Source organism: Salmo salar, chromosome 18 (assembly GCF_965601325.2).
Source record: "Salmo salar chromosome 18, fSalSal1, whole genome shotgun sequence".
NCBI classification, from domain to species: domain Eukaryota; kingdom Metazoa; phylum Chordata; class Actinopteri; order Salmoniformes; family Salmonidae; genus Salmo; species Salmo salar.
Window position 1 is genome coordinate 13,058,268 of NC_138308.1, and position 72,089 is coordinate 13,130,356.

The 72,089-nt window shown below is 42.3% G+C and overlaps 1 protein-coding gene across 1 annotated transcript; it reads right to left on the bottom strand.

Moving 5' to 3' along the window:
- Window positions 1-452: 452 nt before the first annotated feature.
- pkdcca (protein kinase domain containing, cytoplasmic a) lies at window positions 453-35,358 on the bottom strand. Its single transcript, XM_045700756.2, has 7 exons — window positions 34,305-35,358; window positions 20,275-20,397; window positions 16,229-16,503; window positions 15,703-15,782; window positions 13,941-14,048; window positions 2,818-2,991; window positions 453-2,248 (listed from the first exon to the last, which is right to left on the bottom strand). The coding sequence occupies exons 1-7, from the start codon at window positions 35,103-35,105 to the stop codon at window positions 2,163-2,165; spliced, it is 1,647 nt and encodes a 548-aa protein (XP_045556712.1). The 5' UTR covers window positions 35,106-35,358; the 3' UTR covers window positions 453-2,162.
- Between the last annotated feature and the right edge of the window lie 36,731 nt (window positions 35,359-72,089).

The window sequence follows — 72,089 nt, forward strand, 5'->3', positions numbered from 1 at the left end:
ACACACACACACACACACACGAGAGAGAGAGCCACACACACACACACACAGAGCCCCACACACACACACACACACACAGAGAGCCACACACACACACACACAGAGACACACACACACACACACAGAGAGAAAGACAGAGAGACACACACACACAGAGCACACACACACACACACAGAGAGAGAAAGACAGAGAGACACACACACAGAGACACACACACACACACACACAGAGAGAGAAAGACAGAGAGACACACACACACACACAGAGACACACACACACACACACACACACAGAGAGAGAGAAAGACAGAGAGACACCACACACACACAGAGAGAGAGAAAGACAGAGAGACACACACACACACACAGAGAGAGAGAAAGACAGAGAGACACACACACACACACATACACAGAGAGAGAGACAGAGAGACACACAGAGACACACACACGTCTCATTTGCCACAAGTTTTGTATTTTTCCATATAAAAATAGCCATCTCATCATTATCATCATTATATACATCAATGAACAGCCTACACAGTGTTAAAGCTTTTGTAGAATTCACTTTTGGTAATTTTTTTCTCACAATGTTCTGCTTTCACTGAAAGCAAGAGCTCTTTTAATACTTGTCTGATTATTTATCTAAAGGTTCATGTCACATTTCCTTAGGAAATTAGAATAGATGGAGATTACTTCCTGCTGTGTTTGCTCTAAACCCAGGGTCATATTCATTAGGGCAAACCATTGCAAAGCATTTTGCAACAGAAAACGAAAATGAGAATGTCTTATTGGACAAGTTTAGTCCCTTTTCTTCCGTTTGGTGCCTAATGAACGCGACCCAGGAGTGGGACAGGAGCCAACACACACTGTCCTCAATAAATACAACATGATCAAAAAAGTGACCCTCTCAAGGAGGTCACTACACTACATTACATTTGGTCAACATGCAAAATCAGCAATGACACAATATTCTAAATAAGTCTGTGATTTTCCCATACGAGAACAATTTCTTTGTTTTCATCAACATAGGATTGAAATAAAAGATATTTGATCTGATAACTCAGCTGTTACAATCCTCTGTTCTATAAGAACAGATTCTTCAGCCACTAAGACGTGGAAATCAATCACTTGTTGAGTTGCTTTTTGAAAGCATAGAGAACCCCTGTTTGACTTCATCGAAAGTGCTGTCGATCTAACACAAGGCAGAGGAAGGGAAAGGAAATAGAGAAAGAGAGACAGGGTCAGGAAGGAGCGAGAAAGTCTTAGCAACGCTCAGCGTCAGAGAATAAAAAAACAAGAGCTTATTCACTGATTAAGACGTCACAGTAACACTGGGACATCAGTCCTTTGCCAATACCTTTGTTTCCACCTAGAATAAAGCCTGAACATTGCATGAAGACGTACTATTGAACTAGTCCTAGGGCTCGATTCAGTCTGTATCGCTAAAACGTCACATTGCACAAACGAAATGTAAAGGTCATTTCCGATTGAGCCAACATGGGCAGCTTTTACCGGGAATGCAATCTTCGCTCACGCGGGAACATTACCTTTAAATTTAAATCACGCTATAACACTGACCTTCAGTGATACAGATTGAACCCAACCCTAATTTGGACGTTTTTTCAGATATGTTTGTTGAGTACCTTTCCTATTGTTTGATGGTTGGCTGATGGTTCGTACTGAGGCCGCCTCGAAACCTTCCCAGAACAATGATTAAACACTCTACAGTACCAGAAGGAGATCCTTTTGACCAGATATGTGAAGGTAGTTTAGGGGGCACAGGAGGGGCATCTGTCCACAGGGATACATTCTCACCCCTCTCAACTAGGAGGGTAACCTCAGCATACCCTGAGCTAAAAGCCTGCACAACTGAAAAAGAGTCACGTTTAAACATTGAATTCGAGGACAGATCATCAACATCTATGTTACGATAAATGTTCTCCTTGAGTTATTATTGCACTTCAGCAGGAGCTGGTTTGGTTTAGCCTTCTTTACGGCCCGTGGAGGTTCATACTGGAGGGTGTGGTCTAGGATCCATCTTACCCTCCCTCTGTCTGACCCATCCAATGGGGTGGCTCACTATGCCGTGAGGGCCCGCCCCAGGATCAGGTTAGCCAATCAGAGGAAGGTTTGGTAGTTAAGTCTGCTCCCTCTCCTTTGGTTCAGCTGCCCACTCTGACGTAGGTGACTCGTCCCTTGGCAGAGTTTAGACTGGCAGGGCCCGTCTTGAAGAATACAAGCTGGTGACCTGTAGACAGAGAAGAAGAAAAAAAGTAAACTCGTGAATAAAAAGTACAAAAGTAGGAGAGACCGTAAAGTTGAAGACATTATGTTAAATGAGCAGAATGTACCCTAGCACGTGCTTCCCTTCTACAATGTATTATTGGTTAATTGCATGAATGCGATGACAATCGTACAATGCCAGAGATGTACAAAAAATGGAAAAAGACTGAAAAGAAAGAACTGCGGTGAGAGATATACTGTATGACAGGGGAGGAGAGGATGAAGAGTGAAGAGAATTAATGTGAAAGTGCTGGCCTGTTTCAATAACGATTAGTGATTGCCATGCTGATGTGCTCCCTTCAGACTGCTCTCCAATTAAGTTTGTGTGTGTGTGTGTGTGTGTGTGTGTGTGTGTGTGTGTGTGTGTGTGTGTGTGTGTGTGTGTGTGTGTGTGTGTGTGTGTGTGTGTGTGTGTGTGTGTGTGTGTGTGTGTGTGTGTGTGTGTGTGTGTGTGTGTGTGTGTGTGTGTGTGTGTGTGTGTTTGTACAATACAATGATAACACTGTGGCGTGAACACATTCATTTAACTCTTACCTGTCCAGGTTGTCTGATTGGTCAGTACAAATGCTCGGCACTGGGCGTGGCTCTCACATACACCAATAGCCTCTGTGATGCTGTAGACTGACAGCAGACATCCATCGTGCTGATAGGATGGCCAGCAGCGGTAGTTCTCCCCAGGAATAGAGGCATCCACTACACGCTTATAGTCTGGAGAGGAGAAGGAATTTAGTTAGCAAGGAAGGGTGTGGGTGTGTGTGTGTGTGTGTGTGTGTGTGTGTGTGTGTGTGTGTGTGTGTGTGTGTGTGTGTGTGTGTGTGTGTGTGTGTGTGTGTGTGTGTGTGTGTGTGTGTGTGTGTGTGTCTGTCACTGGCAGGGTGTAGATGCACTGAGGGTCCTGCACGCGTGTAATGAGGTAGGTCATTGTGTGAGCGTGGGGGCTCTGTTTTGTCTGTCTGTCAGAGGGAGTGTCATGGAGCTATTGAGGAGTGAGAGGCTGACATGTCTTCTGTGATCCTCGACGCCACCCTCCCCCCCCCCCCCCCCCCCCCCCCCCACCACACACACACACACACACACACACACACACGCACACCACACACACACACACACACCACACTCCCCTTCTCCTCTCTCACCCTCCCTTTGCCCCACTAACTGTGACACACATTGTAAAGGCCGCTTTTCTACAATGGTTGCCACGGCAACCGCGACACTGAATTCAGGAGTGACAGAGAGAGCAGAAGAGAGAGAGGGGGGAGAGAGTGATACTAAAGGGAGAGTGATGTGAAGGGCCCAGGAATGAGGACCACACTAGAATACCTCTACAATTCTTTCTCTTCTCTCTATTTGTCTTCTCTGTTTTAATCATTCTAATCCTAAATCTTAAATGGGACCACTTTTAAATATGATTATAAATACTGTATATATATTTTTTTTACCTTTATTTAACTAGGCAAGTCAGTTAAGAACAAATTCTTATTTACAATGACGGCCTTTTGTAGTGACGCCTCTAATACTGCTATGCAGTGCCTTAGACCGCTGCGTTACTCAGGATCCCTAAAATAGAAAAGGGCGATTGATTTAAAACATACAAATCAAATGAGATTAAATTTCGATGTAATACATGTGTAGACCTGAGCAGTTGCAATTTAAATGTACATTTACCATGGCAATATAGTAACATAACTTTCATCAAATTGTATAATAGAGTGAATGAAAAAAATATCAAGATTGTTTTAACCAGATTCAGAGTTCCCCTGAGGATCCACTAACAATATACAGTTGAAGTTGGAAGTTTACATACACCTTAGCCAAATACATTTAAACTCAGTTTTTCACAATTCCTGACATTTAATCCAAGTAAAAGTTCCCTGTCTTAGGTCAGTTACGATCACCACTTCATTTTAAGAATGTGAAATGTCAGAATAATTGTAGAGAGAATGATTTATTTCAGCTTTTATTTCTTTCATCACATTCCCAGTGGGTCAGAAGTTTACATACACTCAATTGGTATTTGGTAGCATTGCCTTTAAATTGTTTAACTTGGGTCAAACATTTCGGGTAGCCTTCCACAAGCTTCCCACAATAAGTTGGGTGAATTTTGGCCCATTCCTCCTGACAGAGCTGGTGTAACTGAGTCAGGTCTCTAGGCCTCCTTGCTCACACACGCTTTTTCAGTTCTGCCCACAAATGTTCTATAGGACTGAGGTCAGGGCTTTGTGATGGCCACTCCAATACCTTGACTTTGTTGTCCTTAAGTCATTTTGACACAACTTTGGAAGTATGGTGTGGGGTCATTGTCCATTTGGAAGACCCATTTGCGACCAAGCTTTAACTTCCTGACTGATGTTTTGAGATGTTGCTTCAATATAGCCACATAATTTCCCCCCCTCATGATGCCATCTATTTTGTGAAGTGCACCAGTCCCTCCTGCAGCAAAGCACCCCCACAACATGATGCTGCCACTCCCGTGCTTCACGGTTGGGATGGTGTTCTTCGGCTTGCAAGCCTCCCCCTTTTTCCTCCAAACATAATGATGGACATTATGGCCAAAGACCAGAGGACATTTCTCCAAAAAGTAAGATCTTTGTCTCTATGTGCAGTTGCAAACCGTAGTTTGCCGTTTTTATGGCGGTTTTGGAGCAGTGTCTTCTTCCTTGCTGAGTGGCCTTTCAGGTTATCTCGATATAGGACTTGTTTTACTGTGGATATAGATACTTTTGTACCTGTTTCCTCCAGCATCTTCACAAGGTCTTTTGCTGTTGTTCTGAGATTGATTTGTACTTTTTGCACCAAAGTACGTTCATCTCTAGGAGACGGAACACGTTTCCTTCCTGAGCGGTATGACGGCTGCGTGGTCCCATGGTGTTTATATTTGCGTACTATTGTTTGTACAGATGAATGTGGTACCTTCAGGCATTTGGAAATTGCTCCCAAGGATGAACCAGACTTGTGGAGGTCTACACATTTTTTTTTAGGTCTTGGCTGATTTCTTTTGATTTTCCCATGATGTCAAGCAAAGAGGCACTGAGTTTGAAGGTAGGTCTTGAAATACATCCACAGGTACATCTCCAATTGACTCAAATTATGTCAATTAGCCTAACAGAAGCTTCTAAAGCCATGACATAATTTTCTGGAATTTTCCAAGCTCTTTAAAGGCCAGTGTGTGTAAATTTCTGACCCACTGGAATTGTGATACAGTGATTTATAAGTGAAATAATCTGTCTGTAAACAATTGTTGGAAAAATTACTTGTGTCATGCACAAAGTAGATGCCCTAACCGACTTGCCAAAACTATAGTTTGTTAACAACAAATTTGTGGAGTGGTTGAAAAACGAGTTTTAATGACTCCAACCTTCGTGTAGGTAAACTTCCGACTTCAACTGTAAGTTTGTCGAAGAACAATATATAAAAGCAAAAACATCAATCTAAAATACGAAACAAATGAACAGTCACTAGAATTAAATAGTTTTCCTTTGCCAAGGCCCATATCAAACTACTGCTGGTAGCCAACTGTTAATAGCTGTATGTTGTACAAATTCAAAGTATTTTTCTCTATTAGAATAGCCTGTTTTGTGTCCTGGGTTTTATGCTCAGTAGAGCAAGTCTTATTTCTCAGAGTGTTCTCGCGTGGAACAATAACTACATAGACATACTGTATAACCAGAATATATTACTGATTAAGCCCGGCCAGACATGGTTAGCTGGATCTGAGATGGAAAAGATAATATTGAGTGCATGGCTCCCTGTGGAACAGTCTTTGCAACTTAGATGCAACTAACCATATACAAGTATCAGTAAGTAGTTTGAATGATAAGACTTCAACAATGTATATGATGCCTTGGAATATGCACAGAACAACACAGTCATGCTCTGGATTTTAGTGTGCTAGGGTCTTATGTAGGATCTTAGTTTGAAAATAATCCTGCAGCAACAGTAAATGTGAATTATTATGTGGATTATATTAATGGACATTTTTGTAGGGGTTGATACATGTTTTTGTGAGGGAAAATCAAGTCTGAAATTTCTAAGGGGAAATTACAAACTTCAGAAGCCTTTTTAAACCTCAAATACACAACAAGTTTTAAATTCCCTGAAAGTTCTCCTGCGACAGGGTGATCAAATTAAGATCCGACATATGTAGCTTGATTGATGTGTGGCAATTGTCATTCTCACGAAGTTTAGTAAAATAAAACACAATTGTTCTGTGCTACTTTTTCTAGTGGTTAGAAACATTACTGACTATGATTACCGGCCATTGTTATGCTGATCTTTGGATGCTAATAGTGAGGTTTTCCTCTGTCTCATCCCAAATGGCTATGATTACACTGTGGTTCTAATGGCTAGAAACCACACTCTACACAGTCCAGTCAGCAGGATAGCCGTGTGTGTGTGCGTGTGTGTGCACGTGCATGTGTGTGTGAGTGCATGTGTGCGCGTGTGTGTGCTTGTATGTGTGTGCTTACATGCTTGTGCATGCATGTACAGTGCCTTGGGAAAGTATTCAGACCCCCTGACTTTTTCCACATTTTGTTACATTATAGCCTTATTCTAAAATTGATTAAATATTCATATTTTTTCAGCAATCTACACACAATACCACATAATGACAAAGCGAAAACAGGTTTTTAGACATTTTTGCAAATGTATTAAAAATAAATAACATAAATACCAAATTTACATAAATATTCAGACCCTTTGCTATGAGACTCAGAATTGAGCTCAGGTGCATCCTGTTTCCATTGATCATCCTTGAGATGTTTATAAAAACTTGATTGGAGTCCACCTGAGGTAAATTCAATTGATTGGACACGATTTGGAAAGGCACACCTGTCTATATAAGGTCCCACAGTTGACAGTGCATGTCAGAGCAAAAACCAACCCATGAGGTCAAAGTAATTGTCCGTAGAGCTCCGGGACAGAATTGCGTTGAGGCACAGATCTGGGGAAGTGTACCAAAACATTTCTGTAGCATTGAAGGTCCCAAGAACACAGTGGCCTCCATCATTCTTAAATGGAAGAAGTTTGGAACCACCAAGACTCTTCCTAGAGCTGGCCGCCCGGCCAAACTGAGCAATCGGGGAGAAGGGCCTTGGTCAGGGAGGCTCACTCTGAAAGAACTCTAGAGAACCTTCCAGAAGGACAGCCATCTCTGTAGCACTCCACCAATCAGGCCTTTATGGCCTTTATGGTAGAGTGGCCAGACGGAAGCCGCTCCTCAGTAAAAGGCACATGACAGCCCGCGTGGAGTGTGCCAAAGGTCACATAAAGACTCTCAGACCATGAGAAACAAGATTCTCTGGTCTGATGAAACAAAGATGGATCTCTTTGGCCGGAATGCCAAGCATCACGTCTGGAGGAAACTTGGCACCATCCCTACGGCGATGCATGGTGGGGGCAGCATCATGCTGTGGGGATGTTTTTCAGCGGCAGGGACTGAGAGACTAGTCAGGATCGAGGGAAAGATTAACAGAGCAAAGTATCGAGAGATCCTTGATGAAAACCTGCTCCAGAGCGCTGAGGACAGACTGGGGCGATGGTTCACCTACCTACAGGACAATGACCCTAAACACACAGCCAAGACAACGCAGGAGACAAGTCTCTGAATGTCCTTGTGTGACCCGAAGTTGAACCCGATCGAACATCTCTGTAGAGACCTGAAAATATCTGTGCATCAACTCCTCATCCAACCTAACAGAGCTTGAGAGGATCTGCAGAGAAGAATGAGAGAAACTACCCAAATACAGGTGTGCCAAGCTTGTGGCGTCATACCCAAGAAGAATCCATGCTGTAATCGCTGCCAAAGGTGCTTGAACAAAGTACTGAGTGAAGGGTCTGAATACTTATGGAAATGTGAAATTTCAGTTTTTTTGTTTAATAAATTAGGAAGAAAAAAAACTGTGTGCTTTGTCATTTTGGGGTATTGTGTGTAGATTGATGAGGGAAAAAAACAATTTAATACATTTTAGAATAAAGCTGTAACGTAACAAAATATGAAAAAGGTCAAGGGGTTTGAATACTTTCCCGAAGGCACTGTATGTGTATGATAATTAATGTATATATGTGTGTACTGGTTAGTATGGCTCCATGTATCAGCAAATAAATCACTATTTCAATAACCTATAGGTTTTGATTTTAACTGAGACAGCATTCATGCTGTACATGAAGCAGTTTGAGCATCTGTACTTCCCCTACACAATCAGGATCCACTTTTCCTATCTTCTGTGGGTTTAACTAAGCTTCACAGGACTGTGACAATGGGCCTAATGAGAAGGGCAGCTTCAAAGCAAGTCCCCCCGCTCCTTTAAAGCCTCCCAGCCTATGAAGCATGAATCATTGAGTCCAGCTTTCTCTTTCTTTCACTTTCTCTCTCCCGTTAGCTACTATGTTTCTCTACTACTCTTCTTTTTTTTTTAAGTGTCATGCCTGGCTGGACCAGGAGTACTCCTGGAGATTTACAGGGAGGGTTTACACGCCTGTTTGAAGTCGAGGAAGAAAGATGGCCTTTAAATGGAGGGGGGGGGGGGGGGGGGACAGTATGTCTCTCCGGACAACCTGTCCGCGATTTATTATGTGGAGGTACACATACGCGCACACATCCCCCCCCACACACACACACACACACACACACACACACACACACACACACACACACACACCCACACACACACACACACACACACACACACACACACACTCCCCCCCACGCGCGCCACACACACACACACACACACACACACACACACACACACACACACACACACACACACACACACACACACACACACACACACACAAGCTGGCCCCCTGCATGCGTGGCAGCAGACAATCAATAACTACAACTATCGTTCACTTTATGTCCATAATTAAAGCTTAACGTAGCTCTCGCTTTCTGCAAATGCAGGACTTAAAAGCTCCAGGAATGGCATGACAGGGAGAGGGAAGGGGAGGGATAGAGGAATGAAGGGAAGGAGGGTGCAAGGAAGTAGGCATGTCCCTGTGTGTAATTGCAGAAAAATCACATGATGCAAGGCCACATTCCACAGGGAAGCCCTGCATGGGCGAACACTTCCCCAGCTAACACATAACGTTCTGAGAACCATATGTTTCTTAGAGCTTGGTGAGAGTGTGGTTGTCCTATGGTTAGTTTGTATACATCTAGGGCTGTGGCGGTCACGAAATTTCATCAGCTGGTGATTGTCAAGCAAATAACTGTCAGTCTCATGGTAATTTACCGTTAATTAACATATACACATTTAGCACCTCCTGGCTTCCACCTCAAGCCACTGATGCAGACCTTTCGAACATCTACATTTTAGAAAGTCTAATAAATCCATGTAATGTAGCCTACACCTTCATAATAAATCCATTATTTATTTTAGACAGATCTAAAGAAACATGATATGAAGAAAATATAGTATATTTCAGAAGAACAGAATAAGATACTGTGAGTTGTCCTTATGTTAGGTCCTGATCTGGCTATGCCATATGGCTGTGGGCTACACTAGTTAATTTAGTAGACAAGATTTGCTTAGAATTCCGTGGCTTTATTTAATATTATTTTATAGTATGAAGAATACAATTTAACAAAGCTGAATAAAATAGAAAGGATATTTTCTCCAAACAATTTGAGGGAGTGCGCACATGTGGCTATTCTGTGTTGAGCGGTTAAAAAATAAATAGGTATTCCAATATGCTTAATTTAGAGTTATTAATGTAACTTTAGTTGTTTTACAAACTTTGGGCTATATGTTTTGATTTTTAATACATTGTAAGGCTGCATGATGACATTCTAATGACGATTTGAAAAAAGTCACTTGAAAGGCATGAGCTCTGCTTAGTTTTTTGCGCCTACTGTACACACTTCATCAGTCTCTCATTCACATTTTGAGAATTTCCCGGTGGCATCCCCTTTGTGTGGCCGTAATGCACCCCAAAAAAAATCCATGCCTTTTGCAGCCCTTCTCCCTGAGAGTTGCCCCGAAGCACCTCTCACTCACATGGCTCCCCATCACGTGTACAGGTCTTTCTCACAGGCTACAAGTGAAGATAGACACATCGGGAATGCAACTGCGCGCATCCTTATCCAATTCCGAGGTGCATATTGAAGATATTGGAAGAACTGTCCACATTTACTTTTCGTCAGCCAACAAGATGATTAGGCCTAACGAACAGCAAAAGCACTAGCCTATGTCAATCTACTATCCCCCATAGTACAAAGGTTGACCTATTCTGTGGGAGAAATAAATATTCCAAACATACTCTGGGACAGTTGTGGGATGCAATACATCCCAAATTAATACAACCACTAGCATCAAAAACCTTTTTCAAGCAATGAGGCTGACGCAACAGATCAGAACGTTTAGCTTAAAATGTTGATAAACTATTAGGCTATTTATTCACATTATAAGCACAAACACAAGGGAGTAGGCTATAAGCGTGAAAACACCATTATCAAAAGTGACTATAAATGTGATTATGCATGTAATGTTTTTATTATAAAGGTGCATTTTTAAGGTGAAAATGATCTTCCCCAAACTTGAAACTCACACGCTGCTTATGTATGCCAGTTAAGCTCTACACCGTTTGTAAAGCAGATTAATGTGCTTAATTTTAAGAAGTTATTTGGCCACTTTAGTTGTGGTACAAACCTTATCAAAACATATAGGCCTATGGTCTAGGCTACATGAGGTGTGCGGCTATGATCCAATACAGTCACAAAAAAAAGGCATAGTTTCTTGCCTTACGCTGGACATCATTCACAAGTGATAATATATCATTCACAAGTGATAGGCTAATATTGTCATCCATCAGACTATTCTTGTCTTTACATATACTAAATAATAGATTTAGAACGGACCATTATCATGCACCTGTTTCGAAACAGGGGCAGGGGAAAAAAATACATGTAATCTCTGCACTTAAATAGCGAACGGAGGACGCTTTCCCATGGTTTATTTTCATGCCAGCCAGGTAGGCTATACTCCTGTTGTAAAGAGAAGCAATGTGCTTAATATTAGGAAAGTTGAGAAATAAATATAGTAGGCCTAGCGTATAGAAAGCTGATGGAATCCTCCTATTTTTAATAGAGGCCATCAACTGTTTTCTTGCGCAATTGCATAACCTATAGAAATGTTGCGCAACATGAGCTCATGGGCTCTCATGAAGTGTTTGATTAGATTTCCGATTACATTTGCATTGATGTCAAAGTGATTAGAGAGTGCTGAGTGCCAGGCAGTTAGCAAGTTTGGTAGGCTACTAATGACCAGCAGCAGCATCAGAGCTTGGAGAAGCCTAATTACCGTGACTAAACGGTCACGTAGAATTTGACTGCCTTCAGGTGTAGCAGTGATACGGTCACCGCAACAGCCCTACATACAACTTTCCCACAACTTTCTGGGAATGGTGCAGGATAGTTGCTTGGCTTTGGAACATTCTCAGTTTCTCTGTATTTCATTACTTTAACAGAACTTTTCCTAAAGGTTCTAGGAATGTTCTCCAACTGGTTTGGCATTGGGAATGTTCTCAAATAGTTCAGAGAATGTTAAGAAACAACATTCCTCTGTGGGAATTTCAGTTCTTCAGCATAACGTTTCCTACAGGTTCCCTCATGGTTCTATTCAAAGTCATGCTCTCAAATTGTTACAAGAACGTTAAGAAGCAACGTTCTTCTGTGGGAATGTCAGTACTTCAGCATAACGTTTTCCTACAGGTTTCCTCATGGTTCTATTTAAATTCATGTTCTGAGAAAATACACAAATGTCCATAAAAACCAAAAGGAAACATGAGTAACTTTCAGAAAACGTGCTATGCGTGTTATTTAAAAAAATAAACTTACTTTCTCCATCTTGTTAGGGGTGTTCAAGTGTGTCGGCCACACCTGATCTTAATGAGCGCTTGTTTCATTTGAAATGGGGTATGTTTGAATAGACTAAAATGAACAGCGTAAAATCATGGCATGCTAGCTCCATCCTGGTGGCGCAGTGTACTAATTACATGGATAGAGAACAGAAGATTATAGGTTTGACTCTCACTGATGTCATGTAAAAATAAAAATGTGTTTGCATGATGCCTAAGGAAATTAATTTCTATGTGTCCTATCTGTGAGTTCAAAAAAGTTAACCCAGAATAAGCTATCAGTTCAAGGAAGTTATTAAAAAACCTCCAAATAACCTAGAATTAAGTTTTCAGAGCGTTAATAAAACCTCACAGGAAAACGTTCAAGGAACCAGAGTAAAACATTCTCAGAACCTCCTGGCAACCTAAAAATAACGTTCCCAGAAAAGGCAAAATTGTCACTTCTGTTCTCAGAACGTTTTAAAAACATTCCGTTTTATCGGTCAGTAAATTAATGGCTTTGTCCTCACAACCAATGTGAAACCAAAAGCATACGTTCCCCCAACTTCCAAGGAACCAAATGTGATAGCTGGGTAGCCACTGAGAAAGACCCTACCAGTGTTCCTGTGTAATAGTTATAGTCAGAGTGAGAGAAACCACAGCACTTTTGTTCCGTGTCAGTGAGAGAGGAGCTCAAGGTGGGGACTGGGGAGTGAGAGGCCTACTGGAGCAGCAGTCTCTTTGTGAATAGCTAAGCAGACCCAGTTGTGTTCGGCCCTTGGGCTGCGAGCACTCGTCAGTCAACAACTGTCTGAATCTGCTTTACACTGCCAATGGAGGGAGGCGATTCGACACGAAGGAAGGGAGAGAAAAAGAACATTTGAAAGTAAATGAAGAAGAGCAAGGGACACCAAGTGAACATTAGAAAGTGAAAGCTGACGCCTCCAGATAGAGGAATGGAGAAAGGTGAAAGGATAGAGAAGGAAAGCTTTCGAACATACAGTAAATGAGAACTGAGCGGGAGAGAGGGAGAGCTCACTGAGTCTAACCCCCCCCCCCCCCCCCAAATGCACCCTGGGATTAGCAGAGCTGTGAGTCTCTCCCATCCCTCACTGAGTTCCCTCCCGTTATATGAAGTGTAATCTTTTTAATCTCATTCCATTTGTCCGGAGCATATCTGATCAGACCCCTCTATCTCTCCTTACTTCACCCCCTGGGCCTCTAGGTGTACTCACCTCCCCCCCCCCCACACACACACACACACACACACACACACACACACACACACACACACACACACACACACACACACACACACACACACACACACACACACACACACACACACACACCAGCCCCTCTAAGGGCAGTCCATATATGGCCATCTTTATGGGCCCTCCAGTCTGTTATGTGGCGGTTCCAACCCCAGACTTAGGCATTAGTGTGTCAGTCGAGGAGATAAAAGCCAGTAGCCCAGACATATAGCCAACTGAAAGGGGTAGTCCAGGACACAGAAAGTCCAGGGGAGACAGCCAGTTATGTAACTATATTACCGTATGAGCTGATATCTAGCACAGTGTGTGTAGGATTCACTGCTGGGTTTAATTACATTAGACTGTTATCTTACACAGGAATGCATGGGAACAGAGGAATGATGTACTGGATCTGCTGTGGTATGACAGTGTGTATGCGTGTGTGCCTGTGCGTGTGTGCCTGTGCGTGTGTGTGTGTGTATGCGGGTGGGGGTGGGGGTGTATGTGCATGCGTGCACGTGTGTGTGTGTACTGTATGTATGTATTTGTGTTTGCATGCATATGTACCTGCTCTGTGCGTCTGTGTGCTGTTCTGTAGGTAAAATCCATTTCTGTACAGGTGCAACACTTCCTCCAACTGAAGTAGTGTCTCATCTATCCCCCATATCAGCTCTCCTGAAACCAACGCAGGAAGAAACATTCAGATAGTGCAACACAGTTTAAACTCTACACCTTCAAACAAAATTCCACAAGACAAGGTTAGGGCTCATTGTTATACAGACATTAAAGCATACAATTGAACCAAAAAAATGGTTTAAACTAGGGTGCAATAGCACAAACAAAACAGGCACAGCTCAGTCTTTGAACGTCAAGGGACATGGGGCAGTGCCTGTGTTGGCTATTCTTATAGCAGGGGTTCTTAAAGTGGGGTCTGCGGAGGTACTGCAGGGGGTCCGCAGCCAGATCAGAAATATTTAAAAAAGAAAATTACTACTAACAACAACAGATTAAACCAATTTTGGAATTGGTTTAAAGGGTGTAATACAAGACAATATAATGTCATATTAATCTAAAATGTATGTTCTTAACCCTGGGCAACATGGGCCTGGGAAGCTCACAGGGATATTGGTGTCCACACCAATTATGCACTCAAAACTTTGTGAATTCCTCCCAAAAAATGTTTTTTTTCATAATGCACTGTAATTTAAGGTTTAAATAAAACTGAAATGTTTTCACTCTGCCTTATGGCAAAATGTGTAGAATTGCAGCATATTAGCTTTCAAGCTGCAACAACAAAAAAATCTCTCTACCCCATGACAAAATGTGTAGAATTGCAGGACATTTGCTTCAAAACTGAAAAATGATCTCTCCGATGCCAAGAGGCGTGCCTTTTAATTGTTCCTTCCCGTAGCTCGAGACTTGGTTCATCAGGCCACGGACTCCCAAAGTCATAGTAAAGTCTTAGTAAAAATCATTTTATGCACAAAAGAAAAATCTCACTCGAGTTTTGTTCTAATTATGAGGTGGTCCCTGATGAATTGGCTATCACAAAAGCAGTCTCTGGCCCCAAAATGTTTGAGAACCCCTGCCTTAAAGGAAAAGCTGCTCAGAGGTCGTGAAGCTGTCTATCTGATAGGCTGACTGGGAGAGATAGGATCACCTGACTCATTCCCCAGTTCGCGCACACACTCACAAACACACAGATGCATGCACACACACGTGCACGCAGACAGAGACACACACCGCCCGCCCACGCGGCCTGCGCCTTCACGGCCTGTTGTGTCCCAGAAAAACAGATCTCAAACAACCGGCTGACATACCATTAACCTGAGGATAAGCCAGATAAGGAGGAGGGAGGGGAGAATGGAAGAGGGAAGGGTAGAGAGAGGGGGAAGCAAAGAGAACGGGAGAGAGAGATAAAGAGAGGGCAGGGTGGATAGAAGGGGATCCAGCTGAAGCAGATAACGTAGAGAGCACTGAGGCAGACTAGGTATACTGGTAGCTAAAGTGGCTTAATCCCTAAACCAAACAGGAACTAGTGAGAACTAGAAAGAGAGAGAGAACAAACACCCACCAGGCACAAACGGGTTGAATCAAGGTTGTTTCCACATCATTTCAACAACAACAAAAAGTGTGATCACGTTGAATCAATCTGGAAAACTGATTGGATTTGCAAAAAGTCATCAATGTACGGGAATTTCAGGATTTGGGGTATTTCTTTCACCCCCTCCAATGACGTGGTTCAAAGTTCACGTTAGTTGACAACTCAATGAAGTGTATATACAAAAAATGTAAGTTGAACTGACGTCTGTGCCCAGTGGGCACTCACCTGTGGAGTTAACTATCTTGTCCAGTAGGGGTCTTAGAGAGGGCGGGGCACTGTGAGGCAGCAGGTAGGTGAAAAAGAACCTGGAAATCAATGCAGTTTCAAACACCACAGCCAAGGTTCCTTAGACTCCAACAAATCCACCCCCACATTCTGAAAAAGGCATTTTTGTCCCCCCCCCCAGGTTTATAATTGGAATGTGATACAAAACGAGGCCCCGGTGTGCTTAAGGACCATGCAGACACCTCCGAGCGGTCAGGTAGGCTGTTTGGAGTGTTTACCCGACTAGATAATTATTTTTATTTTATGCGCCCCTGACTCTCATCATACGACGACGTAACTAATTCAGAGGAGGCTGGTGGCCGCTTAAATCGAAAGAGGCAGTCATTGTCATGGCTGAAACGCAATGAACCCAACCAATCCTCGGATTACTCCTTCCCCACCAGCCTTCGCTGAACTACTTGGATGATCCTCTAAAATGGCGGGGGTCTTGATTCTTCTGTCAAATGGCCAAACGTTTGCTCCTCACCTATATGCGTTGTAGAGATTGCGCTTCTCGTTGATGCCCAGGCAGCGGCCTCTGCTGCAGGGGAGGGTGAAGTTGCGGGCGGGAAACTCCATGACACAGTCTGAGGTGGAGGAGGGTGAGCAAGGGGCCTCCTCGGTGCTGGCGTCGTCCAGGTCGGTGACTTTGAGCTCGCCCGCCACCAAGACAAACTGGCGTGGTCTGAAGTCCAGCAGGGTGACAGAGCCTAGAGGAGAGTGGGCCAGGTAGTGGAGAAGACGTACCAGACTCAGACAGATCTACAGCAGAGAGAGAGGAGAGAGAGAGGAGAGAGAGACAGAAGAGATAAAGAGAGAGGGGGAGAGAGAGAAATCAAACGTTAACACACATTTACATCACGTCGTTTACAACCCATTCAACTCATCGTTTATGCAAGCAACTGCACTTTCTTTATGTGGTAATTCTCTAAATCCCTGAGAGGACCCGTGTGTGTGTGTGTGTGTGTGTGTGTGTGTGTGTGTGTGTGTGTGTGTGTGTGTGTGTGTGTGTGTGTGTGTGTGTGTGTGTGTGTGTGTGTGTGTGTGTGTGTGTGTGTGTGTGTGTGTGTGTGTGTGTGTGTCCCTCTGTCATTGTGTGTGTCCAGGGGGCAAGGGTAAGGGCTGAGAGTAGCAAGAGGACATGTGAAAGGGGGACTTGAGACCTATAGAAGAGATACTATAAACCACACAGAGAGGGGGATTGAGACGGAGAGAGACAAAAGAGGTGAAGAGGATGAGCTGAACAGCTCATTTATTTTCAGGCGAGACAAAATCGTTTTTTAATGTACTGTGGATTATTAGTAAGTGGGAGAGGTCGGACTCAGAGCACTGAGGCGTGAAATAAGTCTCTTTCTTAACCTAGTGAAGGAAGAGTAGTGCTGGAGGGATGCAATACTATGTCACACTATGCTGAAATGCTGGGTCATGGTCCACATTTGAATGTGGGTCCTTCCCTGTGTACAATGATGAGGCTAAAGCTGGAATTTAATCAGACTAGTCATAGGATTGTTGCAGTGTCTTTGCTTACAAACTTCTCGTAGACTGCAATCTTCTTTTTTTAAATGATTGATTTGATTGATAGTCATAGGTTTTTTTAGTACCCAAAACTAATTTTGTTTGACCATGGTGAAAAGTACTACTGTGTATTTTAAATTCTACAAATACAGGTTTGATTGAATTCAGCCATTAGTTCATAATATTCATACATGTAAATGAGCCTGACCTGAAGGTTGACAGACTGCTGGGTGGGAGTGGTTGGTGAGGGAGGGGCTAAGGGGGACATGGGTGTGTCTGTCTCACTGACAGGGGCCGCAGGCCGAGGCCATCAAAGCCTTCATCAACGCTCACAGGAAATGGCTACAGACTTACGGTAAATGGAGCATTTGAAATTCAGTGGGTTTACAGCGGGCCTCCCTAGAGTCTATTAATGTCTCATGTGAATTGCAAAAAAGCTTCTTTTTTTTTTTCATTTTGCACTCCACATTTCAAGGGAAGGATCTTGGGTGAGAAGAGGGAAAGATACATGATAGTTATGTTGTGGGGAAACAAAGGAGCAACCAAAAACAGAACACACTGATGCCTCCACAAACACACACATCAAGATCCATAGACAGTATGTGGTGATACTCCAGTCAAATATTATTATTATATTAAAGCTGAAATGTCAGTTACAAATCTGTATTTCTCATTGAAAGCAAGTCTAAGAACAGGTAGATCTGTTCTATATGTGCTATTTCTACGCTTCCCATTCCATTTCTATGCGTCTTTAACTTTCTGTTTTGTACACCAGCTTCAAACAGCTGAAAATACAATATTTTGGGTTATTGAAAATATATTTCACAGCGGTTGAGATGGTACAATGATTCTCTACACTATAAATTGCTTGTTTTGTCACATAAATTGAAATGGGGCGAACTATTTAAATTTTTGCAACCAGGAAATGACGGAGCCATTTCCGCATATTGTACCTTTAAGTAAAAATATTTAAATGATCATCTCATTACATTTTTCTAACCTCATGCTCTGATATTGCATTACGGTAAAATCGAGTTACACAGACAAAAAAAAAACATTTTTTAAATGCATAGTTTCTCTCAAAGGTAGTCAAAGCTTTTTCCAACTGAGCCTCCTCACATCCAGTGAGTGAACCGCAAAGACATTAACAGAGCCATTTAGAGAAAAGCAACATTTTTATGTGCAAATGAAAGTTATTTGAATGCTGTTGCTATCCTACTTACAAAAAGGAACAAGCACGAGGAAGGAGTCTTAAAAAGCAGGTATTTCATGGTCGCTGTTTAAAAGGGGGAATTTATTTCACTTTTACTTCAGTGGCTTAGAAACATTTCTGGCTATCATTCAAGGCCCAAGAAATCAGTGGAAAGTTACCTCGATGTATTTACCAGAAGGCTGATGTATTTGATGTGTCTAACTGCACTATGGAGCTCTGAGAGGGAGACAGCTCTGACTTTGGTTAACCTTTTACTGCAGTGGGCTAAATCATTGTCACACAGAGTGTTTCTTGGTAGTCTTAAACAAATCTGCTTTGAAACAAAAGTATACACCTCACACACATGGTTATGGGCATAAAAAGAAGACACCTGTATCATGTCAGATATAGAGTTGAAATGTATGAGAAAAAAATGTTTGCATCCCAATATTACACTTTATATACATCACAGAAGACTGAACTATAACAAAACCGTTGACATAGAAACACTGGATTTTGGGCATTTAAAAAATATATATGTTTGTTAATTAGGAAATGATGAAAAAGATAAATAACATTCCAACCATGAGGCCACTAGGTCATTTGACTGCAGGAAAGGGCTAAAGTTCGCCTCTCCTCTACAAATACAGTGTTGATTAAGGGATGAAACAAATAATGCTTTAGGAGGTCATAGACTAGTGTGATGACATGTAGATGGGCGTAGTGTGTAGTGTTATAAATGACAGTGATGACACATCCAAGGACGTGTTGAGCCGTGCATGTGTCAATGGTTACACTGGGAACTCTACAACTAACTCCCCCATGCCCAGTTCCCAATCCACCCCTAGCCCCTACACCCTAGTCCCTACCCCCCAGGCACTTATTCAAATCTGAAAGGACTGGGTAGATGTAAATGATATGGAAGCCCAAGACACTTAAGGAAGCCCGATGTCTTTCAGAGGGCAAGGTAAAGCTAATAACACATTTTGCATATCTATCTGCATATCTATCCATTCTATGTTTTGTATATCTATCCATTCCTTTCAGATCCATAAGTGCCTACAGCTATACGATTTGGAATTTGACAAACAATCTCAACTGAACTTTCCCGCCCCGTATTCATCACTACACTTTTCCGTTGAAGGAAGTCTCTCAGTAGAAGAGCTGCCTGTCTCAGGAAATCTCCTCCGGTGTTGCCAGCGAGGGAAGGAATAGAGGCAGAGAGCACTTGCTGGTGATTTCATGCACTGGAGCTCTTCCATCCTCTGTGCAGCAGGCGGGTGGACACTCCCAGGCCACAGGAAGCAATAGGGAATAATTAGAGTGTGGCGCTGTAGCGATAGTGATCGGCAGACCAGGCCGAGCAGCCCCAGCGGCCCAGTGGCACACAGGCCCATGCTGCTAAGCTAGGGAGGCAGGAAACTGGGCAGGCTCTGGAAATACCATCTGCTATACCAGTAGTGTCCCTATAAACCAAGTCAAGCCAGCCAATGCTACAGCCAATTCGCTCTGCACTCAGACAGCCTGTAATGGGTTTGAGTCACAGGAGGCTCAGTAAGGCCTTAGTATCGACTCATGCATGTGATCCACCCTCAGTCCCTCAGTAACCCCAACCAGCATTCAGCCTACTCTGCTGACTCAAACATTTTGCACTCTGTTCAGTGAGAGACAGAGAAGCACAAGAAGCTCACAAGAGAAGTGTTAATGTTAATGGTGCATTAGATGAAATACTGGTAGTGCTTTAAGTGAGGGTCTGTGTTTAAGTGAAGTGTGTGTGTGTGCGTGTGCGTGTGTGCACGTGCGTGTGCGCGCATTGTAACACTCACCCTGAAGCGTTCCTCCCAGGAGGTCTGCAGTAGTTGGATCATCTCCAGAGGACTACCGAGCTCTGTAATGGCTGTCACTGTGTCCTGGATGTCATTGCTGTCCTGGTAGCAGTAACCGTACAACTGGAGGGGGCCAAAGAGATACACTGGTTATTCATCTATACATACTGTCCATGGTATAAATCTGAGCGGTCAAATGCCAACAATCTCTATCAGAAGATGAACATTTTTGTATGTCAATTGCATGCATTCGGATTCCGAAAAGGCAATGACACACGAGATAGCTTTGGCACTGATGAATGTTTCTTTCGGTCGATTCCAGTTGTTTACTCTACTCTGTATTACCATGGCGACAGCCTCCTAGAGAATCTGGCTGGAACCTTTGCTTGCAGAAACATTTACATAAGGTGATTTGTGCCAGAAGAAGTAGTTTGAAATTAGAGGGCATGAAATTCAATCTAAAAGCTAAGCAACCGACCTCGCCGTCAAGCACACCACCAAACCAAATCAAGGGAAAACGTTGACTATGCAAAACAGAGAAGGTGGCATTGCGTGTTGTTGTTTTGGTTAATAAAATGCTTCACAAGTGAATGATGTGAGAATGTAGCGTGTCGAAGTGTAAAGTAAAGGGTTCATACACTTGGAGTCTGACTAATGTTTGTTGGCGGTTTCGGTGCATCTGTGAAGGGCAATGTGAAGAGCGATGCATAGACATTTATAGCAGTGGTGTGTGATAGGAAATGTGAGGTGCCCAGTGGGTGTCAACCCTGTGGGAGGAAAGGAAGGGCCTGTGGGCAAGGCTGGCAGAGTGCCACCTCACCCCACTCATGGGTGCTGCACGAGAAATACGTGGAGAAGACTTCACCCATGCCTTCTTTGCACTCGCACTTGTCTTTTCCTACCAGCACTAACTTTCCTGATAATGACTTTATTAAGGGAAAATGTACACTATGACTGTGATATGTAAATATGTAAAATGTAAATATGTGGTTGTCTCATCCTGGCTATCTTAAGGTGAGTCGCTCTGGATAAGAGCGTCTGCTAAATTACGAAAATGTAATGTAATGTAAGTGTACACTTCTGGAGCTTTATTCAGGCCTCCAGGATAAGTCCGATTCAATATTTTCCTTGTGCAGTGAGAATGCGTGTTCGAATTGAGTTTAGTTGAATGGGGTTGAGTTTTCTAGTTTTGCGGTCTCTTTATTTCTCTCTATAAATAGTGTTTTGTTGAGTACATGAATACAAAGTGCATTTTTGCAGCAAAGATTTGCTATCTGAGATTAAATTCGCATTAATGACTATTATCGCCGCACGCCATCTCCCTCTGATTCAGAGAGGGGTTGGGTTAAATGCATTCAGTTGTGCAACTCCCTTCCCAGATTGTGTGTGTGCGCACCACATCTGCAGCCAGTGCTGAAGTTGTTGGTATCGTGCAGCAGAGGCATTCTTATGCCAACATGACTGCATCTGGGCAGTGTTGCTCCTCCGTGGCCGACTAGACTCATCGGCAGCTCAGCATGCCCTGAGTGAGATAGCAGCTGCACGCACGCTGGGGCAGTGTTTGTGTTGACTCTGAATGTGGTGCCATTTTGTCTGACTGGAGTTCAGAGGTCACTCGCCTCGGTAGTTTGCTAGCGTCTTTCTACTGAGAAAGGCATCACTGAAATATTTGAGGGAAGTGTTGTTGTTTTTTTTACTGTTCTATTGTGAGTTCAGGTTTTGATATGTCTCGTTTTTTTCTGGAAGAAGAGGTTTATCTATGTACATTGTTGGATGGGTGTATATGGAGCATGACAGAGTGTGGCTTACAGTGAAAAGGCTGAGAAACTGTGAGGTGAGGTAAGTATCAAAAGGCAGGTACGTTAGGAACAAAGCCTAGTACGCCAATCCCCTGGCAGTCATCCCCTTTCCTGGCCACAGGCAGGAGTGAGTCGGGATGGCACGGCTCGGCATGGCCTCACCAGGAACAGAGAGGGGACCAAGGGCCAGGGCCACAAACACACACCAGCCCAGGGACCAGATACACTCACACAGGCCATACACTGGGTTTTAACCCCACTGGCCAATTGGCTGTACACACAGGAAGTAAGTTGAAGGAAGGAAGGTCTCTCTGTTCTTACTAAACCGAATGTAGGGTAGTGGGAATGAACATTTCAACTGAGACAGTCGTATAGAGATATTATAGAGAAGTGAGAGATGAAGATGGACAAAGAGAAGGAATCCATGCAGGTTCTGCTTAAGGTGGGACTGGGTAGTGGTCAAAGTGAGACGTTTCAAGCAGCCAAGAGGGGGTGCTGCTGCTGGAACAGTTGCCCCGCTTGAGAAGCAGATGAAATAGTCGAGAACATATGCTATACGAGTCATAATATGCCAACACATCAGCGCTCCACAAAAGCATTTCTGTGTGGGACATTATTAATGTGTAAATAAACGCGGGGGCTGGCAGGGCAAGCCGAGCTGGCTGTTACCCCATTCACCACACTTTCTTTAACGAGGGCCTCCTGGTCCCTGATCAAACCGGCCCCGGGGCGGACATGTTTGTCCAGAGATGAAATCCCCAGCATCTGCCAGAGCCCAGAGCACACTGCTGCTATTCTGTTGGACAGGGTCACTGCAGGACTGAGTGTCAGGCAAACAAGAGTACCTCTATCATACGAATAGGATTCTCTCTGGATCTCTGCTATGGGCTGGTGGGGACTTACTATAAGCCCAGGTCAGGTAGTAAGCCCAATAAAAAAGTTGAGATTTTAATTTCACTCACAAATCATGTAATAAGGAACATACTTTTGATTATTATCATGTGGAATTCATCGAATCTATGTGTGAAGCGTATTCATGTAGAGTATACGGGTTTAACTTAGCGCTCCTGTGTGTGTGTGTGTGTGTGTGTGTGTGTGTGTGTGTGTGTGTGTGTGTGTGTGTGTGTGTGTGTGTGTGTGTGTGTGTGTGTGTGTGTGTGTAAGCCTGTGTGTAAGCCTGTGTGTAAGCCTGTGTGTGTGTGTTGCGTGTGTGTTGTGTGTGTATCGCATGACGTTAATGGTTGAATTTCTTACGCCTTGTTTTAATCAGAGACTTGGGCCAAGTGCCACTGGCAGAAAAACCTCTAATGTCATTTTTATTTTCCATCTGAATTGATCCTAGTACATTAAATGGATTTGAGACTTATAATGCATTAAATAAAGGAGGGTGAAATTGTAAAAACCATACGTTTGGGTAAATAAAGGGGTTTAAAAGTTTTGAGTTTTGATGATTAGACTCCGTTTATTACATTTTTCCCCTTATATAATTTGCATGACTTCATAGGGTTGAAAACACAGAGTTTGGGAGAAAGCGTTCAGGCAGCAAAGACGTATGGCTGCTAACTTAGGGACTGGACTGTGCGTTATTTATAATGAGGGATACCCGGAGAAAATCGGGCCTCAAATGAAAATGGATGGCCCACCCTTCAGTGAAATATATTTTTATCCGACCATCCCTGAACGCTTAAAAAAACAAAAAAACATAACGTGGATAGCAGAGAACATGCCTACCATTTACCTTCACTCCTAGGACAGATATGCAGTCTTAGAAACTGTTCTTCGTTTTGTAAGCATTTCATGGCAAAGTAGCCAGAAGGTTGTGGATTCGCAGACCACCGCGGACAAGAGTAGGGGTGAAAAGATATCCATTAAAATCTATCAACTTATTTGCGGTCAGAGAAAAAATGTCCTTATTTATATAAACACATTTCATTCCATTTTAGGTCATTTTACATGATTGGAGACAAGCATAACCTTTTTTTATACCACGACAGAGCATGACAACAAATGAGTGCATGCTGCAGCACTGGAGACGTTTTGATTTCTGTACAGGCTATTGTTTAAAAAAAAAAGAGAGGATAGTCTAAGTTTGGAACAGTGTTGAAGTCGTCTGCAAGCTGTAAAAATGTTGCGCAACAGAAGCGTTTACAACTGAAGTATATCTGATCGTCAGTGGTTGTTTACTACAGCTGCCGCATATGATCAGGATATGCATTTGGGAAACTATCACTGTGTTGACTGTGATTAGGGCCTGGGAATACAAGAGCAGCTGCTATGGTAAATGAACAAACTAGGCATGCATAGCTCACTGCATGATCCTCAAACCAATGACTGACCAAACTCTTGTTTCTAAAAGTGATTTCAAAGGCACTGTAGAATGACTGTACAGCCTAATAAGGCATTTTTTTCGTTTCATTATTATGTAATTCGAAGTAATTACCTTTTCAATGACATTTTAGGCAGCCTAAATGCGACATTTATAGGCATGTTGTTGAAGTGCGGTTGTTGATTTGTTGTTGAAATACTGAGCGCTCCTGTCGGCCTGTATCATGTCACAAATGCGTCACAATCGATTTCCTAAATTGCAGGCTATAGCCTTGAAATAATAACAATATAGTCTAAATAATAAAATGTTCATTCCTTCTTAAGCTACCTGGCTTGCTCCTGACTGATTTAGAGTTAGTGTGTTGTTTAATAGCCTGGTGAAATGTCGAACGTCAATTGATAGTGACAGAATAACACATGACTTCCAAAGCAAAGTGACATTTTTGTCTCCTCGGCTATAGAAGGTTGTAGTGCAGCCTCTGAATGTCATAGAGACAAACCAAAGACATCCCAAAAGATATTCCCCCAACATTTTATAGCTTGTTTCTAGTGTAAAGCATTGCGGACAAACGCGTTGTTTTAGATCGCTGTATATGATCAGGTCCATTAAAAGCTTAAGCTAAGAAGGGGTAGGCCTATGCTTTTAGCCATTTTCTTTAACAAGAGCCACAATGCCCTCACATACCCCCTCAATTCAAGCCCTCGTTTTAACTTAGCAGACCGAGCTCTTCGGTGACACTGAGATATTCAAGGAGTGCATGGTGACTGAAGCAATTGTCTGACAAAATCTATGGATAGTAGACTATAATTTCATCTGTCAAAAAAGTAGGCCCACCTCTTACTTCTTGAATAGGAAGAAATAGGCAAAAAAATAAAGCCCTCTTGTTGTTAGAAGCCTAAAGTCAAATTAAGATGAAGACTGTTTAAATGAATTAGGCCTTCTCGAATTAGCCTACTACTTCAGCACCCATGCGCTGTCTATTCCCGCGGCTGCCGCTTCATAGTAATGTAAGTTATGTAAATGACTTGACTATGGCTTATTGTGAGTTCAACAATTCTAATAAATAGACTTCATTATGGGCTACGAAACATATAGTTTTTATTCAAATAAATGATAACAGTAACAAGCTTACATCCGGTCCTCCTTCTCATCTTCCGCGCTTTCCCTCAAACTGAACAGGACATCAGTAGGCCTAGTCCACGCGCAGAGATATTGCAATTTGGCAGGCCAGGGCTTATGATTGGGAACGCCTATCCATTTCAGTGTGTAATGCAGTGTAACGTATTTTCATATATATACCATCCCAGCAGCGCCCATCAGAGAATCAGGGATGAGGGACATCATCGGGGGGGGAAAAAAAATCGAGATTCTACAATAAGCAACTCATTCTCAAAACCTGAGCAATACAAATCAAATCGTATTTGTCACACGCACCGCATACAACAGGTGTAGACCTTACCGTGACATGCTTAGTTACAAGCCCGTAACTAACAATGCAGTTTTAAGAAAATAAAAGTAACACGATAAAATAACAATAATGAAGCTATATACAGGGGGTACCGGTACCGAGTCAATGTCTGGGGCCACAGGCTAGTAGAGGTAATTTGTACATGTAGGTATGGGTAAAGTGACTGTGCATAGATAATAAACAGTGAGTTGCAGCAGTGTAAAAACAAAGGGGGGTGGGGCACTCTGTGACTTGGGTGACTGGAGTCTTTGACATTTTTTTCGGCCTTCCTCTGACACCTCCTAGTATAGAGGTCCTGGATGGCAGGAACCTTGGCCACAGTGATTTACTGGGCCATACGCACTACCCTCTGAAGAGCCTTAAGGTCGCATTCCATACCAGGTGGTGATGCAACTGGGAAGGATCTTCTCGATGGTGCAGCTGTAGACTTTTTGAGGATCTGGGGACCCGTGACAAATCTTTTCAGTCCCCTGAGGGGGAAAAGGTGTTGTCGTGCCATCTTCGCAACTGTCTTGGTGTGTTTGGACCATGATGTGTTGTTAGTGATGTGGACATCAAGGAACATAAAACTCTCGACCCGCTCCACTACAGCCCCGTCGATGTGAATGGGGGCCTGTTCGGCCCTCCTTTTCCTGTAGTCCACGATAATCTCCTTTGTCTTGCTCACGTTGAGGGAGAGGTAGTTGTCCTGGCACCACACTGCCAGGTCTCTGACCTCCTCCCTATAGGCTGTCTCATCATTGTCGGTGATCAGGCCTACAACTGGTGTGTCGTCAGTAAACTTAATGATGGTCAGTGGTGGAAAAAGTACTCAATTGTCATACTTGAGTAAAAGTAAAGATACTTTAATAGAAAATGACTCAAGTAAAGGTGAAAGTCAGCCAGTAAAATACTACTTCAGTAAAAGTCTAAGAGTATTTGGTTTTAAATATAGTTGTCACGCTTTGACCTAGGAGAGCTGTGTTTTCTCTGTTTAGTTAGGTCAGGGTGTGATAGGTGGGTGGGCATTCTATGTTTTCGTTTTCTATGTTTTGGCCAGGTATGGTTTCCAATCAGAGGCAGCTGTCTATTGTTGTCTCTGATTGGAAGCCATACTTAGGCAGCCTGTTTTTCGTGTGTTGGTGTGGGTAGTTGTTTTCCGTTTTGTAGGTATTACCTGACGGAACTGTTGGCTGTCGTTTTTGTTGTTTTCTGTTTAGTGTCATTATTAAAGACAATTATGAGCACTCTACACACCGTGCCTTGGTCCCCTTTATACGACCCTTGTTACAATAGTTAAGTATCAAAAGTAAAAGTACAAGTATAAATTATTTACAATTCCTTATATTAAGCAAACTAGACAGCGCCATTTTATTTTTTATTTACGTATAGCCAGGGGAATACTCCAACACTCAGACATCATTTACAAACGAAGAATGTGTTTAGTGAGTCCGCCAGATCAGAGGCAGTAAGGATGACCAAGGACGTTCTCTTGATAAGTGTGTGAATTAGACAATTTTCCTGTCCTGCTAAGCATTCCAAATGTAACGAGTACTTTTGGGTGTCATGTATGGAGTTAAAAGTACATAATTTTCTTTAGGAATGTAGTGAAGTAAAAGTAAAAGTTGTCAGAAATATAAATACTAAAGTACAGATACCACAAAAAACTACTTAAGTAGTGCTTTAAAGTATTTTGACTTAAGTACTTTATACAACTGATGATGGTGTTGGAGTTGTGCTTGGCCACGCAGTCGTGGGTGAACAAGGAGTACAGGAGGGGACTATGATGTTGAACGCTGAGCTGTAGCCAATAAACAGCAGTCTCACATAGGTGTTATTTTTGTCCAGGTGGGAAAGGGCAATGTGGAGTGTGATTGGAATTGCGTCATTTGTGGATCTGTTGAGGCAGTATGCGAATTGGAGTGAGTCCAGGGTTTCCGGGATGATGGATTTCAAAGCCTTTCAAAGTACTTCATGGCTACCGACGTGAGTGCTACGGGGCGGTAATAATTTAGGCAGGTTACCTTCACTTCCTTGGGCACAGGTACTATGGGGGTCTGCTTGAAGCATGTAGGTATTACAGACTCGGTCAGGGAGAGGTTGAAAATGTCAGTGAAGACACTTGCCAGTTGGTCCACGCATGTTCTGAGTACACATCCTGGTAATCCGTCTGGCCTTGTGAATGTTGACCTGTTTAAAGGTCTTGCTTACATCGGCTATGGAGAGCGTGATCACACAGTCGTCCAGAACAGCTGGTGCTCTAATGCATGCTTCAGTGTTGCTTGCCTCGAAGCGAGCACAAAAGGCATTTAGCCCATCTGGTAGGCTTGCGTCACTGGGCAGCTCGTGGCTGGGTTTCCCTTTGTGGTCTGTAATAGTTTGCAAGCCCTGCCATATCCGACGAGTGTCAGAGCCAGTGTAGTAGGATTGAATCTTAGTCCTGTATTGACGCTTTGCCTGTTTGATGGTTTGTCTGAGGGCATAGAGGGATTTCTTATAAGCGTCCAGATTAGTGTCCAGCTCCTTGAAAGCCGCAGCTCTAGCCTTTAGCTCGGTGCAGATGTTGAATTTACTCCAATACTCTGGTGTTATCTTCATTTTCTCATGTCCTTGTTAAACACATCTAATGGGTTCTCTAGCCACAAATCAATGCCTGAACTTCAGATTACCAGTAAACAGGAGCTGAAGATGTTCTCAGGGTCAAATAAAGGGAAGAAGTTACAGAGCTTTAACTAATGCAAATGATGTGGGAGACTCGCTGGCCCTATCAAATAGTGTTCCGCACAAATTGATCGTCATCTGATCAAATCATTTTTCATGTGTCTGTTTTAAGACTGGGGAGATATCCATAGATATTCTGTGAGCACTTCTAAACGTGTCTTATCTTTCCTTTACTTCAACTATTACTTTTGAATTGATGACATGTATGTATTGCATATTCTTTGAAAGTTTCAGAACAGGAAGAGAAGCAGAAATGGCTTGTGTTTATGTGGTGAGGGTCTAGGGGTCTTGGGGTCTACCTGCAGAGTGCGGGGGCTGCAGGGCTGTTGAGCCCCAACAGACCCAAACCCACAGCAGGGGTAGATCAGAAACAGGACTGAGGGCTGAGCGAGGTATTGCAGGCAGAGGAGGCCTTGGACCACATTTGTGTGGCGTTCCATTTCCCCCTCAGCTTCCTTCCCGTGGAAGTCGGAGGTTAAAGTGTTAACCCTGGCTTAATTGCAACTCTGTCTCCAGCTCACGCCCCCTCTGCACTCCCCCCACCCCCCTTATCCTCAAACTGACCCCAGGGCCTCTGTGGCCCGGGACACCCAGCTTTCACATTAACACAACCTGGTTACTGATTCCCCAACTAATGGAGGAGATCTACAGAGCAGGCCCTGGGGGAGAGAGGGAGAGGTTGACAGAATGACACGCTCGTGTAAATATAATCCAACTACATGGCCAGAAACAGGCCCAGACCCCTGCAGCAGCCCAGAGGTCCCACCACTCTCAGATCATCTGTATCCACCATACACACATGCAAGTGTGCGTACGCTGACACACACACACACACACACACACACACACACACACACACACACACACACACACACACACACACACACACACACACACACACACACACACACACACACACACACACACAATTTCTCGGAAGGATAACCCTTACCCTTCCACCTCCCTCTCCTCCTCCCCTCCTTCCCTCCCTCACCCTACACACACTCAGGCAGCCAGGCCGGCAGCCCCTCTCGTTATCTTACTCTCTGATCAGCTCAAATTCATCTTGTTCACACTCGCTCTAACATGGACGAGGGGAGAGAAAGGCGGTCCGCGCCTGCCGTGCGTGCTGGTGTGAAAAGACGTGTCCACAATCCACCTCCAACTTCACCGCCCAGTCAGTCACCTACCCCTCCTCTCCTCTCCCAAGGAGAGTCCCCCATCTACCCTGGACAAGCAGTATCAGTCAACATGGCTATTGACACCACAAGTGTGCTGAGTTAGGAGAACAGAGATGAACTGCTTTGGTTTCTACCTCTGATCCCATCTGTGGTAGTTTAAGGGGTGTGAGTCCAATAAGATCCCACTCTCTCTAGTGAGAGAAAGCATGGGCCTCTGTCTCTCCTCTCATAGCGAGGGACTGGACAGAGGCAGACACTAACCAGACAGTGTGTTGGACACTGTTTTGCTCAGACGGAGCCAGACTTCATCACTCTAACAGGATGTATTGGATCGGCGGAGCTGGACATGAATTGCTCTTTGTGACATTAAAACACGCTAAATAACGGTTAAATTTTTTTGTTATACAGACAGATTTCAAGTTGCGATTCTAGTAAGTCAAGTTAATGTGGACCTAGGTCGGCTAAAATAAACATTCCTTTTTTCAAAGTGACATGCCGCTGTAATTCAGTTTTAAAGTTAATATATTGTTCATTTCTACAGGTAGTGGAGCATGTCAATAGAATTTACCAGAAGTCATTCAGGCATTTTTTTCCTGGTGCACAAAAAAAGTGCCTGGATTAGCCTTAAGGCCAGTGTGCTGTTTTAAATTCCTTGCATATTCCTCATGTTCATAGAGGGATGAACAATTAATAATAGTTTCCCTGTGATTAGAGAGAGACATCTCAAACCCTTTTCAGTTTATGTTAACATGTTCTAAAGCAATTCCAGTAAACCTTCAATATATCTTCCATGCCAGAAAATGAATTTTGTTATTTTTTTGGATGTTTATCCTGAAATAAATAATATTGCTATTATTTGCTTATGACAACGATGAGAGAGTAGGATAAAGCCAAAGTCCACTTTCTAGTCACACAATGCTAGCGTGTACATGTGTGTGTAGAACTATGTGTGTGTGTGTGTGTGTGTGTGTGTGTGTGTGTGTGTGTGTGTGTGTGTGTGTGTGTGTGTGTGTGTGTGTGTGTGTGTGTGTGTGTGTGTGTGTGTGTGTGTGTGTGTGTGTGTGTGTGTGTGTGTGTGTGATGGCATGATGGACAGAAAAGTCTGAGTGGACACAGGGAATATGTGTCACCTCTGACCCTGACCGAGTCCACTCCCACACAAACCAAGACTCCAGTATCACAGTCAATATCAATGTAAACATATACCTAGAAAGTACACTATCACAACATGGACTAGTACGACAGCGATGAGAGATGGGCCGCTGCTATTGGCTCTGCTCCCCCTTGACTCCACAATGGAACTTATATAAAGAAAATAACTTCCCATCAATGAACAAACCAAGTAAAAGTAGAAGACACGGGGATGTGTAATAACGTAGAAGAAAAACAGCCCATGTAAAAGTAGAAGACACGGGGATGTGTAATAACGTAGAAGAAAAACAGCCCATGTAAAAGTAGAAGACACGGGGATGTGTAATAACGTAGAAGAAAAACAGCCCATGTAAAAGTAGAAGACACTGGGATGTGTAATAACGTAGAAGAAAAACAGCCCATGTAAAAGTAGAAGACAAGGGGATGTGTAATAACGTAGAAGAAAAACAGCCCATGTAAAAGTAGAAGACACTGGGATGTGTAATAACGTAGAAGAAAAACAGCCCATGTAAAAGTAGAAGACACGGGGATGTGTAATAACGTAGAAGAAAAACAGCCCATGTAAAAGTAGAAGACACTGGGATGTGTAATAACGTAGAAGAAAAACAGCCCATGTAAAAGTAGAAGACACTGGGATGTGTAATAACGTAGAAGAAAAACAGCCCAAGTAAAAGTAGAAGACACTGGGATGTGTAATAACGTAGAAGAAAAACAGCCCATGTAAAAGTAGAAGACACTGGGATGTGTAATAACGTAGAAGAAAAACAGCCCATGTAAAAGTAGAAGACACTGGGATGTGTAATAACGTAGAAGAAAAACAGCCCAAGTAAAAGTAGTGCTCTTTTTAATGCTGTTGTCAAAAAATTATCTCTGGTTATAGTTAAGTTATAACTTCAGTGGTCATCAAGTTTTGATGAGAGTTTTGATATAGTTAATATTTTGAAATATCCCAAATATTTCATGTGTTTTGTAGGCAAGTCAGTTAAGAACAAATTCTTATTTACAATGATGGCCTACACCGGCCAAACCCAGATGATGCTGGGTCGATTGTGCACCGCCCTATGGGACTCCCAATCACAGCTAGTTGTGATATAGCCTGGATTCGAACCAGGGTGTCTGTAGTGATGCCCCTAGCACTGAGATGCAGGGCCTTAAACCGCTGTGCCACTCGGGAGCCCAAGTTAAAATATGTATTTTTTTCAATGACATAAGCCTTACTAAAGTCTACATTTTATGTACATTATCATCTTGGTTTTATGTTTTCATTTGGTAATTTAATTCAATATTAATGTAGGTTTAACATTGTTTGACAATTAGATGTCGTTTGCAATACTACACATAAGACGGTGATATTTCTTTATTGTATGCAATTTAAATCTTGATAAGAATGTAAGCTACATGAAAAGCTTTAAAAGGGTAAATAACTTGATTATTGCCAGATATTCTGTTATATCCTCGGTTATCATACATTATTATCTTAAAATTGTTCTCCATTCACCATGCACAAAAAAATGTAAAGGCTGATAGAATTTATTCAAAGTAAGTGTGACACGTTTCGTTTTCTCAATGTTTAAACAGATAACTTCCCATTCGAATGTGCTAACCAAATACTGATGCGTAGAAATTCTGATCAAAAGGTCACAGACGTATAATATTGTCCAGAAAATGATTTTAGGGAGTATAATTGATTACATTTGCACACACTGTACATAGATTTTTCTATTGTGTTATTGACTGTACGTTTGTCTATCCCTTTTGTAACTCTGTGTTGTTGTTATTGTCGCACTGCTTTGCTTTATCTTGGCCAGGTCGCAGTTGTAAATGAGAACTAGTTCTCAACTGGCCTACCTGGTTAAATAAAGGTGAAATTAAAAAAAAAAAAAAAAAACATTTATTGCATTTTAATAAATGTTCTGTATAGACTATTTGGCGGCTGTCTTGGTTCCTTTGTACCGTCCTAAAAACAGTATAGGCCTATCTTGAAAACATACCACTTTTTACTTGGTTAAAGTGCAACACTATTTCTTACCTTAAATTACCCCATATTTATTAAGTTATAATAACTATCCTAAACTTTATTTCAGAACATAAAGGCACGTTTTTCACTTGTTTGGTGGCTACTTATCTATCCATTCTACAAAGGTTGCAGTGAAGGCATGAAGTTCCCTCAACAACATCGTTTGGATATTTTAATTGGGCCTCATGCGGTGCATATTACAAGCACTAATTTAGGCTTATACTGTTGCCTAGAAATGCCACTATAACCAGTACTTCAAGGCCATATATTTTTCTCAAGTATTAGCAAAACATGTGAAACATTAGAAGAACATTTTTCAAATATATGCTCTATAGGCTATTGTAAATTTGGACATTCGCGAGTATAAAGGCTTGCAAATTATGTTATAGGGATACTTGTACAGGCATAACGATTTGTAGACCTGTATTGCAGGCTTAGATGAAATATAAATTATTCGTGTGGATATTGATAAGGTCATTTGGCCGACTTATCTCGGTCTGAATTGTAAAATCGTCCTTTACGCATTTATTTAGAATATGCCGTAAAACGTTACCAGGCGCTTCTTGAAAATACACGAACAAAAACGTGCCCAGGTGTAGAAAGATTAGCTTTTATATAATTGCATTAAAGGGCCTTCTTTCTTGTTTACAGAACGTGTCTAAATGCAAAAAAATACGAGGTAGAACGCGACAAAGCCTCGGGCATCTCACCGGCTGGTGCGCCATGCAGAGCCAGCAATCTGCTGATCGGATTTAATCAACAGGGGTAACAATGGAGCGATGGCGCTCATTCAACTGTTTAGCCACAGAACGCACAACACAGCATCCAAATAGCACTATTAAACCATGCCAATCATGCACTTATTTCATGCTGACTATTTTGTTTTCACTGCACGCCACATGAATTGATTTCTCAAGGAATCTCATGGAAATGGAATACACACCAGTGTTCCAAGTGTTCAACCCATGTGTCACTTTTGAAACGCTGAGAGTAGAGTTTCACACCTATGGTTATTCAGTCATTAGGGAAAGAATGATTCATGGTTTGGCTGTTGGTATAAGACAAAATGGCTATTAACCGTAACTTCGATATGTATAACAAGCGCAAATTAAGTTAAATTTGAAGTCAAACTGAAATGATTTATAAGGCCACAGTTGTAATGACGTTATAATTAAATTAATGGATTTCAGATAAATATCCTGTCGTTTTTGGTCTGTAGGCAACATAAAACATATAGGTTGCGTCTTAAATGTGTGTGGAATAGGCCTATAGCTAAATAAGTAATTGTGCTGATAATTTACAGAAATAGGTTAAAACACAGATTTAGAATATACAAAAATTGAAATCATTCATCATCAATTTGTTAGCTAGCCTAGATATATATTACCTTTAGAATGTTGGGGTGCTGTAGCCTTTCCATTAGCGTCATTTCTTTCACTATTTTGAAGGACGCCAGTCTGTAGCAGTCTCCAGGTGAACCATATTTCTTTACGCAATTTTCCATATCGTGTCCCCCGAAATCCACCGATTTCAGAGCCACCGACAAGCTGTTGTTGAGAGCCGCCTTGTAGACAGCCTTTGTGTAGCCTGAGCCGAGGTACTGAATATTGGTCACGTTGTCTATGCTGCTGCAGTCAAGCATCGGTGTACTGTTAATGCTCCTCGAATTCAGAGTTAAATCTTTCCGTGATTTTGTCTGCATGTATGAGGAAGGTGAAAGCCGATTTTGAAAATGCTTCTGTTGGTTATCGGTTCGCTCAATGACTTTGATAGGGTCCCAATTGTCCCCTGGCTCTGAATCCATGAGCCTCCTTCTCTCCAGCGGGCGGACAGGGTCCCCGGTCCCAGACCCATGTCCTTGGCGCCGACGGTACCGCACAACCTCATCGAATCTCTCTCGTATCTGCAGTAATAAGTCCTGGTGATGCCTGCTTCCCGCAGCGTTTTTACTATTGGACTCGGCCACAGCTTTAGTGTCCGACTCGCCGACGTGAAGCTGTGAATCGCCTGTAACCCGCTGCTGTTTTTTGTGGTAGTACCGATGTACTCTATTGTCGTGGTTCTGATGGTGCTCGAACCCTGGTATGTACAGCAAATTCATCAGCGTACCGAGGAAGAAAGAGAGGCAGAAGCCTGCTGCAACCACAATCTTTCTTCGCTTCATTGTGATCAGTTGTATTAATAGCATAAAATATATTTGTCCGTCTTCAGCTCCAGCCCCCGCCTATGTGTCTACCACCTCTGCAGCGGTGCCCGGCGTTCAAGGTTCTATCGTGCGCGACAGAACTTAATGGGATTCCGATGCCGAATGCGCTATGATCACGTCTTCATCTTGAATTATATGATTTATGCAGCCACGCAGGTTTAAGATCCTCCCCATATAAGGTTGACCATGGTGACACTTGCCTTCACACACTGCAAAGCCCACCACTTCTGTAGCCTATGAGCGCATCAGGCAGGGGTCCTCTAGCCTACTAGAAGCCCCTTGAGCGACTAAACAGCCGTGACGCCACTGTGATTGACAGCATACGTAGGTCATGCATCTGTGAGCACTGTAGTTTTCAGGAAGTCCATTTCCCCTTAGGGTACGTTGAACATAGAAAATCTTAAAACCACACTACCCATGGTGCAATGTAAAAATCCAGACAATTCCAGCAAACCAGCAGCTGTGGAACAGTGTTTGAGGTTTCTTAGAACTGCCGTTTTGAGTAGACCTTATGGCACGCGCAAAATCTGCCCACTGACGTTAGTGATGAAAGCACATGAGTTGATGGACATGAATTATAATATCTACTATCTAATGTTGTTTTATTTCAATTTTGTTAATGGCCAGGCTTATATGTGTTTTAAATATAGCCTTAATTGAACGTTTGCAAAGCCTTTCTAATAGGCCTATACGCCTTAATATGCCAATTTGTTGTCATCCGGATTATTAATTATTACCTTTGCGCATAGTAACATTATGTAGCCTAGCCTATCCAGTAGGTTTTCTGCTGATGGGCTATACACATCATGGAAAGTAGGCTAAATTGAAATGTTTCCAATGAATAATGAACATTGCGTTATGAGACAACTGTGCATACACATAAGAACGCGTCATGCTTTCAGCAAGTAGGTTATTCCATTTAGCTAACACTTTTGGATTGCATTAAATCTTCCACCTCTGTTTTAAATTGGTTGAGAAGTCCAGACTCCTTGCAGGCTGAAGTTCTGCGAGCCCCTCTGTTACTTGGAAAGAAAAATGTGTATAATTATGTCTCTGGGGTCGGAGAAGTAAAACTCTAAATTAAAAGCAGACATTACGAAAAAAGGGAGTATAAATAATCAAATAATAGGCTCCAGTACGGCTTTGTTAAACTCGGCAGAGATAAGCATTCCTTGACTGGAATCTCATGTTAGCCAGCACCCCCGTCCTCCCAAATAAATCCCGTCGTGTTTGTCTGCTGTAAATACACTATAGCAGTGCCAGCGACGTTTTAAAAAATGAGCCACCACGACCCCTTTTAAGTGGGCCCAAACAGAGTTCACCACGGGGTCTCGCTCTCTATTGTGGTAGGCTAAATGATGATGAACTTTAAAATAATGTTATTAATGCTCTCATTGTTTATCGGATTACTTTAATAATGACACATTAGTTATTTCTGGTGCAGCTGAGGCAAGACCAAGCGGCCTCTATACCTTCATTAGGCCAACAAACCAGAAGGATGACGCGGGGAGTCCGGCCTGAGCCCTGCTTGAGATCCGGATAGTGTAGACCTGAATGCTAGTGACATGGCTATCCATCAAACCGACATTACCATGTAGTTAGCAACTAATTAACAAATACAATCAACCTGGAAACTGAAAAGCGGAGACAGCGGGGCTCAGCCGCACGACGGCCTGGGGTCGAGGGGCCAGACGCAGGGAGAATTTGTACAAAAGGCGCGCGTCCACTCCTTTTAATAACTTTGGTAATATTTTTTAAAAGGTCAAAGTAGTGTAAATATAATTATATTATATTAGCCCTATATTATATTATACTATTGGAACCATTTTATTGGCCCTTTTTGACAGGAAGGATCATTTTGGATGGAACTGCTTTGGAGCTGAAGCATTTCAGTAGCCTAACTATAGCCTACCTCTCGCGCTGAAATGGCCACTGTATCCGACACCAACTGTTATCATATCTGGAACTGCTCCTGTCACTTTGAGACTGCTTTATGTCCACACATTTGATAAGTGGCATGGTTGTGGAGTAGCTTAGCTCCATCTCCTGGACAACAGTCTTTGATGATGATAATTATAAATTGTGACAATAGTAATAATTGATCATTATTATCCGATAATTAACAATTTGTGCATTTGGTGATTATTTTTCTTACATTTTTAAGCACGATGATTGGATTCAATTATTGTTATCTCTTCAGATTAATGGTCATTAGGGTTGATTGTCCGTCATTATATAGTCCAATAAACATCCGAATGATTGATTACACTTATCTTGCCCTATTTAGCAAGTTATCTATACATTGTGGTGTAAATTATATAATATAAATATTTAGGGTACTTTTGCAACCCAACTGTCAAGAAGTTTTGACAAGATAGCCTAACCCAAAACGTAGAATTAATTATTTGGCTGCATTTTTTTAAGTAACAGAAGTGATGTGTAAGGAAACGGTATTTACCTCGTCAGTGGTGCAACTGTTGCTTTCATTTCCGATTTGTTACTATGAGAGTGGAGTGGTCATTTGCATGGCTTAGTTTGGGGCGGACAGCTCTGCGGGAGAGGAGGCTCAATGCGCCTCGGGGGAGCTAACACGCATTAATCCCACTTAAATAACTTCATTTTCTCTAGGATTATTAGAGACAATAGGCAAACAGTGTATTCTAACCACTGTGCCGGGGCCTTTCCATTTGACCAGCCGTTTACATGAGAATCCGGGAGTGGCAGTTGGCTGGCTCGGGGGTAACGGATTAGCCCGCTGCAGCGCAGGAATGTTACCTTTGCTGTGCCTTTGTGATTGGCTCAACCTACGGCCGTATATGACTGAACAAATCCTTTTACACTTCTATTTTCTGAGGGGGATAATTATATGCCTTTGTTACTGTAAACCACACATGAATTAAAATGGGGGCGAAGGTTGGCCATTCATTGGCAATGTGCGCTTTAGTAGGCCAAATACATTATCTCACCCGAAGTAATGACGTGTCAATTAATCAAGTTTGAGCTGAAAGTATTTATCGCAATTTGCAACCTGCAGAAGTGAATGCCATGGAGAGAAGGTCTCAATATAGAAGTTGTAAACTTGTGCATGAATGAGAGATATCCCTATTGCCCATTTTATTGCAAGGACCAAAAGGCTAAAAAGAAACTGGCTATGTATCTTGAATAAGACATTTTTAGTCAGAGCCATTTCTGAATCAGAGCTTAAATATACAGTGGAGTCAGTGAACTTGAGATGTTTTTAATGAGTTAAAGACATTTCTGAACTGTATCTTGATGTTGTCCAGTATCTAATAAATGTGCTGTGCATCGTGGTTTTGATTTTGGAAATGCACTGTTCATGTATTTCATTTCCCACTTAGGTGCCAAGCTTTTTTATGTTCCGTTTAAGTTGAAATGGTCTCTTTTTCCATCTGAACCTTTAGTCAGGAGGTTTGTGTGGTATTTGTATTCCTCTCTTGCTGGCTGCTATAGAGAAGTGGAGTAGACCCATATCAGTGTCTGAGACAAATGGGTGATAAGGAGAGCGTTCTCTACTCCATAAGAGTTAAGTTTCTAGAGAGGAACTTCTGGTTCTGTTTAGTTGAGAAAGGAGGGAGTTGGCGAGAGAGGAGGAGAGAGAAAGACTGGGGGGAATCTCAATTGCATACTCCTCGCGTCCTCTCTCCTCTCTCCTCTCTCCTTATCTTCTTCTCAAAAACCCATTGGAGGAGAAGGTCAGAGGGTAGGGACGAGGAGTGGAGAAGAATGCGATTGAGATCTTCCCTTGGAGGGAGGCCTGTGCCGCCAGCAAACACTCAGTCACACTCTGTGAGTTTATGAGCCTCAGACTAGTGTGGATATGACCTTGAAACAAGCACGTGCGTTGGTTGGAGCCATTAGGAAACATGTCAGTGTGGCCCAGGCTCGGGCCACCGTATGCCTGCGTGTGTGTGTGCGTGTGTGTATCCATAACCTGCCTTACCTAACAGCCCTGGCTATCAGTCAGATGTTAAATGCAATGCAGGTGATGGCAGATACTTATCTCAGTAAGACAGTGCAAATGTATGCGTTTAATAAACCGTGCTACTCCCCAGGACTACTACCAGCCACGGGGGCCAGATACACCTCACCGCATTTATCCCATTTAGCACTGAATAGAAGCTGCATGCAGCACTCCTGTTTTCTCTCCAATCTTCCAATTTAATGGTACATTAGCATATCTAATTAGTTGTAAAGTGGATCATGGCTGTGCATAATGGGACACTTGTCTGCGTTTTGCCAATACGATGCTAATTAGTTTGAGAAATCTTGTGGCCGGAGAGGTGAAATACAGTTGAAAAGAGAAAACAAAATTCCTGGACTGGGTCTTACTGTGAGATCTCAGGGGCCAGCAGAGAGAGAGAGAGAGCACTGGCATTTGGGTGTGTCTATATCTGTGTGTGCAGTGTTGCAAAAAGTACCCAGTTGTCATACTTGAGTTAAAGTAAAGATAGAAATAGAAATTTAGTAATAGAAATTGACTCAAGTAAAAGTGAAAGTCTGTCACGTTCGTTTTGAAAGACGGACCAAGGCGTGATTAAAGTTTCACATCTTTTAATGAACAGGGAAACTCCTACAAAACAATAAACCAACAACGAAACGTGAAAGTAGTGGTGCTACATACACAAAACAATATCCCACAACCCAGATGGGAACAATGGAGAACTTAAGTATGATCCCCAATTAGAGACAACGAACATCAGCTGCCTCTAATTGGGAACCAAACCAAGAGCATCAACATAGAAATGAAAAGACTAGAACAACCCCTAGTCACGCCCTGACCTACAACACCATAGAGAACCAAGGGCTCTCTATGGTCAGGGCGTGACAAAGTCACCCAGTTTACTACTTGAGTAAAAGTCTAAAAGTATTTGGTTTTAAATATACTTAAGCACCAAAGTAAATGTAATTGCAAAAATATACTTAAGTATATACTTAAGTAAAATTATAAATAATTTCAAATGACTTACAGTGCATTCAGAAAATATATTCAGACCCCTAGACTTTTTCCACATTCTAAAATGGATTTTAAAAAGCCTCATCAATCTACACACAGTACCCCATAATGACAAAGCAAAAACTGTTTTAAAAATATTTTTGAAAATGTATTAAAAACAAAAAAAACTGAAATATCACATTTACATAAGTATTCAGACCATTTACTCAGTACTTTGTTGAAGCACCTTTGGCAACGATTACAGCATCGAGTCTTCTTGGGTATGTCACTATAAGCTTGGCACACCTGTATTTGGGGAGTTTCTCCCATTCTTCTCTACAGATCCTCTTAAGCTCTGTCAGCTTGGATGGGGAGCGTCTCTGCACAGATATTTTCAGGTCTCTCCAGAGATGTTCGATCGGGTTCAAGTCCGGGCTCTGGCTGGGCCACTCAAGGACATTCAGAGACTTGGCCCAAAGCCACTCCTGCATTGTCTTGGCTGTGTGCTGAGGTTCGTTGTCCTGTAGCAGATTTTCATCAAGGATCTCTCTGTACTTTGCTCTGTTCATCTTTCCCTCGATCCTGACTAGTCTGCCAGTCCCTGCCGCTGAAAAATATTCCCACAGCATGATGCTGCCACCACCATGCTTCACTGTAGAAATGGACCCAGGTTTCCTCCAGATGTGATGCTTGGCATTTAGGTCAAAGAGTTCAATCTTGGTTTCATCACACCAGATAATCTTGTTTCTCATGGTCTGGGTCCTTTAGGTGCGTTTTGGCACACTCCAAGCGGGCTGTCATGTGCCTTTTACTGATGAGTGGCTTCTGTCTGGCCGGTCTACCACAAAGGCCCGATTGCAGAGATGGTTGTCCTTCTGGGAGGTTCTCCCATCTACATAGGGGAACTCTGGAGCTCTGTCAGAGTGACCATTGTGTTCTTGGTCACCTCCCTGAACAAGGCCCTATTGCTCAGTTTGGCCAGGCAGCCAGCTCTAGGAAGAGTTTTGGTGGTTCCAGGCCACTGTGTTATTGGAGACCTTCAATGCTGCAGACAGTTTTTGGTACCCTTCCCCAGATCTGTGCCTCAACACAATCCTGTCTCGGAGCTCTACGGACAATTCTTTTGACCTCATAGCTTGGTTTTTGCTCTGGCATGCACTGTCAACTGTGGGACCTTATATAGACAGGTGTGTGCCTTTCCAACTCATGTCCAATCAATAGGATTTACCATCGGTGGACTCCAGTCAAGTTGTAGAAGCATCTCAAGGATGATCAATGGAAACAGGATGCCTCTGAGCTCAATTTCGAGTCTCATAGCAAAGGGTCTGAATACTTATGTAAATAAGGTATTTCAGTTTTTTATTTATAAAACATTTTCAAAAATGTCTAAAAACCTGTTTTCGCTTTGTCATTATGTGGTATTGTCTGTAGATTGATGAGACAAAACATTAATTTAATCAATTTTAAAATAAGGCGGTAACGTAACAAAACGTAGAAAAAAGGGAAGGGGTCTGAATACTTTCTGAATGCACTAAGCAATCCAGATGCCACCATTTTCTTTTTTTATTTATTTATTGATAACAGGGGCACACTCCAACACTCAGACATAATTTACAAACCTTAGCATGTGTGTTTAGTGAGTCCAGATCAGAGGCAGTAGAGATAACCAGGGATTTTCCTGTCCTGCTAGTCATTCAAAATACTGTACTTTTGGGTGTCAGGAAAAATATATGGAGTAAAAAGTAAAAAAGTATTTTCTTTAGGATGTAGTGATGTAAAAGTTGTCAAAAATATAAATAGTAAAGTCAAGTACAGATACCTCAAAAACTGCATAAGTAGTACTTTAAAGTACTTTTACTTAAGTACTTTACACCACTGTGTGTGCGTTTGCCATGCAGCTGAGCAGCGGCATGCCAGCTATGCCTTGGAGTGGTGATGCTAGTATTCTGCACTCCTTCTGTGTTTCACATCCATCTGACATCAGCCTGCTTGCACATCACCGCATTCCACCAAGAGATTCCTCATCAGATCAAAATATCTACTTCCTGGACAGAGTCACATTGTAGGCAAGTAGGTCACATGTACTGAGTCAGTATTTACACATTGATTCAGGGTCTCAAAAGTAAGAAGTTTGGAATATCAAAAAAGTACAATATACAATTGTAAATTCAATCTACCTTTATACCTGTTATATCTCTCCTCTCCAGGGCTTTATTCAGAGGTGTCATGCCCATAGGAGGCACAGGGGCACGTGCCCCATCAGATTTGTCCTGTTTAAAAAATATCAAACATTTAAATAATAATTTTAATTTTAATTTTAATTTCTTTGTAACACTACTAGCCACCTAGCAATTTTATGAAGTTGGCTTTAGCTAGCGCAGATAGGTTCCCAATCTCCCAACCTCATAATCAAATCAAATACAGTTTTATTTGTCACATGCTCCGTAAACAACAGGTGTAGGTAGACTAACAGCGAAATGCTTACTTATGGGCCCCTCCTAACAATGCAGAGAGAAATATTTACATTTTTGGGAAAAAATTATGACACATAAATACACACAATGAGTAACATTAACTTGGCTATTTACACAGGCTACCAGTACCGAGTTGATGTGGAGGGGTACTAGGTAGTTGAGGTAGATATGTACTGTGCATATAGGTAGGGGTAAAGTGACTAGGCAACAGGATAGATAATAAACAGTAGCAGTATGTGTGATGAGTCAAAGAATTTAGTACAAAACGGGTCAATGCAGATAGTCCAGGTAGCTATTTGGTTAACTATTTATCAGTCTTATGGGTAGGAGCTGTTCAAGGTCCTGTTGATTCCAAACCTGGCACATCGGTACCGCTTGTCGTGTGGTAGCAGAGAGAACAGTTTATGACTTGGGTGGCTGGAGTCTTTGACAAATTTTAGGGCCTTCCTCTGACACCGTCGAGTATAGAGGTCCTGGATGGCAGGGAGATCAGCCCCAGTGATATACTGGGCTGTGCTCACCACCCTCTGTAGTACCTTGCAGTCGAGTGCCTTGCAGTTGCCATACCAAGCGGTGATGCAGCCAGTCAAGATGCTCTCAATGCTGCAGCTGTAGAACCTTTTGAGGATCTGAGGGAACATGCCAAATCTTTTCAGGCTATTAATCAAGTTAGAGTAGCTAGCTTGTCTAGCTATCTTGGCTGGCATGCCTGATGGCAAGGTTGGTAGAGTTTAGCAATAACTAAATGTACTGAATAAGACTCACATTCCTTTCAATCTTTCGCCCAGATTTTTGCAGAGCTGTGGAGAAGAATATTTGGTTTCTTTAAAAAAATAACCACCAGTCAGGAGGATACAGAGAGCAGAAGAGGTATGCTTAGATAGACAGAAAAATGGACATATTTTGTTTAATATAGAATTAAGCATAATGATTATGGCTCTAGATTGCAGGGAAAAGCCCAAGCCCCTGTCTGGACGACACCCCAACCATCCACATGTACTTTGTGGTCCCTCAGACTTTTGGGGTGCGTGACGCCCCTGGCTCTATTTAATCTGCGTCTGAGCCAACATATGCAGCGTTTAACATAAATGCAGCCTCCGCTAACGTGGAAACATTGTCTTTACATTTTAATCATGCTGTAACGCTGAACTTCCACGATACGGATTTAATGCTGTTTAACACACTTTTTATGGCTGTGAAAAACAGCAGATAAAGCAACACTAAAACGTGACCTTCAATAAGCAGAAAGTACATGGGAACTAACATCAACCAACAGACCCTCAAGGTCTTGACTTAGACGGATAGCCCTTGGTGCACTGGCTTGGATGTGCTCCAGTCATGACCACGGTTTGTAAACAGTGTTGACCGAGCCATGTTTGCCATCAACTGATAGCCCTGCTGGCTGGCATATAAAGACACATCAGTTGAAATGCTGGGGGCTGATCTGGATGGTTATCTGGCCTCAGCAGTAGATGGGATTGATATGTAAGGAGAGCAGGGGTTAAACTGATTCTCTAGCTCCTGGCCCTGTGTTGCAACACAATCTTCATTCAAATATGTACAATTGTATGTACAAATATGTACAATTCGTGCAAGTATGTACAAAAAGTATTTCAGCAGATTTTGTGCGTTTTGTACGTTTTTGTGTAGCTTAATTCATGTGAAAATACACACATTTTTGTGCGACTTAATTTTTGTGTGACACAAATTCATAGGAAAATTCAACTTCGGCACAATCTTTTGAAAATTATTGGAGCAATGCATTTTGCTTTGCCGAAGTTTAATTTTCCTATGAATTTGTGTCACACAAAAATGAAGTCGCACAAAAGTGTGTGTATTTTCACACAAAAATGTGTTATATATATATTATATTATATATTATTTATATTACATTTTGTTAATCATCCAGGTTGTCATGAAATACTTGTAATATAATAGTAGCCTTACATTTGTTTTAGTTTTTATTAATGCCAATGCTGTTTTAGATGCTTGTTTTCACTACATACTTTGGAATACTGGTGCTATGAATGATTTTGAGGGTTGGGATTGGAGTAAAAAGCTGTATTTGTCTGTTTTTGTTTGTGGTATTGATGAAGGTATTTGATTTGGGAATGGGGATACATTTTCATAATGGGAAATTAATTCATCAATAAATGTAGGGAAACAGAAGACCTGCAAAAAAAAATCTGTTTGGTTTAAATTCCCCTGTTGCAACTGCATGGTATTTGCCACTATAAGGAGTCTGGACTATGATCAATTAAACCATATCAATGCAGCTAGACGGGTTAAAGTTGTGACAGCGTAGCCTAGTGGTTAGAGCATTGGACTAGTAACTGAAAGGTTGCAAGATCAACTCCCCAAGCTGACAAGGTACAAATCTGTCATTCTTCCCCTGAACAAGGCAGTTAACACACTGTTCCTAGGCTGTCATTGAAAATAAGAATTTGATCTTAACTGACTTGCCTGGTTAAATAAAGGTAAAAAAAAAGTTAAATAATGAATTATGTTGCTTTCCATTTAGGGCTCTTCCAAGGCCGTTTCATGTTTATTACGATCGTGTCAATCATGTTATTTACTAGGTCTGTAGGTCTGCATTGTAGACCTACTGCCCCTGCCCAGAGGCCTACTAAGCTTTAATGACAACGGCCGTTAGAGTTCACTTTGTCACGGATGAGCCCTGGTTAGAGTCCCTGTTGCAGCTTTCACTTTCTAAAGCTACATTGGTGGCAGCGTTGGGATCACATCCAGCTCACGTCTAGTTATGTGATCTAGTGGCGGGAAGCATTCTGTTTTTCAACATTGTGTTGGGTGTAGTTACATTGATATATCTAGTGAACAATGGAAAAGAAACAATGGGTGTGACGGATAGAAGTAGTCACTACAGGCGGGATCAAGCCTTTACATCCAAGTTGCCTGAAGCTGAATGGAAAGTGCTATGCCCTAAATCCTCTGTGACTGTCTAATTTACATAAGTTACCCAAAACAAACACATTCTACACATTTACAAACTACCTGTTTAAAGTGTTACTACAACCATGGTGTTCTGTTGTTACTAAAGCTTATACATCTAATAACCTGACAATGATCCACATCATATGGGTAGACAAATGACGTAAGTGTGTTATGCAGCAAAACACAACTATCCTTTTTATAGGATGCAAACCAGTAATATGAACCACTGTTGATCCATCCTGTTCTGATCTAATGAGATGGATGGAGGATTTTCTGCAGCCTAGAATCGAGGCCTTTCCCTTGGCATAAAGGACGAAGCTAGGCCCCTCTTGGTTCTCATTGGCGAAGACTGAACTCAAATTAGGGGTTATATATTTCAAACTCTCCTATACCACTTTGCCCAACATGTTATACCCCAGAGGTTGTGAATAACCCATTTTTAAGGTGATATCACTTGTCTCAGTGATATAAGACTGTGAAACCCATAGCCAAATGGCTTCAGACGGAGCATTTCTTACTGGAAATTGCTGCTGACATTGAACATAGCTTACGGTTAGGGTATTTCATTCATTTCAGACTCTCCTATAACACTATTTCCAACATCTTATACCCCATAGGTTTTAAATAAACCTTTTTAAGGTGATATAACTTGCCTCATTATCATAGGGCTGTGAAACCCATAGCCAAATGCCTTCAGACTGAACATTTCTTACCATTTATTTATGGAGAGCAATTTTCATTTTATAACAGGTGGTGTCCATTTATTTACAGTAGTGTGTTGATTAGTTATTGCTTTCTTCAGTGGAAATACAGAATATGTATAAAAATGCCAAATATACCAAAAGCTAAATCTAGCAGAGATTTACAACTATTTAACCATGTTAATCATAACTGAAACAAGCACACTACAAACATTTAAACAATTAAAGATAATGAATACATGACAAATAGATACAAATCTTTTATAAAAAATTATTCATACAAAAGTCAAGAGTTGGCTATAACATGAGTACAAAGTGTTTTTGTGCATCTGTGGTGTGTATTATCATTTCCCATCTTAAAAATGTATCCCCATTCCCCAATCAAATACTTTCACCAAAAAGAAGAATCTGTATTTTTTTTCCAATCTGGCAACCCTCATAAAATTCAACATAGCCTTGTATAAAATGCATTATAAAATAAATGGTGTAATGTACACAAAGTGGAGCCTTGTATTAAATGCATGATGAAGAGAATTGTGTAATGTAGGCTCCACGAACTATGAAAAGCGTTATGAAGAAAATTGTATAGACCTACTGTTGACTACACAAAAAAGGGCTTTTCTGCACCAGTATCCCAAAGTATTAACTGAAAAAAAACAAAAAAACAACATAAGACTACTATCATATTATAATTATTTTGGTGACAACCTGGTTAATGAACAATATTGGGTTGTTAACACGTTTTTTTTAATATATATAAATAAATGTGGGACACAAAAAAGGTAGTGTAGAACACCATTGCCCATCATGCATTGCTCTAATAACTTTGAAAAGATTGTACTGAAGTTTACCCCCTAAAAATGTATTTTCCTATGAATGAAGTCACACAAAAATGTGTATCTTCTCCTACGAATTAAGTCACACAATTTTTGGGGTCTTTTCACACAAATTAATTAAATCTGCTGAAATACTTTTATTAATTTTTTTAAACATATTTGCACGAATTGAGTGTGAGATTGTGTTGTGTATTATAAGTAGCTAGGCAGCTAGCATTTGCATATCCCCCTGACAACCCCACTCAGCACCATGTAGACACCACCCAGAGTGGCCCAGCAGAAAATGATCTGGCCCGAGTGCTGAAAGACGGACGCGGTGCACTTTACGCTGTCAGATGGCCCTGATCACTGGGCCGCGTCGGGGGCCTCCGTCTTCCTGGGACAGTGGCTGGTTGGAGGACCAGGCGGCGGAGAGGGTGAGGGAACCCGATCTGGCGGGATGCTTTCCAGTGTGGAGCGTGAGTGCGGGCGCCTGGAGAGCAGAGGCCTCACAATGGAGCTGTTCAGTAGAGAGATGGGAGGACGTTCCAGCCCAGGGCCCAGGGAGAGAGAACCATTGTCACCCAACGCACAGGCACTCAGAGAGAGAGAGAGCGAGAGAGAGAAAGGGAAAGAGAGAGAGGAGACTAAGGAGGGAGGGAGGAGAGAGAGGGTGGGGTAATGATCACAGGTTCGTAGGGAGCACTTGTGATGAAGACATTGGGTGAATAAGCATGGATGAAAATAATATAATATTTAGAGAGATACCAAGAGAGAAACTGGTCAAAGTGAGAGGCATCACAAGGATAATTAATCTGTCCGTCAGTCTGTCGCTATGGGAGTCAGTGGGCGTAAAAGAGCAGGATCAGGGCAGGCAGATGGCCCCTTCTACCTCGTAGTCTATATAGAAGAGCTCTCCCAGCTAGCACATAACGTTCTGAGAACCATATGTTTCTTAGAGCTTGGTGAGAGCGTGGTTGTCCTATGGTTATTTTGCGTACAACCTTCCCACAACTTTTTGGGAATGGTGCAGGATAGTTGCTTGGCTTTGGAACATTCTCAGCACATTTAAGGAACTTACTTTTCTTGGAATTTCATTACTTTAACAGAATGTTTCCTAAAAGTTAAAACATTGTTACATTTCATTTCATTTCAATTTTGGTAATTGTCATGTCTACTCCCGCTCTCCCGCTCCGATTTACTAACCACCGGTCCTGGCAACCCCTCATTATGTACACCTGGCAACCATCATTACGCACACCTGCACCCCATCATCATGCACACCTGGACTTCATCACCACCTTGATTACTTCCCCTTTGTCTAGCACTCTGTAGCCTCTCTCATCAGGCAGTATTGGTTCTGTTTTCATGTTCAGACACTTCTCTTGTCTTGAATCGCACCACGTTCATTATCATTAAATGCACCAACTGCACCTGCTTCCTGACTCCCTGCGTCTCCATTACAGTACTGTTCTAGGAGTGTTCTCCAACTGGTTTGACATTGGGAATGTTCTCAAATAATTCAGAGAAGGTTAACACCTTACACTTGTGGGAGTTGTCCTGTATGGATAAGGCTAAACTGAAGTTTGTAGCAGAATAAATATGGAAAGCATATGCATAACCATGGTAGCAATAAAAAGGGAACAGTTTGGAGATGATGGGAACATTACTAGAATGAAGGTGAGGACACAATGGTTCACCTGACACTAAACTCAATCTGAATATTACACTGTTGATTTTATGTGCGTTTCACTTTTACTGTACTTTTCACCGCATTTGTTGTTAACGGAATATGAAAATACTCTGGATACATTCAGCAACACGATAAGAACATTCCTAGAAAATGTGGGGTAAGTGCAACATAAGACCAAAAAAATGACAAGGGTTTGAGTGAGAGGACTAACTGGTCTCTCCTTGTGTCCACACACCTCCCCAAAGTGTGCAAGTAATTCCAATGCACTTTTATGACTCAAAGAAGAGTCTTCAACTACACCTGTAGTTGTTTTGTTTGGGACACAGCCCTGCATCCTCGCCTTTACATAATTACTGTTGTTTACGCACTCCAGAAAAACAGTCCATTATAAATCGCAGTGTGGGTCATGTTGGCATCATTTGAAAGTGTATTCTATTGCCGACATGACTAGCTAAATTATAAAATGTGCTCTTACAGTGTCAGGCTTTCAGAAGGCAGATCTTAATTCAGTTGCGTATCGAGAATGGAGTCGTGAATGCATTCAGATGTGAGGTCTGCAGCAAATGTTCCTCACAACACAACAAACACAGGCTCGTTTTGTTCAGGACAACCCAGGGTATAACGCCGTGTCATCTTGTAACTTTACATCAAACATAGTGATCGGAAATGTGGACACTGTATATTATATGAATTTTATGATATGAAATTGTGAAGTGCACATTTGGACTCACGGGTGTTTGGCTTGCTTGTATGACATTAAAGCTGTATTTATTATAATCCTCTGTCTCATCTTTGAAAATACGTCAAATCCCTGTCATTTACAGCATTTCCCTCACTCAGTCAACAAAAATTGTGCAACAGTTGCCAAATTATAGGCAGGGATTGGGGAAACTTCTTGTCGCATGCAGTGCTCAAGTTCAAAATGTCAGTCAAAATCCACACAGCCCTGTGAAGCTCAGAACCAGAGCTCTGACGTCATGTATAGCATGTTACTGTACAGCCACTACATTCCAATTTAGGCACTTATTAGTGCCCAAATCTACCATTTTCAACCTGTATATGGGTATGAGTATTAAAGGCTACAAAGTAACGTTCTTCTGTGGGAATTTCAGTACTTCAGCGTAACGTTTCCCACAGGTTTCATCATGCTTCTATTTAAATGAGAGATATACAGTGTGGTATCTCTCAGGGCAGTTGCCTTGGGCTGTTACTCTTCTCTATTTTTACAAATGATTTGCCTCTTGTCTTACAAGGAGTTTAAATTGCTATGTATGCTGATGATTGCACACTTTACACTTCAGCACCTACAGCCAGTGAGCTCACTGAGCCTCTTAGCAAGCAGTTACAGTCAGTGTCCGAATGGGTAATTATCAATAAACTGGTCTTAAATACATCTAAAACCAACAGCATTGAAAATGGTTCAAAGCATTCTCTTAGAACTAAACCTCAACTGGAGTTGTGTATAAAGGGTGCGGTCATTGAACAAGTTGAAGAAGCTGAACTCCTAGGAGCAACATTGGATGGTCCGTTATCGTGGTCAAGTCATATTGACAAAGTTGTTGTGAAGATGGGGAGTAGGTATGTCTGTTATAAAAAGATGTTCTGAGTTTTTGACACAGAGATCAACTGCACTAGTTGCTCAGGCTTTGGTCTTGTCCCATCTTGATTACTGTCCAGTAATATGGTCAGGTGCAGCACAGACAGACCTAGCAAAGCTGCAGCTGTCTCAAACCAGTGCAGCACACCTTGCACTTAACTGCACACACAGAACTAACACCAACAACATGCCCGATAGTCTTTCACGGTTGAGGGTCGAGGAGAAGTTGACTGCTTCTCTTCGAGTCTTTAAAGAAACATTTGTGTGTTGAAAATGCATACCCACTTATATAATCGATATACATTCACTTCAGACATACACACCCCACCAGACACACCACTATGGGTTTCTTTACGGTACCCAAACCAAAAACAGATTTAATGCGTCGCTCAGTTATATGTAGAGTCATGTCATCGTGGAATGCCCTGCCACCAGAGGTTACTCAGGCAAAAACCAAGCCTAGCTTTAGAAAAAGGGAAAAAACCCATCTTGTGTCACATCTTGTATTTCTAAAGACCTAATTTAACTGTACTGTATATAAGATTATGAATATGTATCTATGAATAGTGTATTTGTGTATTTGTATTTTTGTTGTCTCTTGGTGTCTTTCATATATACATATACAGGGCATTCGGAAAGTATTCCGACGCCTTGACTTTTTCCACATTTTGTTACGTTACAACCTTATTCTAAAATTGATTAAATAAAAAAAATGGCCTCATCAATCTACACACAATACCACATAATGACAAAGCAAAAACACGTTTTTCTAAATGTTTGCAAAATTTTTTTTTTATTAAAAATGAAATACGTTATTTACAAAAGTATTCAGACCGTTTGCTATGAGACTCGAAATTGAGCCCAGGTGCGTCCTGTTTCCATTGATCATCCTTGAGATGTTTCTACAACTTGATTGGAGTCCACCTGTGTTAAATTCAATTGATTGGACATGATTTGGAAAGGCACACACCTGTCTATATAAGGTCCCACAGTTGACAGTGCATGTCAGAGCAAAAACCAAGCCATGAGGTTGAAGGAATTGTCCATAGACGGAGCAAAGTACAGAGAGATCCTTGATGAAAATCAGCTCCAGATTGCTCAGGACCTCAGAATGGGATGAAGGTTCAACTTCCAACAGGACAACAACCCCAAGCACACAGTCAAGACAACGCAGGAGTGGCTTCTGAAGTCTCTGAATGTCCTTGAGTGGCCCAGCCAGAGCACGGACTTGAACCCGATCAAACATCTCTGGAGAGACCTGAAAATAGCTGTGCATCGGTGCTCCCCCTCCAACCTGACAGAGCTTGAGTGGATCTGCAGGGAAGAATGGGAGAAACTCCCCAAATACAGGTGTGCCAAGCTTGTAGTGTCATACCAAAGAAAACTTGACGCTGTAATCGCTGCCAAATGTGCTTCAACAAAGTACTGAGTAAAAAGTCTGAATACTTACATACGTAAATATGATATTTAATTTTTTGGTATTTTTTTATTTGCAAACATCTAAAAAAATATATTTTTATCAATTTTAGAATGAGGCTGTAATGTACCAAAATGTGGAAAAAGTGAATGGGTCTGAATACATTCCAAATGAACTATATATATATATATATATATATATATATATATATATATATATATATATATATATATAGCTTCATGAGGAATGCTTTTCCAAAAGTCTTGAAGGAGTTCCCACATATGCTGAGCGCTTTTTGGCTGTTTTTCCTTCACTCTGTGGTCCAATTCATCCCAAACCATCTCAATTGGGTTGAGGTCGGGTGATTGTGGAGGCCAGGTCATCTGATGCAACAATCCATCACTCTCCTTCCAACAAGCTTTCTCTACCCTTAACCTTGATCTGAACACCTCCAAAACAAAGGTCATGTAGTATGGTAAGAAGAATTCCCCTCTTCCAACAAGTGTTATTACTACCTCTGAGGGTTTAGAGCTTGAAGTAGTCACCTCATACAAGTACTTGGGAGTATGGCTAGGCAGTACACTATCCTTCTCTCAGCACATATGAAAGCTGCACGCTAAAGTTAAATCTAGACTTGGTTTCCTCTATCGTAATCGCTCCTCTTTCACCCCAGCTGCCAAACTAACCCTGATTCAGATGACCATCCTACCCATGCTAGATTACGGAGACGTAATTTATAGATCAGCAGGTAAGGGTGCTCTCGAGTGGCTAGATGTTCTTTACCATTCGGCCATCAGATTTGCCACCAATGCTCCTTATAGGACACATCACTGCACTCTATTCTCCACTGTAAACTGGTCATCTCTGTATACCCATCGCAAGACCCACTGGTTGATGCTTATTTATAAAACCCTCTTAGTCCTCACTCCCCCTATCTGAGATATCCACTGCAGCCCTCATCCTCCACATACAACACCCGTTCTGCCAGTCACATTCTGTTAAAGGTCCCCAAAGCACACACATCCCTGGGTCGCTCGTCTTTTCAGTTCGCTGCAGCTAGCGACTGGAACGAGCTGCAACAAAGACTCAAAATGGACAGTTTTATCTCAATTTCTTAATTCAAAGACTCAATCATGGACACTCTTACTGACAGTTGTGGCTGTTTAGTGTGATGTATTGTTGTCTCTACCTTCTTGACCTTTGTGCTGTTGACTGTGCCCAATAACGTTAGTACCGTGTTTTGTGCTGTTGTGTTGCTACCATGCTGTGTTGTCATGTGTTGCTGCCTTGCTATGTTGCGGTCTTAGGTCTCTCTTTACGTAGTGTTGTGTTGTCTCTCTTGTCGTGATGTGTGTTTTGTCCTATATTTATATTGTATTTTTTTTATAGAATTTTTTATCCTAGGTCCCTGTCCCGCAGAAGGCCTTTTGCATTTTGATAGACCGTCATTGTAAATAAGAATTTGTTCTTAACTGACTTGCCTAGTTAAATAAAATCCTTCTTGGTCAAATAGCCATTACACAGCCTGGAGGTGTGTTGGGTCATTGTCCTGTTGAAAAATAAATGATAGTCCCACTAAGCGCAAACCAGATGGGCTGGCGTATCGCTGCAGAATGCTTTACCATTCAAAGTAAATCACAGACAGTGTCATCAGCAAAGCACCCCCACACCATCACTCTTCCTCCATGCTTCACGGTGGGAACCACACATGCAGAGATCATCTGTTCACCTACTCTGTGTCTTACAAAGACACGGCAGTTGGAACCAAAAATCTCAAATTTGGACTCATCAGACCAAAGGACAGATTTCCACCGGTCTAATGTCCATTGCTCGTGTTTCTTGACCCAAGCAAGTCTGTTCTTCTTATTGGTGTTCTTTAGTAGTTGTTTCTTTGCAGCAATTCGACCATGAAGGCTTACTTCACGCAGTCTCATCTGAACAATTTCTGAGGCTGGTAACTGTAATGAACTTATCCTCTGCAGCCGAGTTAACTCTGGGTCTTTCTTTCCTGTGGTGGTCCTCATGAGAGCCAGTTTCATCATAGCGCTTGATGGTTTTTGCGACTGCACTTGAAGAAACATTCAAAGTTCTTGAAATGTTCTGTATTGACTGACCTTCATGTCTTAAAGTAATGATGGACTGCTGTTTCTCTATTCTTGCCATAATATGGACTTAATCTTTGACCAAACAGGGCTTCTATATACCACCCCTACCTTGTCACAGCACAACTGATTGGCTCAAATTCATTAAGAAGGAATGAAATTCCACAAATTAATTTTTAACAAGGCACACCTGTTAATTCAAATGCATTCCAGGTGACTACCTCATGAAGCTGGTTGAGAGAATGCCAAGAGTGCAAAGCTGTCATCAAGGCAAAGGGTGGCTACTTTGAAGAATCTCAAATATAAAATATATTTTGATTTTGTTTAACACTTTTTTGGTTACTACAGTACATGATTCCATGTGTTATTTCATAGTTTTGATGTATCACTATTATTCTACAAGAAAATAGTAAAAATAACGAAATACACTTGAATGAGAAGGTATGTCCAAACTTTTGACTGGTACTGTATATACTCTTTTTATTTATTTATTTATTTATTTAATGCTTTATCTTATGTTGTTCTTGTCTGCTACTGTTCTGTACTTGGTCATATATTTGAATGTTTTATGTGGACCCCAGGACGAGTAGCTGCTGCATGTACGGTAGCTGATAGGGATCCTGATAAACTAAAGTAATGTTCTCAAATTGTCTGAATGTTTTAAGGAAGTTATTCGAGAGTAGTTCTCAGAGCGTTAATAAAACCTACCAGGAAATGTTTCAAGGAACCAGAGTAAAACATTCTCAGAACCTCCCTGCAACCTAAAAATAAATCTCCCCAGAACAGAAAATGTTTAGCAGTCAGGAAACATATGACTTCATTACCAATGTGAAACTAATAACATACTTTCCCACAACTTCCAAGGAACCAAATGTGCTAGCTGGGCTCTGTGTGTGTCAGGTCAGTTGGAGAACACAGGTGCTCAGGGGGAGTCTGATCTCTCACCCCCCTCCTCTTCTTTCTCCTCCCTCCATTCCTCCCCATCTCTGCCCCACTGCACCACTGTCTCTCAGCCTCTTTGTCTGGCCCTCAGAATTCCTGGAGGAATGTCCCTCATTAAGACGTGCTGGTCATATGAGCATGGCTGTGGTTCCACTTCATGGCTAGAAGCTGGAGGCTCTGAACTGGCTCTCACACACACACACACACACACACACACACACACACACACACACACACACACACACACACTGAAACAAATGCATGTACGCACACTCGCACACACACAAGCACACAAGCACACACACAGAAGAGCACACTCAAGCACGCATGCACACACACAAACACACACGCACACACTGGAGCCATGGTGCAGGGGTTAGTTTACCATGTGAGTTCTAGAGATCTGTGGTGTGCATTGCAAGGCCAAAAAGACACTGTATGTCCCCATAAATGACTGGTTCATGTGTATGTTTATTCTCAATGCATTTTTTCCTATCACTATTTGTATGATACATTCAGGTCATAAAAGGCACTGCACCTCAATGGCTGAATTTACCCACAAAACCTCTGCATGGTTTGCACCCCAGTCATCAGGCCCTGGATGTCTGCATGAACAGGCGTCTCAGTTTGAGGCCAGTACTAGCTGGCTGCACATCTGGCCACAACATGGTGCCCAAATCAGCCTAAGCCACCGTAGTGTGAGCTGTCAGGGCGCCCAGGGCGACGCCAAGCCCCCCTTGCATGCCCAATACAGTCTGTCTCCATCTCGCCATTCATCAGCAGAGTGGCTGAAATGCTTAAGAACTGGGCTCAGTTTACAGGTCAGAGACAGACACAGAGACAGAGACGCTTCTCTCCTCTCCTTTTCTCTCCTCTCCGCTCCTGCCTTACTGTACTGAACAAATGTTCCATACATACACAAAAAGTGTATTTCTCTCAAATTTTGTGCACAAATTTGTTTACATCCCTGTTAGTGAGCATTTCTCCTTTGCCGAGATAATCCATCCACCTGACAAGTGTGGCATATCAGGAAGCTGATTAAACAGAATGACCATTACACAGGTGCACCTTGTGCTGGGGACATTAAAAGGCCACTCTAAAATGTGGCCAACAGATGCATATCTGTATTCCCAGTCATGTGAAATCCATAGATTAGGGCCTAATGCATTTATTTCAAATAACTGATTTCCTTACATGAACTGTAACTCAGTAAAATCTTTGAAATTGTTGCATGGTGCGTTCATATTTTTGCTCAGTATAGATGTGCTGGGCTGGGGAGGTCAGGGAAGTGAGATGATATGGGAGAGTGGGCTTCCCCACTGTGCAGGCTCAGCTGTTGGGATGGCACCAGCGCCACCACTCACTGTAGGAGCAGAGATCGAATGTACTCTACTGTACTGTTTGCAGACTGCGTGACACACCAGGTTCTCAGCTCAGACAACACAAGGGCACTTCTCATGACTCAACTGTCTGTCAATCAGAGTTTAATAACCTGTAGGGGAGACCGGGGTTGGTTGTCTCATGGGTTGGTTGTCACAGTGTGGTGATGCGTGGGTTGACCCTGCAACCTGGACTCTTAACCCGCAGTCCCTGCAGTTATATCAGCGGAGCAGGCGGGTTTAGGGTCATTAAATATTGTGTGGATGAAGGGCGGGTTGAATAAAGAGAAAATATTACCTTAAAAAAACATAAATGTATAATTCTTGTGGAATTTATATCTATAGGCTACATTGAGGTTTTTCGAGTCATTATTTTAGGCTATCTGGCATTAGCGCGTAAAAGCTTTAGGGCCTATCTGTAGGCTATGCGCGACAAATAGCCTACACGCCAATCGCCAAATTGTTAGGGCTGTCTGAAGAGAGAGACCAAGGTGCAGCGGAGTTAGTGTTCATCATAAGAATTTAATAGACCAACGTGAACACTTTACAAAAACAAGAAAACTGACAGCCAAAACAGTCCTGTCAGGTGCAAACACTAACAGAAACAATTACCCACAAAACCCAAAGGAAAAACATGCTCCTTATGTGTGACTCCCAATCAGCAACAACGAGCTTCAGCTGTGCCTGATTGGGAGCCACACACACACACACACACACACACACACACACACACACACACACACACACACACACACACACACACACACACACACACACACACACACACACACACACACACACACACACACGGCCCAAAACAAAGAAATACAAAAACATAGAAAAAGGAACATAGAACGCCCACCCAATGTAACACCCTGGCCTAACCAAAATAAAGAACAAAAAAACCCTCTCTATGGCCAGGGCGTTACACAAATGCTTTTGAAAACGGGATGAAAAAGTTAGTTGATCCATGGAGGCAAAAAGGACAATGTCAGAGTTTAATTCAATAAGAGAAAAGCTGCAAAATGGAGAATTGAAAATGAAGAGAAGGGAGAGCCAGAAAAGGAATGTTGTCACGGATCCCTCCGGAACTTTCATCACGCACACCTGTCCCCTATTCCCACTGATTAGTATTTGTATATATGTGCCCTTTGGTTTCCATTGGGGTCGATTATTGTTACAATGTCCGTTGGTGCGTGTAAGTACCTGTGCTGTGTGTTTTGGCTTTCGTGCCCTTGTGGATTATGCAGATGATTACGGGTCTCGTCCCGTGGGTTAATCATTCTGCGCTTGTGTTATTTATTCGGTCTTTTGTTTGGGTTTCAACCCTGTGTTTTTGTTACGTGTTTGTTTGGTCTTCATCCCCGTGCCTTTACACGGCACGCCGTAATTTGGGGTATAATTTTAAAAAACGATTACGCATTCCTGCGCCTGTCTCCCGATCCTTCATGCCAACGTGACAAATGTTTGGTAAAGATTTGCTGAAGTGGTAAAAAGGATGATAGCAGTGCCGGTTATGTTTGATGATAATGAGGTGCTATACAAATTCGACAGTCACAAGACGTGAATTCAAATAGGCCTATGGCACGTCAAGGGAACTGTAGCCTACTGTTCAAATTAGTTAAATGGAAACTGACATCTGGACACTGACGGTAGGTCTAGAACCTCACATAGAATTAACGATTTCTTGCAGTAAAATGGTACACCAAATGTCGGCTACATTTTTACTCGGGAACAGGAGTGGAGAAATGTGATTTTTCTCACAGCATCTTGAGAGAATGCGAAGGTGAAGTTAGGGACCGTCTGTAAAGGTCCTATCTTTATCCGCAACATAGAAGCTGATATTATTTCAACCACATAAAATCTGCATCCACGCCAAACTGAAATCTTAACAGAAACATGTTGGGTCATTTTCACAGCTTTCTATTTCATTACAACCGGTCAAACTTATGACATTCGAACATTTTGCACATTTTGCATTTTCTCACTGGTCCCTAAAGTCTTTGCTCTGCGAAAGAAGCAGAGATGACAGAACTTTACCGATGTCAACTAGATTTAGGCATACATTCTATCGATTTATGACATTATTCTGGTGCGCACGTGTTTATTTAGTCTTCTAGGGCAACATATAATGACAAAAGAGAAGCCGCATGTATCTAATTATGACGCACAAGTAGTCTACCAAAATGTCAGCGATTATAAGCAGAAACATATCTAAATTAGGCAACAAAAAAAAGGCTATCTCGGACTGTAGCCTACAACGCATTTTCTATATTAGGTGAGGGCCTCAGTGGTGAGAGGCCTCAGATATTCACTTTGTCACATATAGTTGGGCGGAGGCGGATGGGGTATTAGCAATTGCAGGCGGGTGCGGATGAACAAACAGCTGACTCGGGCACCACTATTACAGTGTTAACTGCTACCAATCTAAATGGCGCTGTGTAAAATGTGTGAATTCTTTGAAAGAACTCATCCACCCGGTCAATTCATGTCAGCATGACAAAACAATGAGGTGATGGGAATTTGTGTGTTTCGTTGATTTAACATAAGAAAATCAATTATTGGTATTCTCTTTGTAAATGTTTGAGTTATGGCAGTATCCAGGAACAAATATGTTTGTTGAAAAGAGGAAACCTATTTCAGAGTTCCTAGGTCAACTCATGTGGTAACTATATCTTAATTACCGTGGGGTTGGTTGGGGAGGGTTGTCAAATGGAATATGGGGTTGGTTGTCATTATCAACATTGCCACTGCCAGTATAAAATAAATCCCAAGCTCCTTTGTGCTTGTGTTATAAAGAGCTCCCTTCCTCGCCTCTCTCACACAAACATATTGTACACGTGCAAACATAAGCATACACACAAATGTACAAAAAATTAAATATGTTATTCTCAAAGGCATAAAATGCAGAATTTTGTTAGGAACATCGTTTGATCAAAGAAAGGTTTGGCATATTACTTCACTTCCTGTTACAAAAAGGAATAGGCTGCTAGCAAACATTGTGACAACCAACCCCATACCGTGTGACATCCAATCCCATGAAAGAATAAGATATGAGGATAAAAACGGGTCCCCATTTCAATATTGAAAAGAGTCTTGTAAAATAGACTGGTGCTGAGAAATACACATAAGAGTTAAAAGTGTGACAACCAACCCCGGTCTCCCCTACTGCTTCCAGTGTTTTTTTTTTCTTTCGGCGAAGCAGTGAGGGGACAGAGATGGATGTGGCACAGCTGGGGCAGAGGGGCGAGGCTGTGTTGGGGCAAGGGGTTGAGAGTGACGGCTGCTCTCCGGGTCGGGCCCTGGGGGGGTCGGGCCCTGGGGGGTGAAATTACACGCTCTGTTTAAGCATACAGCTACCAAAGAGCAGAGGGCTGTGATGGATAACCAACACCCCACATGGAGTCCCACCCCGCCGGGTCACTGCAGTAGGCACCCACCGACACACACTGACGCTGTATGCTGTATATATACTCACACACACATGCACTCACACACACACATACACTCACACATTCGAACACACACACACACTACCTATAGACAAATTCAGCTTTTAAAAAAACCTGAATTCATAACATGTAGGCCTATAGGAGACAAAATGACATGCACATACTCTTTCTGGTGGTGGAAGGAAGCCAGATTCTAGAATGGATTGAACCCAGGCCAATCATAAACTGCTGGTCCACATTAAAGCCCAGCTATCTCCCAGACTGACCTAATGGAAAGAGGCAGACTGTACGTTAACATGAGGTGAAGTCAAACAAAGAGATTCCTAGAGGTAGTTGAAAAGATACCTGCCCATCCTGAAAAGTCACTTGCTGTTTTTTTTATTTTGGGGGGCTTCTGGTCCGGATTAAAGCTTTGATTGGTGTTTCAGCTCTGGGTGTAATGATGCGTGAAGTATCTATAAGCGGACCAAAACAAAACTGTCCACTACCCAGGATTTTAAAGTGAGCTGTTGAAACCGGGCCAAGGAACGGTGTGTGTGTGTGTTTGTATGTGTGTGTGTGTGTGTGTGTGTGTGTGTGTGTGTGTGTGTGTGTGTGTGTGTGTGTGTGTGTGTGTGTGTGTGTGTGTGTGTGTGTGTGTGTGTGTGTGTGTGTGTGTGTGTGTGTGTGTGTGTGTGTGTGTGTGTGTGTGTGTGTGTATGTTTGACCATATTTTAGTATTTATGCCATGAGTAGGCTGTGTGTGTTTGCATTTAGACACAGCACTGTGGGTGGTTATGTGGTTATCTCCACATTGGCTTAGCAATCTGTGCAGAGTGTGTACATATTTACGTGCAACATGGTGGTCTATTAGGACATGTACTGTATATAGGGCGTCATCTGACAGAGTTGTTGACAACGTGGGGGGGGGGGGGGGGTGTGTGTGTGTGTGTGTGTGTGTGTGTGTGTGTGTGTGTGTGTGTGTGTGTGTGTGTGTGTGTGTGTGTGTGTGTGTGTGTGTAGTGAGGAATCACATGTCCTTAGACAGTGAGAAACTATCTACTGTAACCCCATTTATATTGAAAAATATAACCATTTCCTTATAGATTTCTTTCTTACCATGTAAAAGGTTGTGGACACACACACACACACACACACACTCAGAGGTTCTTATGACAGTCTCCGTCCTGAGAGTTGCCCTGTTGTGTTTTAGAGTTGGCTGGATCATATGTCGCAATGACCTTGGTACACGGGGTACAGAGGGGTCGGCCATGTCAAAGGTCAATAAGGTACGTTGATTAGGACTCTGCCAAAATAATATTTTTGCAGGAATCTCCTTGCGAATGATTTTGCCGAAGATTGTATCTCCGCCGGCCTACTGTTCAAAAGTTTGGGGTCACTTAGAAATGGCCTTGTTTTTTAAAGAAAAGCACATTTTTTGTCCATTAAAATAACATCAAATTGATCAGAAATACAGTGTAGACGTTGTAAATGACTATTGTAGCTGAAAACGGCAGATTTGAAATGGAATATCTACATACTGTAGGTGAACAGAGGCCCATTATCAACAACCATCACTCCTGTGTTCCAATGGCACGTTGTGTTAGCTAATCCAAGTTTATCATTTTAAAAGGCTAATTGATCATTAGAAAAATGATTTTGCAATTATGTCAGCACAGCTGAAAACTGTTGTTCTGATTAAAGAAACAATAAAACTGGCCTTCTTTAGACTAGTTGAGTATCTGGAGCATCAGCATTTGTGGGTTTGATTACAGGCTCAAAATGGCCAGAAACAAATAACTTTTTTCTGAAACTCATCAGTCTATTCTTGTTCTGAGAAATAAAGGCTATTCCATGTGAGAAATTGCCAAGAAACTGAAGATCTCGTACAACGCTATGTACTACTCCCTTCACAGAACAGAGAAAATTGGCTCTAACTAGAATAGAAAGAGGAGTGGGAGGCCCCGGTGCACAACTGAGCAAGAGGACAAGCACATTAGAGTGTCTAGTTTGAGAAACAGACGCCTCACAAGTCCTCAACTGGCAGCTTCATTAAACAGTACCCGCAAAACACCAGTCTCAACGTCAACATCCCGACTTCGGGATGCTGGCCTTAACTTGGATTAGCTAACACAACGTGCCATTGGAACACAGGAGTGATGGTTGCTGATAATGTGCCTCTGTATGCCTATGTAGATATTCCATAAAAAATCTGACATTTCCAGTTACAATAGTCATTTACAACATTAACAATGTCTACACAGTATTTCTGATGAATTTGATGTTATTTTAATGGACAAAAAAAAAATGCTTTTCTTTCAAAAACAAGGACATTTCTAAGTGACCCCAAACTTTTGAATGGTAGTGTACATCAAACCAAGAATCAATGAGCTGCAATGAGGTGGGTTCATATCCTATAGTTAAAAGGCCTTTGGCTTTTGTTGTGGTTTACAGTACTTTTTTCTTTATTAAAGCCTTACCAAGTCTATGATTGATCCGCAAGATGAAGGTGCAGCTGCATTTTATGTACCCGCAATCTGTGTGATGTCTGAACCACTAAGAAAGGTCTGCATTCCCTGATGATTTACTGAGATATCTATAGGACTGGATCTTTTGAAAGCTGCTGACTAAAGCACTCAGGGGGTTTTGACAAGTGCAGTAACAAGGCATGTAATTCCATTGCTATGTCTCATCAACCAGATCGTAAAATACTGTGTGAATCACAAAGAATCACTCCCCCTTGGGTTGTTATACACACAATGTGTTCTGCGTGGACGTGTTTAACTATTCTTGTGAGGACCAGAAGTCCCCACAAGAATAGAAAACTAACAAAAATTTGACAAACTGGGGACATTTTGTTAGACCCCACAAGGTCAAATGCTATTTCTAGGGGGTTTAGGGTTAAGGTTAGAATTAGTGTTAGGGTTAGAATTATGTTGGTCAGGATTAGGAGCTAGGGTTAGTTTTAGGGTTAAGAGCTAAGGTTTAGGGTTAGGCTAAAGGTTAGGGTAAGGGCAAGAGTACAGGTTAGGGTTAGGGTTATGTTTAGGGTTAGGGGTTAGGGAAAATAGGATTTTGAATGGGACTGAATTGTGTGTCCCCAAAAGGTTAGCTGTACAAGACTGTGTGTATGTGTGTGTGTGTGTGCGTGCGTGCGTGTACATCTGTGCATGCATACAGTATGTGCGTTTGCATGTGAGAGAAAAAAGGTCGATCAATAGTGGAAACTAAAGCACTTCTCCACTGCATTTCCATGGCTGCTATGTGAAGCTGAGAGGGATAATTCCAGGGGTGGTGGGAGCAGGGAGCAGTCTGCCCTGTCTGCGTAAACAGGCTGCTGAAATTTACTACCACAGTGATTCTCCCTCCCTCCCTGCACTGCTCCCGTTTCCCACCTCTGTGCCAATCCCTGTCCGCCTCCATCACTCTACTGTCTACTGCTGCTCTAGGACCAGGGGCCAAAGGGTTTCTCTGTCCGTGACTAAGAGGCCCCTCAGATACAATGGGGTTTAGCTGGCATAGAAAGCATAGACATCTTTTTTATTTTTCAAATGACCTGCCACTGGTATTAAACAAAGCATGTGTGTCCATGTATGCTGATGATTCAACCATATACGCTTCAGCAACCACAGCTAATGAAGTCACTGAAACTCTTAACAAAGAGTAGCAGTCTGTTTTGGAATGGGTGGCCAGTAATCAACTGGTCCTGAACATCTCTAAAACTAAGAGCATTGTATTTGGTACAAATCATTACCTAAGTTCTAGACCTCAGCTGAATCTGGTAATGAATGGTGTGGCTGTTGAACAAGTTGAGGAGACTAAATGACTAGGTGTTACCTTAGATTGTAAACTGTCATAGTCAAAACAAATACATTCAATGGTTGTAAAGATGGGGAGATGTCTATCCGTAATAAAGAGAAGCCCTGCTTTTTTGACACCACACTCCAAAAAGTAAGTCCTGCAGGCTCTAGTTTTGTCTTATCTTGATTATTGTCCAGTCGTGTCGTCGAGTGCTGCAAGGAAAGCCCTAAGCAGTGTTCGAATACTCATACTACCCACACTAACCGTACTATTTGTGACGTGAATTGAGTATATAGTATGCTTATTGGTCATAGTATGGATATAGTTAGTATGCCAAAAGTTCCCGGATGTCGTACTAAATTCGACAAAATATGAAATATACACACAGAGGACACTATTTCTGTACTTTATGGCCCATAATGCAATTCTTCAGGAAATGTGCTTCAGGAAATGGCGGAAAATATGCAGCTGAAGTCCAACGATAGCGGATACAAATTCATTGCTTTAACTAACTTTGAGACATGTTAACAAAATGTTGAGCAATGTAATAAAGTAATTACTTTTCAAATAAGTTACCTTATACGTTGTTGGCTGACAATTTGTTAGCTACGCTGTCCTTACGAACCACATAGCATATCATTACAGCAGTATGTACCAGTATGTTAGCTAGCTACCTAACGTTAGTTGGCTACTTATATATCAAGCTATTATTAACTATAGGTTATCTAACTAACTACACAACGTTTATTGACTTGATTATTCCCGTCATTCTTAGCTTAGCTAAATGGTATAGTCGTTGTGCGTTCTCAATGGACATTCGGGTGCTTTCGTAAATTCGCTCTGGCTATCTACTCTGATTTCAGGGCACTCTCATCTGAGTGTACTAGAGCGCAGAATAATGAATTTATGAACGCTCAACACCGGTTGAATGTGGCCGGTGCCAGTTAACTTCGGCAACATTAGCGTAATTAAATTGTTGCCAGCAACACAGTCACCAACGCTCTGGATAACATGAAAACTGCCTAACCAGCTCTGCTAGGGCGAGGAAAATGGTTAGAGTGGTCACTCTCATTTGTGTCTGGAAGTAGCTAGCAAGCTAGCCAACGTTAGCTTGGGTGCTTGACTGCCGTTGTAAGGTCAGAACGCTAAAATCAAACCTACTCCTTGGCCCTAGTGTACAGTGTGCGCTCCGAGGCTCTGAATTTACGAGCGCACTCTGGCACTCCAGATTGAATTTAAGAACACACCCGAAGTCGTAAAATGTCTAACGAGTCATTTGTTATGCTAACTAGCTAGCAAGAGGTTGCATAGCAACAGCATCAACTTCCAGTAGACCAGCGAAGAGCTAGTTCGCTCAACTGAAAGGATACTGTTCCATTCACAGTATACTAAAATTAACTAATAGTATGTAGTATCTGGTGTATACCCATTAAGTATGTAGTATAGAGTATGTTAGCATGGGTATTTTAAACGTGTTGGGGACAGACGTTCCGCTAGTGGAACGCCTAGCCAACATCCAATGGAACAGCATGGCGCGAAATACAAAACCTCAAAAATCGAATAATTTCAATTTCTCAAACATACGACTATTTTACACCATTTTAAAGATACACTTCTCCTTAATCCAACCACATTGTCTGATTTCAGAAAGGCTTTACAGCGAAAGAAAAACATTAGATTATGTTAGGAGAGTACATAGATAACCACACAGCCATTTTCCAAGCGAGGATATTGTCACGTCACGGGAGTAGTGGTGTAGTATTTTGGTCAGGACGTGGCAGAAGAATTCTGTATGTGTTGTCTAGTATGTCTGTTTCTGTGTTAGTCTTGTGACTCCTGATCAGGAACAGCTGGGGATCGTTGTTCCTGATTGGGAATCATATATTTAGGAGTATGTTTGTCACTTGGGTTTGTTGGTGGTTGTGCTAACACTGCTAGTCTTTTGTTTGTACGTAGCCTGTTAGCCTGTCATTTAGTAGTTATTGTTTATTGTTTTTCCTGTGGATGATTTGCTCGTATCTATTAAAAAGATGAGTATCCACATTTCGTCTGCAGTTTGGTCCATTCAACACGGCAACACCTGTGACAGATATATGTCACCAAAACACAGCTAAATGAAGCACTAACCTTTGACAATCTTCATCAGATGACACTCCTAGGACATCATGTTACACAATACATGTATGTTTTGTTCAATAAAGTTCATATTTATATCCAAAAACAGTATTTTACATTGGCGTGTGATGTTCAGAAAATGTATTCCCACCAAAAACTTCTGGTGAATTTACAAAAATACTCATCATAAATGTTGACAAAATAAATAACTATTATTTTAAGAATTATAGATACAGTACTCCTTTATGCAACCGCTGTGTCAGATTATAAAATAGCTTTACGGAGAAAGCACATTTTTCAATATTCTGAGTACATAGCTCGCCATCACAGCAAGCTAGCTATACAGACACCCGCCAAGTTCGGGGTCACCTAAACTCAAAATTAGTATTATAAATATTCTCTTACCTTTGCTGATCTTCGTCAGAATGCACTCCCAGGACTGCTACTTCCACAAGAAATGTTGTTTTTGTTCGAAATATGGCTCGCTCTGACTGGTCGTTGGACTAGGGGTGGAACCCGAAGGACAGGCTGGCCGTCAACCCAATGAGTGTGCAGAATGCCTTCCAGAACCGGGATGAGAACTGAGGACCCAGGTCGGAGGCCATGTCCACTGGGAGTCCATGGATCCGGAAGACGTGCTGCACCATGATCTGGGCCGTCTCTTTGGTAGAGGGTAGCTTGAGGAGCGGAATGAAGTGGGTGGCTTTGGATAACGGTCCACTACTGTCAGGATGGCAGTGTTGCCATCAGACGCGAGGAGACACGTGACAAAGTCCAGGGGATATGTGAGAGCAGGTGAAACAGATCAGGGTGTGACAATAGAGCCATTATTGCATGGAACTTCCTTCCATCTCATATTGCTCAAATTATAAGCAAACCTGGTTTCACAACAGCTAAAAAATTTCACAATTTACATTACATTATCATTTATTATGGTATGACATTTACCCCCTGTATGAAGTTTAATTTGTAGTAAGAGAATATGTCTCTTCTTGCAATGCCAATGCATTGCGAAAGTTCATTAAATCTAAATAAATTATCCCAGGTTTACACAATGACCCACACTCTCTTTCTCTTCTGTCACACAATCAAATCAAATCAAATTCTATTTGTCACATGCACGCGAATACAACAAGTGTACAACAAGTGTACAAGTGTAGACCTTACCGTGAAATGCTTAGTTACAAGCCCTTAACCAACAAAGCAGTACAAGAAATAAAGTTAAGAAAATGTTTACTAGATAAACTAAAGTAAAAAAAAAAATTGCAAAATATGTAAAAAAATATATATATTTATAATAAACATTTTTTTTTAAGTAAAACAATAAAATAACAATAACGAGGCTTTATACAGGGGGTACCTGTATATATCATTCATGTCATTATATATATATATATATATATATATATATATATATATATATATATATATATATATATATATCATATATCATTCATGTGTTTCTGCCCAGGAGCATTAGTTGGACTTTTCATCACTTTCTTGAGTGCTGCTAAAACTAGTGACATGCAAACAGACAAGACAACCCAAAGCAAACACGATATCAATCTGGCAGCTCAGACACAGGGCCCTGTCTGTATTTATGCAAGTCGGTCTGTAACAGCACTGTGTAGCTCACACAAACACATCAGGCACACACACACATGCGCAGACACACACTTGAAGGGATGCATCACATTTCACACTCAGGTCTCATGTGGGTGCCGTGACGAGACCGTGTCCAAAGATCCTGACAAGGAGTATGTGGACAAAGAGAATATGGTGAGTAGGCTGGGGATGTAGAACTCTTGATGGCCATTGTAAGTGAACTATTCATCTTTCAACTTTCTGCCAGTCTGAACTCAAAGCCGTATTTTCATAGCATCATTACCCCCCACCTCAGCGTGTCAGGAGGGTACACCCTACTCTCCATTCCCCCAGGAGGGTGTTCAGAGCTGGGGGGTCAGTCTGGGGTCAGTCCAGCCCAGGCCTCCAGGAAGCTGGGCTGTCAGGGCCTCTGGGACCCCTGCTGTCTGTTTGGGTTGGAAGAGTCAAAGGGCGTGGCCAGCACAACAGGAAGGGCCCTCCCGCACTGACTGACAGGTATTAACGGTCTCTTGTAGCTCCTACAGACAGGCCTGACCCTGAGGCCCTCGAGTATCCATCAGCTCTGATCTACTGTGGCTCTAAGAGGCACCCTCAGAGACTGTGTGTGTGTGTGTGTGTGTGTGTGTGTGTGTGTGTGTGTGTGTGTGTGTGTGTGTGTGTGTGTGTGTGTGTGTGTGTGTGTGTGTGTGTGTGTGTGTGTGTGTGTGTGTGAGAGAGAGAGAGAGTATAGGATTGCCAGTCAATGGGTTTCTGAGTGTGTGGACATGTAGCCTACTGTGCTAGTGAACCAAAAATGTCTCAATCTTTTTTACAGGTTGGCCTTTCAGGTGTTTGCCTCTGGGAAGGGTCACCTTTTAACCTGAGCTCTGCTGGAGCAGGGGAGACTGTGTTACAGTTTGCTTAGCCTGAGTTTGTAAGAGCTGCAGGTCAAATTATGAACGTCTGTCTGGTTTGAAAAGAGATCACTTGTTATGAACTTATGGGTGGCGTACAGTGCCCATACCTCTGACCCTATTAGCAATGTTGGTCTCCACATCTCACATAGTGGGAACACGAGTAGAAATGCTCACAGCCTATTCCCATCTCTGAGTCCCTGAGCGTTCCCCACAACGTTCTCTCTGCGCTCCCTGAACGTTCCTGGCTAGTGCAGTGGGGCTCCTGGTATTCTCCAAGCAGGCAGCTCTTTAATGACTGTAGCTCCTGTGGAAATGGCCAGCGGAGCATTTTCACTGGATGCCTGGAGGCTCTGGGAGCTCCTGGTAAAGCTATCAGCATCAGCCCTGGCATGGCCTTCTCTTGCTAAGTGGACGGTTGTAAATATGAGAGTGACAGAGGGGAACCCGACACCGCCCCCAACCCAACCGCAACGCTGCAACGACGCTCAGGCCCATGTGAGGAGCAATCACACAGCCGGCAGCACACACACACACACACACACACACACACACACACACACACACACACACACACACACACACACACACACACACACACATACACACATTGACAACATGAAGCAAGACACACCTGTTTAGTCACACCCTTGTACACTTACACACTGGCTTGATGTTCTTCATTCTTTTTGTACATTTTACACTTAAAAGGGGAATCTGCATTTTATACGTCCAGTTTTGGACTCATAAATATGTACCCATTGATTCTTGAAGAATATATGTTCTAAACACCTCATGAGTGAACCTCATCAGAACCCCAAATGTAAGCTTGTTTTACTCCAATGTTTTTAATACACTATATAGCCTTAAAACATGGCTAAAACTATAATCATAAAACTATAATATAATGGATGGTGAGTCCTTGTATCCATGGCTCTGTCTATACATTTGAGAGCGGTTCGATTTCTCCAGCCCCGTCCCTCAGCTTTTTACCCTAACTGGGGTGCGGAGAACGCTTTATTATTGTCTCAACTGCTTATCCCTGCTTTAGAAGTCTTGATGAATCTCTTTAGTAATTTGGTTAACCGCATATTCCTTTATGACCCTTCCGTCTCTTCTTCATCTCATAGCCCCATCCATGTGGTTCCATAAATACCAAACTTTTCTTCATATTGGCTTATTGTCTACTGGGGTCATTGTGGGTCCCTAAAACTATCCTTATAGAAGAAGAAAAAAACAATAGATGTTTTATTGTCACAAACACCAGATAGATGTAGTGATGTGTTGTTTTACAGGGTCAGCCATAGTAGTACAGCGCAAATTGAGAACATTAGGGTTAAGTGCCTTGCTCAAGGGCACATCGGCAGATAATTCACCTTGTCGGCTCAGGTATTCGAACCAGCAACCATTCGGTTACTGGCCCAAAGCTCTAACCACTAGAATACCAGCCCCCCTCTGTATGTATCCATGTGTATGTGGCTGGGACTTCACGACCCTTTCACTTTATTAAGCAACAAAACACTGATTTAACAAACACACAAGTCAGTCCTCATTTCTGTCCCAAACAGACCCTCCAATTCCATTAGGTGGAGTGGTTTGTTTGTCTGTCTGTAATTGTCTGTCATTGGCTGGCGCTTGATTACTGTAGTGATTCTCATCAGGGACAAGAGTTGATGATTAAAGGTGATAATGGAAATCTTTTTTTATTTTCTCTTCCGATTGGCCAAGCAATCCTTTTTTCACAACCTTAGAAAAAAAGAACTTGATTCGAACGGTTGAAAATCAGAGTTAGCGATAGCCATTAGCTTGTTTGGATTAAAATGAACGCTGGGTTTGTGGCTTAATTGATGCCATGTTGTGCATGTGTGTGCGTGCGTGCGTGTGTGAGAGAGAGACAAAGCAGGAAAGAGATATTACTCGTGATAGCCAACTGCACTATGTCTGTCTAAAAGTAACTATCTAAGGGGTTCTATTCAATCCGTATCGCAGAAGTTCAGCGCTACATAGTGATTTAAATTTAAAGGCAATTTAAAGGCAATGTTCCCGTGTTAGCAGAGACTGCATTGTTGGTAAACGCTGCAGATGTCGGCTCAATCTGGAATGACCTTTACATTTCTATCACGCAATCTGTAACGCTGCAGCGATACAGACAGAATAGAGATCTGAATGAAGACGTTTCTCAGTGTCAGTGGCTGGGCTGACTCTGTTTTTCCTTCGTCTCTCCCCTCTTTCTTTCCAGAGTCAGTCTGAGTCAGTCTTCCTGTTGAAAATCCCTCCGATATTAAACCATAATTGAATTACAGACTGTCTGGTCAGGGCCCAACACCCTGGCCTCCTATGTGGAGAACACAGCAGCTATACGGATGCCTGGAAAACACAGCAGTATTAGACACAACTCTCGAGAAAATAATCAAGATTTTCCCCTACGTGCTAAGGAGTCCTCGTCTATAACATAATTCCTTCCGGATAATCGGTGTCAGGTGGACGGGTTCAACAAATGTATGAAAAAACGCAAAGAGCCAGCCGCGTCGGAATCCCATCTGATCTAACTAGGATTAGCGGAGGTTGACTCTCACGCCTGATCTGGAGGGAGTCAGCAGGCCCTTGACTCTCAGATCGGACTATACTGTATGTGTGTGTTTAAAGACATGGGGGCATGTTAGGTGAGTGAGGAGCAACAAGCCAGGCTGAATCCCTCTGGACGTGCTCTGATTAGGGATTCACGCCTGGCCTGGGCTCCCTCCGTTACTGCAGAGCAGCCAACAGCTCTTTGGACTGTCAGCGTGCCCAAGCATCGCACACAGTACAACACTGAATCAGACTGTGAATGGGTAGCCTGGTTACAACCCAAAACACAGCCTAAACAAGGAGGCTTTACTCTATTACGTCGGATTGAATAGATAATAATGTCCAATAAATGGAATGGCCGTAAATTACATTCACGTTTTATTTAAGCTTGGATTTAATGAATAGTGCTGTATAAATCACATTGATGGGGAAGATGACCAGCTGGCTTTTCTTGAACTTAACCTTATAAATCAGGTTTTACTGTGTTTACATGGAAAGGCCGTGGCTCTACCGATATCATTGACTTAAACAGCCCCAGTGTGTGTAAGTCAGCCACTTTCACTGCTGTACTCTCAGTTTGATGCAAATCACCAATCATTATATTCTCGTCCTCCAGCAGTGCGTCTTGTGACATTAGTCGCTTCAAACTGATATACCTCTTGAGCAGCTTTCCCAACTCTTGCTCATCAGCACCAAACTGATTGGAATCACCTCCTCCACTTGGAGACATGCAACAGTAACTTCCCTGGTAAGAAACTCTCCTCCCAGTTATAGGTGGTCCTAACTCGTTGAAATTGAACATCCGCCAGGCTTATAGAAGAGCCTGCAAGCCAGGCACATGAGGCCTTTAATCATAAGGTTACTGAATAGATTTTTCTCAGTCTGTCCAAGTCTTATAAACAGACAGCACAGCACCCCCTCTTCCCCATCCTCCATTACTACATCTGGCAGCACTGAGCAGGTCTCCTCTCCTCTTAACTGAAAGAACTGACAAGGCAGGGACAAAGATGAGGATTGTTCTGGTCAAGAGGACTCACCTTATCCTGCTCTGGCTCTGAGCCATTAGGAAAGGAGCATCAGCAATAGCTCAGTTACCACTGGCCACTCTAAGTCATCTAAAACAAAGGCCTTGTTTTTGCTCTCCTCATCTGGTTGAGATGTGCTGCTGGCTCTCTCTGCCTGCTTGCTGCTTCTGGTTCTCATTTCACCCTATGTCTACGTTCCAGACTGTCAAGGTGAATCTTGTCTCTCCACGGCCTAAACCATGTGGTGGCTGGGCATGTGGTGAGCACAGTGGTCAGCCCACCAGCATGTTGCATTCCCTCACACCATCCTGGTGCACACAGAGATCAGAGGGCATGCTTGTTGCCATGGAGACCTCACGTTTGGACAAACAAAGCAGGCTCCTGTCTGTCGCTGTGCTTCTTGACTTTTTGACACTGTGACCCCTGGTTTGCTGTTTTAACCTCACCTCTGCTGCAAAGCCCGTGTCTACTTCCTTCCCGGCGACGCAAAGAGCAATCAAGG

Excerpts from the sequence above, each read along its gene's own strand:
- pkdcca (XM_045700756.2), bottom strand. The coding sequence starts at position 35,105 with ATGCTATTAATACAACTGATCACAATGAAGCGAAGAAAGATTGTGGTT. Across the intron at positions 14,049-15,702 it reads CAAGATAGTTAACTCCACAG|GAGAGCTGATATGGGGGATA; the intron begins GTGAGTGCCCAC and ends CGTTGGTTTCAG. Across the intron at positions 2,249-2,817 it reads CAATCAGACAACCTGGACAG|GTCACCAGCTTGTATTCTTC; the intron begins GTAAGAGTTAAA and ends CTCTGTCTACAG.